The sequence below is a fragment of the Salmo salar genome, chromosome 02, assembly GCF_965601325.2.
Source record: "Salmo salar chromosome 02, fSalSal1, whole genome shotgun sequence".
Taxonomy (NCBI): Eukaryota; Metazoa; Chordata; class Actinopteri; order Salmoniformes; family Salmonidae; genus Salmo; species Salmo salar.
The window spans coordinates 75061718-75133806 of record NC_138292.1 but is presented as its reverse complement, the minus strand read 5'-3'; the positions used below and the strand labels follow the sequence as shown (position 1 = coordinate 75133806).

Genomic DNA, 72089 nt, shown 5'->3' with positions numbered 1-72089 from the left:
CATAAATATTTTCCATGACAAAGTTACGGAACATAGGGTGAGCGCAAATTTGGCACAATATAGAATCAATATAGAATCAATATAGAATAAGAATTTGAAGAACAACAACAAACAATGCTGTTACGAACTGCTGCTGTAATTATCTTGTGAGAATGCAGTGTCAATCATCGAAATAAGAATGAATAGAAAGGGCGTCTCCATTCAAGTCAGTGGAGCTCCCCAGTTTGTAGTCCTAAAACCTGGAAATGAGTTCCCTCTGGTTCATTCAGCCATCCCTAAGGGAAATATTAATGTGGAAAGACTACCGTTTTGGAATAAAAGCTGAAAATAATGTCTGAGGTTGACACAGGCTTAGGAGATCTTACACATTTTGTTCTATGAGATAATATCAAATCAAATTTTATTGGTCACATGGTTAGCAGATGTTAATGCGAGTGTAGCAACATGCTGGTGCTTCTAGTTCAGACAGTATTATCTAACAAGTAATCTAACAAATTCACAACGACTGCCTTACACACACAAATGTAAAGGGATGAATGAGAATATGTACAGTTGAAGTCAGAAGTTTACATACACCTAAGCCAAATACATTTAAACTCAGTTTTTCACAATTCCTGACATTTAATCCAAGTAAAATTCCCTGTCTTAGGTCAGTTAGGATCACCACTTTATTTTAAGAATGTGAAATGTCAGAATAATAGTAGAGAGATTGATTTATTTCAGCTTTTATTTCTTTCATCACATTCGCAGTGGGTCAGAAGTTTACATACACTCAATTAGTATTAGGTAGCATTGCCTTTAAATTGTTTCACTTGGGTCAAACGTTTCGGCAAGCCTTCCACAAGCTTCTCAAAATAAATTGGCTGAATTTTGGCCCATTCATCCTGACAGAGCTGGTGTAACTGAGTCAGGTTTGTAGGCCTCCTTGCTGGCACACACTTTTTCAGTTCTGCCCACAAATGTTCTATAGGATTGAGGTCAGGGCTTTGTGATGGCCACTCCAATACCTTGACTTTGTTGTCCTTAAGCCATTTTGCCACAACTTTGGAAGTATGCTTGGGGTCATTGTCCATTTGGAAGACCCATTTGCAACCAAGCTTTAACTTCCTGACTGATGTCTTGAGATGTTGCTTCAATATATCCAGATAATTTCCCTGCCTCATGATGCCATCTATTTTGTGAAGTGCACCAGTCCCTCCTGCAGCAAAGTACCCCCACAACATGATGCTGCCACCCCTGTGCTTCACGGCTGGGATGGTGTTCTTCAGCTTGCAAGCCTCCCCCTTTATCCTGCAAACATAACGATGGTCATTATGGCCAAACAGTTCTATTTTTGTTTCATCAGACCAAAGGACATTTCTCCAAAAAGTAGGTTTTTGTACCCATGTGCAGTTGCAAACCGTAGTCTGGCAATTTTATGGCCGTTTTGGAGCAGTGGCTTCTTCCTTGCTGAGCGGCCTTTTAGGATATGTCAATATAGGACTCGTTTTTACTGTGGATATAGATACTTTTGTTTCTGTTTCCTCCAGCATCTTCACAAGGTCCTTTGCTGTTGTTCTGTGATTGATTTGCACCTTTTGCACCAAAGTACGTTCATCTCTAGGAGACAGAACGCGTCTCCTTCCTGAGCGGTATGACATCTGTGTGGTCCCATGGTGTTTATACTTGCATACTATTGTTTGTACAGATGAACGTGGTACCTTCAGGCATTTGGAAATTGCTCCCAAGGATGAACCGGACTTGTGGAGGTCTACAATTTTTTTTCTGAGGTCTTGGCTGATTTCTTTTGATTTTCCCATGACGTCAAGCAAAGAGGCCCTGACTTTGAAGGTAGGCCTTGAAATACATCCACAGGTACACCTCCAATTGACTCAAATGATGTCAGAAGCTTCTAAAGCCATGACATAATTTTCTGGAATTTTCCAAGCTGTTTAAAGGCACAGTCAACTTAGTGTATGTAAACGTATGACCCACTGGAATAGTGATACAATTAATTAAAAGTGAAATAATCTGTGTGTAAACAGTTGTTGGAAAAATTACTTGTGTCATACACAAAGTAGATGTCCTAACCGACTTGCCAAAACCATAATTTTGTGGTGTGGTTGAAAAATGAGTTTTAATGACTCTATCCTAAGTGTATGTAAACTTCCGATTTCAACTGCATTTCCTATTCATTTTGCAACTTAACTTCATGTATGCTTTCACGGAAAACAAGGACATTTCTAAGTGACACCAAACTTTTGAATGGTAGCAAGAGTACAAGTACATTAGGGCGTCTAGTTTGAGAAACAGACGCCACTCAAGTCCTAAACTGGCAGCTTCATTAAATGGTATCCGCAAATCATCAGTCTCAACGTCAGCAGTGAAGAGGCGACTCTGGGACGCTGGCCTTCTAGGCAGAGTTCCTCTGTCCAGTGTCTGTGTTCTTTTGCCCATCTTAATCTTTTCTTATTATTGGCCAGTCTGAGATATGGCTTTTTCTTTGCAACTCTGCCTAGAAGGCCAGCATGCCTGAGTCGCCTCTTCACTGTTGATGTTGAGACTGGTGTTTTGCGGGTACTATTTAATGAAGCTGCCAGTTTAGGACTTGTGAGGCCTCAAACTAGACACTCTAATGTACTTGTCCTCTTGCTCAGTTGTGCACCGGGCACTCCCACTACTCTTTCTATTCTGGTTAGAGCCAGTTTGCGCTGTTCTGTGAAGGGAGTAGTACACAGCATTGTACGAGATCTTCAGTTTCTTGGCAAATTCTCGCATGGAATAGCGTTCATTTCTCAGAACAAGAATAGACTGACGAGTTTCAGAAGAAAGTTCTGTGTTTCTGCCCATTTTGAGCCTGTAATTCAACCCACAAATGCTGATGCTCCAGATACTCAACTGGCCAGTTTTATTGCTTCTTTAAACAGAACAACAGTTTTCAGCTGTGTTAACATAATTGCAAAAGGGTTTTCTAATGATCAATTGGCCTTTTAAAATGATAAACTTGGATTAGCTAACACAACGTGCCATTGGAACACAGGAGTGATGGTTGCTGATAATGGGCCTCTGTACGCCTATGTAGATATTCCATTCAATATCTGCCGTTTCCAGCTTTAATAGTAATTTACAACATTAACAATGTCTGCACTGTATTTCTGATCAGTTTGATGTTATTTTAATGGACAGAAATGTGCTTTTCTTTCAAAAACAAAGACATTTCTAAGTGACCCCAAACTTTGGAACGGTAGTGTATATGTGTCACGACACCGACGGATGGTGGCGCCCCTCCTCGACCGGGCGGCGCTCGGCGGTCGTCGTCGCCGGCCTACTAGCTGCCATCGATCCTTTGTTTCACTTTCTGTTGGTTAGGTCTAGGTAGGCACGCACCTGTTTTGGTTTAGTTATTAGTAGGGGGGGTTATTTAGTCTAGCGAGGTATGTCTGTGTTTGTGTGTGATTGTTCCTTGTCAGGTTTGGGGAAACTTGAGGAAACGTGTGGGTTTTTTTTCTCTGCCTGTGGTTGTTTGTGTTTTATCATCGCAGAGGTATTTATGGGCTGCGTCCCTATTTTTGGACGTCTAATAAGGATTTGGAGCCTGGTATCTGTTTGGCGTCCTGCCCTGCCGTGTTGGGACTTTCCTTGTTTTGTGCATACGGATTAAAAGTGTGTTCAAGAATTTACTGTCTTCTGCGCTTGACTCTACCTCTCCTGCTTCCTTGAACTACATACTGACAATATGTATGTATATTTATGTTGTATTACACAGCATTTGAAAAAGAGACGTAGACCTCAATATGTCTTCCGTGTTAAAGTTCAACATAAAAATAAAACATCTGTATTCACTGTTCCATCCTTGTGCAGTTCATGCATCTCCCCTTGCCTCTATCTCTTCCAACCTCTCTGTTTTCCTCTCATAGCGTTTGAACCAGTTGCCCAAGCATGACCCAGAAGAAGCAAACTACAGTAGTTTGGTCACTTACTTTTAGCAACTAAAAATATAGATAAGAAAAGAAGTACCTTGTTCTTTCTTACTGGATATAAAATAGTCTTCAGGCTACTGTGTTCACAATGAACTGAGGGGGAAGTTTGAATGGCGAGAGCTTCTCTGGTGTGACGTGATCACATTGGCTGGTGATAAACATGCAATAAATGGAATGTTCATATTTGAAGATTACCAAAAGGCCAGTGTCTTTGGCAATGACAAGGATTGGCAATGAGTGAAATATTAGCTAAAGAGACTGGTATCCAGGCTAATGTCTCACAGCAAGAGTTCTCTTTTGAAAGTTTCGGTGAGGAACGGGGTGAACGGGTCGGCGTCTGTTCTCACCTCCAGAGTGTTTCCGCAGGCGCCCTCCTTGCGCTCCACCTGGTACCATACCATGCCGTCACGCTCTTCGTGAGCATTGCACCGGGGGTCGGCCAGGTTAGCGGTGGTGGCGTCCAGACCAGCGGCCTCTAGGTTACTCCTGTTGAGACCCACCTGTACCAGGCTCCGCCCACACACCACCTCTGGGTGCAGCAAAACAGGCTGATCTGTAAGAGAGAACGAGAGCGAGAGGCATGAGAAAAGAAAGACAACAGAAAAAAAGTTATTCAAGAACCTCAAATGAAAAGAAGGAATTACAAATTCTCATATACACTCTTAGAAAAAAAGGGTTCCAAAAGGGTTCTTCGGCTGTCCCCATAGGATAACCCTTTTTGGTTCCAGGTAGAACCCTTTTTGGTTCCAGGAAGGCGTACTACTTGGAACCCAATAGGGTTCTACCTGGAACCAAAAGGGTTATAGCTGGCACCAAAAAAGGGTTCTTCACAGGGTTCTCTTATGGGGACAGCCGAAGAACCCTTTTAGGTTCTAGATAGCACCTTTATTTATAGGAGTTTACAGTACATAGGTCCCTCAATCAGGGTCTTCTGAGAACTCACCTGGCCTCTCACACCGCCATGTGACCCCATCGGTGTTCACACAGGTCTCCCCTGCTCTGCAGGTACCACACATTGCTTTTGGCGTAGTCGTGGCAACCTGTGACTGCGTTGTTGTTGTGGTGCGATTGTTCTCTAGTGGTATTTCTGTAGTTGTGACTGGTTTTGGTGTTGTGGTGAGAGCTGACACATCTGGAACAAGGAGTTAAACAGGAGACACAGTTATGAGGGAACATTCATCGCTCATGTTTTGAAAGAACTAGCATGCTGGTATCACCAGAATCATACAATACGCCTATATGAATGGATGAATATGCTGAGTACTGTTGATATCTAGGGCCATAAGAAGAACATCATGGTTTATATAACCAGCTGGTGAATGACTAAGCAGTAAACAGTTAAAAAAAGAAATACCATAACTTCAATTCAAAAGATGGAACAACAACAAGCCCCACTCAGAACTTGGCAGAGCAGGGGGCGAAACCTTACATGCACAATAGGCAAAGTAGCACCCGGGAGGCATGACGAACTTGTACACAAAGTAGTTCCCAGGGCATGCCTTGACGTGGATGGGCTGAGACTGCACCCAGCAGCAGTCCTCATTGAAGCTGGCGCAGACTGCACTCTGGACAATCTCATCCACCTGCTGGGGAGGAGGAAACGCCAGCCACAAGGGAGCCTGGGTGCCGCACTTGAACGAATCCACACACTTGTCCGGCATGGACACGCTCTGGTTGCCGATGAACATGCGGTAATAGCCGTCCCAGTTCACATTGCGGTCGCAGTGTTTGTTGCCCACGTCGTTGTTGGTGGAACGCCAGGCGTCGTTCAGGACCGTGTAGATCTTGCAGGGGTTGGCGCACTGCTGGATGCCGTCGACCGTGATGCAGTCCTCCCCATCAGCGCACTCATAAAAGCCACAGCTGAACCGGACATGGGCAAGGTTGGTGTTGGAGGTGGTGTAGGAGCGGCGGACACGGCGAGGGGCATGGTGGTCGTCAGTGGCGGTGTGGCTGGGTAAGCAGATGAGGCCGTCTCCGGAGAAGCCCTTCTTACAGGTGCATGTGATGTCACCTGCCATGGGCGAGGTGCGGCAGACGGCTTGTTCGTGACACGCCTCGCAGCTGGTGACAATCGTTCCTGTGGGAATTTGGGAATACATGGGTTCATCGTCTTTTTAGGTTGAGGTATCATGATACACCTGCATTGTTTTGATGCCTCCATTTTTAGGTTCTGCAACTAAAGAGCAGAGAAAGTCAATTGTGTGGTGGGTTAATACTTAATACATAATACATGTATCCCTACACTGTCAACTCTAACCAAATATATTTTGGTCAGAGTTCGATATGGCTAAACTAAAATAAGACACTCAATACAAAATCAAATAAACAAATGCTATATAGTTTATATCATATATAGTATTCATTATGTAATATACATAAATATTTTAATGTATTAAATATACAGTGCATTCGGAAAGTATTCAGACCCCTTGACCTGTTCTACATGCTGGTAAGTTACAGCCTTCTTCTAAAATGGATTAAACCACTTTTTACCCTTAAGGACATTCAGAGACTTGTCCCGATGCTACTCCTGCGTTGTCTTGGCTGTGTGCTTAGGATCGTTGTCCTGTTGGAAGGTGAACCTTTGCCCCAGTCTGAGGTCCTGAGCACTCTGGAGCAGGTTTTCATCAAGGACATCTCTGTACTTTTCTCCGTTCATCTTTCCCTCGATCCTGACTAGTCTCTCAGTCCCTGCCACCGAAAACATCCCCACAACATGATGCTGCAACCACCATGCTTCACCGTAGGGTTTGGTGCCAGGTTTTCTCCAGACGTGACGCTTGGCATTCAGGCCAAAGAGTTCAATCTTGGTTTCAACAGACCAGAGAATTGTGTGGGAGGCAAAGTCACATGCTGGAGAGTAGAGTGTAGTAACAGCCGCACTTTAATTCTGTTCCAAAAACCAAAGCACATAACAACAATAACATGCCCAAAACACGGAACATGAACAAAAGGTCTGGCGCGTGGCAATACCCACATAACATGAAACAATATCACACAAAGACATGGAGGGGAACAGAGGACTAAATACATGCAGTGTGATTAGGGAATGAAAACCAGGTGTGTATGGAACAAGACAAAAGAAATGGACATATGAAAAATGTAGCGGCGATGGCTAGAAAGCCGGTGACGTCGATCGCCGCCCGAACAAGGAGAGGAGCAGACTTCGGCAGAAGTCGTGACAGATATTCCTTTAGGTGCCTTTTGGCAAACTCCAAGAGGGCTGTCATGTGCCTTTTACTGAGGAGTGGCTTCCATCTGGCCACTCTACCATAAAGACCTGATTGGTGGAGTGCTACAGAGATGGTTGTCCTTCTGGAGCTATGTCAGAGTGACCATCGGGTTCTTGGTCACCTCCCTGACCAAGGCCCTTCTCCCCCGATTGCTCAGTTTGGCCGGGCGTTCAGCTCTAGGAAGAGTCTTGGTGATTCCAAACTCTTTCCATATAAGAATGATGGAGGTCACTGTGTTCTTGGCGACTTTCAATTTTTTGTACCCTTCCCCAGATCTGTGCCTCGACAGAATCCTGTCTCTGTTTTCTACTGACATTTCCTTCGATCTCATGGCATGGTTTTTGCTCTGACATGCACTGTCAACTGTGGGACCTTATATAGACAGGTGTGTGCCTTTCCAAATCATGTCCAATCAATTGAATTTACCACAGGTGGACTCCAATAAAGCTGTAGAAACATCTCAAAGATGATCAACGGAAACAGGATGCACCTGAGCTCAATTTTGAGTCTCAAAGCAAAGGGTCTGAATACTTATGTAAATAAGTTATTCATGTTTTTTATTCAAATTCTAAAAACCTGTTTTCACTTTGTCATTATGGGGTATTGTGTGTAGATTGATGAGGAAAAAATGAATTTAATCTATTTTAGAATGAGGCTGTAACGTAACAAAATGTGGTAAAAGTCAAGGGGTCTGAATACTTTACGAATGCAATATATAGTATATTTGCGTGTACCTGAGGTATGTCCAGCGCTGGACAGAACCAGTAGAGGAACCAGCAGAGCTATCAGGATCATCCTCATCAACACTAGTTACTTATACAGGGGCAGAAACAGGGAACACAACCTGAAGGAAAATACACTTATTATATTCATCCACACTTTATCCACAATTTACATCTACTGGAAAGTCAGTCACTTTTAAATTCAAGGTCATCCTATTGTGATTAAAAATATATTTTATTTTCTGTCACAAGACTGCAAAGAACCATGGTACAAAACATAAAATACAATAATAGATATTAAGCATGGACACAGACATTCTCTGGAAGGTATTATAACATTTCAAACTTAATCTGTTCAGATATATTAATTTCACCAAACCAAAAATAACTTTGTTTAACCATACAGTATGAATAGTGATCTGAGAGGAGTACTGACTTACCAAATGTTGATGCTGACTGCTGGAACCCACCTGTAAGCTAGGCATTTATACACTGGTTATCAGGGAGTGGGGGAAATGGGACACATTGTGTAATATTCCCAGGGACAATACCTTAGCCTGGGTCCCAGTATGTTCAGCTCTCATTCCACTCCTTGCCACTCCTTGTCATGATAAACAGTTTGGCAATGACACATAGTACAAGGAGTGAAATGTCGTTAGAAACTGACTGGATTTCAGGCTAACAATGGGTCTGGAAGAGGTTCAGTGACAACGTTCCGGAACTCCAATTTGAGCAGCAGCAGCTGAAAAATGAGCTCCTACAAATATTGAAATTTACATGGTTTTTAGAGTGAAGTACATCGGAAAAAAGCAAAAGAAAACTGCAAGACTGAATAGGAGAAAAAACAAGCAACAAACAAAGAAGATAGGCTTTTGAAAATAACTATTTTTCATAAAATTGTAGTTATCTTAGCAAGCTGAATTGTTTACCAGTTGCTAAGCAGTTGCTAGGGACTCTTTTGGAAGAAGCTAGCTAGCTAACGAAGAACAACAAAGAATATCTAGTTAACAGAAGAAAAGAAAGAGAAAATCAGGACAGAAGAAAAAGGATATCAAAGTGAAACAGTTCTCTAAAGACACAGGAGACAATAATACAAGAAACAACACTTCTGTAGCTTGTCAACTATGTGTCTGTCTATCCCTGTTCTCTCCTCTCTGCACAGGCCATACAAACGCTTCACACCGCGTGGCCGTTGCCACTCTAACCTGGTGGTCCCAGCGCGCACGACCCACGTGGAGTTCCAGGTCTCCGGCAGCCTCTGGAACTGCCGGTCTGCAGCCAACAAGGCTGAGTTCATCTCAGCCTATGCTACCCTCCAGTCCCTAGACTTCCTGGCGCTGACGGAAACATGGATTACCACAGATAACACTGCTACTCCTACTGCTCTCTCTTCGTCTGCCCACGTGTTCTCGCATACCCCTAGAGCATCGAGCCAGCGGGGTGGTGGCACTGGAATCCTCATCTCTCCCAAGTGGACATTCTCTCTTTCTCCCCTGACCCATCTGTCTATCTCCTCATTTGAATTCCATGCTGTCACAGTTACCAGCCCTTTCAAGCTTAACATCCTTATCATTTATCGCCCTCCAGGTTCCCTTGGAGAGTTCATCAATGAGCTTGACGCCTTGATAAGTTCCTTTCCTGAGGATGGCTCACCTCTCACAGTTCTGGGTGACTTTAACCTCCCCACGTCTACCTTTGACTCATTCCTCTCTGCCTCCTTCTTTCCACTCCTCTCCTCTTTTGACCTCACCCTCTCACCTTCCCCCCCTACTCACAAGGCAGGCAATACGCTTGACCTCATCTTTACTAGATGCTGTTCTTCCACTAATCTCATTGCAACTCCCCTCCAAATCTCCGACCACTACCTTGTATCCTTTTCCCTCTTGCTCTCATCCAACACTTCTCACTCTGCCCCTACTCGGATGGTATTGCGCCGTCCCAACCTTCGCTCTCTCTCTCCCGCTACTCTCTCCTCTTCCATCCTATCATCTCTTCCCTCTGCTCAAACCTTCTCCAACCTATCTCCTGATTCTGCCTCCTCAACCCTCCTCTCCTCCCTTTCTGCATCCTTTGATTTTCTCTGTCCCCTATCCTCCAGGCCGGCTCGGTCCTCCCCTCCTGCTCCGTGGCTCGACGACTCACTACGAGCTCACAGAACAAGGCTCCGGGCAGCCGAGCGGAAATGGAGGAAAACTCGCCTCCCTGCGGACCTGGCATCCTTTCACTCACTCCTCTCTACATTCTCCTCTTCTGTCTCTGCTGCTAAAGCCACTTTCTACCACTCTAAATTCCAAGCATCTGCCTCTAACCCTAGGAAGCTCTTTGCTACCTTCTCCTCCCTCCTGAATCCTCCTCCCCCTCCCCCCCCCCTCCTCCCTCTCTGCGGATGACTTCGTCAACCATTTTGAAAAGAAGGTTGACGATATCCGATCCTCGTTTGCTAAGTCAAACGACACCGCTGGTCCTGCTCACACTGCCCTACCCTGTGCTTTGACCTCTTTCTCCCCTCTCTCTCCAGATGAAATCTCGCGTCTTGTGACGGCCGGCCGCCCAACAACCTGCCCACTTGACCCTATCCCCTCCTCTCTTCTCCAGACCATTTCCGGAGACCTTCTCCCCTTCCTCACCTCGCTCATCAACTCATCCTTGACCGCTGGCTACGTCCCTTCCGTCTTCAAGAGAGCGAGAGTTGCACCCCTTCTGAAAAAACCTACACTCGATCCCTCCGATGTCAACAACTACAGACCAGTATCCCTTCTTTCTTTTCTCTCCAAAACTCTTGAACGTGCCGTCCTTGGCCAGCTCTCCTGCTATCTCTCTCAGAATGACCTTCTTGATCCTAATCAGTCAGGTTTCAAGACTGGGCATTCAACTGAGACTGCTCTTCTCTGTGTCACGGAGGCTCTCCGCACTGCTAAAGCTAACTCTCTCTCCTCTGCTCTCATCCTTCTAGACCTATCTGCTGCCTTTGATACTGTGAACCATCAGATCCTCCTCTCCACCCTCTCCGAGTTGGGCATCTCCGGCGCGGCCCACGCTTGGATTGCGTCCTACCTGACAGGTCGCTCCTACCAGGTGGCGTGGCGAGAATCTGTCTCCGCACCATGCGCTCTCACCACTGGTGTCCCCCAGGGCTCTGTTCTAGGCCCTCTCCTATTCTCGCTATACACCAAGTCACTTGGCTCTGTCATATCCTCACATGGTCTCTCCTATCATTGCTATGCAGACGACACACAATTAATCTTCTCCTTTCCCCCTTCTGATAACCAGGCGGCGAATCGCATCTCTGCATGTCTGTCAGACATATCAGTGTGGATGACGGATCACCAGCTCAAGCTGAACCTCGGCAAGACGGAGCTGCTCTTCCTCCCGGGGGAGGACTGCCCCTTCCATGATCTCGCCATCACGGTTGACAACTCCCTTGTGTCCTCCTCCCAGAGTGCTAAGAACCTTGGCGTGATCCTGGACAACACCCTGTCGTTCTCCACTAACATCAAGGCGGTGACCCGATCCCGTAGGTTCATGCTCTACAACATTCGCAGAGTACGACCCTGCCTCACACAGGAAGCGGCGCAGGTCCTAATCCAGGCACTTGTCATCTCCCGTCTGGATTACTGCAACTCGCTGTTGGCTGGGCTCCCTGCCTGTGCCATTAAACCCCTACAACTCATCCAGAACGCCGCAGCCCGTCTGGTGTTCAACCTTCCCAAGTTCTCTCACGTCACCCCGCTCCTCCGCTCTCTCCACTGGCTTCCAGTTGAAGCTCGCATCCGCTACAAGACCATGGTGATTGCCTACGGAGCTGTGAAGGGAACGACCCCTCCATACCTTCAGGCTCTGATCAGGCCCTACACCCAAACAAGGGCACTGCGTTCATCCACCTCTGGCCTGCTGGCCCCCCTACCTCTGAGGAAGCACAGTTCCCGCTCAGCCCAGTCAAAACTGTTCGCTGCTCTGGCACCCCAATGGTGGAACAAGCTCCCTCACGACGCCAGGACAGCGGAGTCAATCACCACCTTCCGGAGACACCTGAAACCCCACCTCTTTAAGGAATACCTAGGATAGGATAAAGTAATCCTTCTAACCCCCCCCCCCCCCCCTTAAAAGATTTAGATGCACTATTGTAAAGTGGTTGTTCCACTGGATATCATAAGGTGAATGCACCATTTTGTAAGTCGCTCTGGATAAGAGCGTCTGCTAAATGACTTAAATGTAATGTAATGTAACTATAGATCCCAACTACAGTAGAATCTTAATTTGATCACTCTTTTGTTGCTGAACATTTCCCTGTGTATTTCAGTTTTATGAAGACTTCTAAAGTTAGTAATTTCCATTTAGAAATTTCAGACTTGATTTTCTTTTACGAAAAATGTATCAACCCCTACAAAAATGTCCATTAATTATAATCCACATAATTGTTAACATTTTCTGTTGCTGCAGGATTATTTTCCTTCTGTAGCAAACTGGCTCAAATTAAGATCCTACATCTGTATCAACGTTCATATGCAAGGAATGTAACAATGGCCTGATAACCATGACAACCTGGGGTGTGGTTAAGGTAAAGTCTATATGCTCTGTTGGGTGGCGTCAGATACATTGGATGTTTTCAAACTAATTAAGTGACAGGGCATGTGTATGGTGGCTGGTGGGTGAGTGGCATTAGGTCAACACCGTATGATTTATGAGGTAAATAATGCCTCACAATAACCCAGAGAACCACTTAACATTTGGCTGACTTCTTACCTCTCAGGCTCTGTTATAAAGACAATGTGTAATGGGTTGCTGGTGCTCTTGGATAGGCCAACACCCTTGTTTTAATGTCATTTCCACCCTTCATCAATCAGTTGTTCAATCAGTTTTTTTGTCTTCTGTTTGCGCTAAAGATATGCATGTTTCAACTATGCAGTTTTTTTTAATCTGTTTTTTGTCGGATGTGTTATATATATGCTTGTTTCGACCCGTGCCATGCTTTCGGATACACCCTAGCTTGATTGTCCCATTTTTTTCGATCTGTTTTTTTTTTCTTCTGTTTGTGATATAGATATGCCTGTTTCAACTGTACCGTGCTGACAGATAGGCTACCTCTAAGTGTTCTTGACATTGTTCCCTTTATCGTTCAGTTTTTTGTCTTCTGTTTGTACTATAGTTTCAACTGTTTCAACTGTGTTGCGCTCACGTAATACATCTCCAATTAGTCAGTGGATTAATAACAAGAAAAGATCTGACCCAATCCCTTTGTCTTATTCCAAACCCTTTTCTCTTTGCTCTAGATGACCAACAATAGCCAGTTGTCACCATGATGACATTATATAAACTATTCACGCTGAGGGAAAGGTGAACTGTTCCCTCTAAACACAGACTCAAATGGCACCCTATTCCCTGTATAGTGCACTACTTTTGTTTACTAAGATGGTCAAAAGTAGTGCACTAAATAGGGAATAGGGTACCATTTGAAACGGAGCCATAGTGTTCCACAGGCATTATCCCTCTCTCAATGGCTTATAGACGATACAGCAAGTTTTGTTATTTTGTTTTAGTGTTCAGTCAGTTGTACATGCTTGAACCATTTGAGAGCTAGGTATTTCATGTTTAGAGGCTGCACCCTTATAAGGGAGTACAAATAACATTAAGCCTGATCAATCAATTAGAAAACCTTAGTAAATAACATACTCAACACCTTAGCAACAAGCCTAAAACCAAATATTGTCACATCATGTAGCCTAATTGATGAAGAAGGAAGCAACCCCTCAATAGGTCCTGCTGTTTAGTCAGGTGTTGTATCTTAATTTGACCAGTTTCTCACAGCAGGAAAATAATCCTGCAGCAACAGGAAATATGAATTATTGTGTGGATTATAATTAATGGACATTATTGTAGGGGTTGATCTTTTTTTAGTTAGGGCAAATTAAGTCTGAAATGTTCAAGTGTAAATTACAAACTTTAGATGCCTTTTTAAACGTCTGCTAAATTACTTAAATGTAAATGTAAACTTTGTACACACATCAACATTTGAATTTCCTGCAACAACAAGGTGATCAAATTAAGATTTAACATCTGTAACCCTAACCCTGCTTTGCCAACAGACCAGAGCAAGAGATAACAGAGAACATACATTGATATAATGACACAACAGACTGATATAATAGTATAAAGCTTCACTTTATTATTTAATAATCGTTAAGATACAGAAGCTCTCTGTTGTCTCATTGCAGTGCTGTCTGGTTCACTCTGGCCCTTTGGTCCCTAGAAGACAAACAGTGCAAAGAGAAGGTTACTAGTGAGGGGTGTGTGTGTATGTGTGTGTCTGACTGTGCACAAGTTACTTTGAGGTGAGTGTGATGATATCAAAAATACTCACAGGTGATTGGTCCGACAGTGAGGGACTTTTGGGAGGCCGAGGTGGAGACAGAGCGGGACATTCTTCTACCACAGTTCTGAGGAGAGAGACCAAAGACAGTCAGAGGGAACGGACCTCAAGGAGAAACACCAGGGAGACACCAGACACTGAGGCAGAAACACCAGGGAGACACCAGACACTGAGGCAGAAACACCAGGGAGACACCAGACACTGAGACAGAAACACCAGGGAGACACCAGCCACTGAAGCAGAAACACCAGGGAGACACCAGACACTGAAGCAGAAACACCAGGGAGACACCAGACACTGAGACAGAAACACCAGGGAGACACCAGACCCTGAGGCAGAAACACCAGGGAGACACCAGACCCTGAGGCAGAAACACCAGGGAGACACCAGACCCTGAGGCAGAAACACCAGGGAGACACCAGACACTGAGGCAGAAACACCAGGGAGACACCAGACCCTGAAGCAGAGACACCAGGGAGACACCAGACCCTGAGGCAGAAACACCAGGGAGACACCACACACTGAGGCAGAAACACCAGGGAGAGACCAGACACTGAAGCAGAAACACCAGGGAGACACCAGTCCATGAGGCAGAAACACCAGGGAGACACCAGGGAGACCCCAGGGAGACACCAGGGAGACACCAGGGAGACACCAGGGAGACACTCAGTAGGACTAGAGAGAGGGAGACTGTGGAGGAGTTGAGGACTAACCGGAGTGCAGGAGGACCTCCTCTGGTCACAAAGGCTGAGGCTGCAGTGTAGGAAGACGTCCCGGTAGTCTCCCTGGTACAGGAACAGCAGAGCAGAGAAGCGAGCCCTGAGGGATGATCCGCTCTCGTCTACCCTCACCTGATGATGGTCACTAGGGCACCTGTGACAGAATCATTTTCACCCAGAGCATAAAAAAACCTATTAAATACAGTACCTTCAGAAAGTATTCACACACCTTGACTTTTTCCACATGTTGTTGTGTTACAGCCTGAATTTAATATTGATTAAACTGTGATTGTGTGTCACTGGCCTACACACAGTACCTCATCATGTCAAAGTGGAAATACATTTACAAATTCATAAAAATGTTAAGCTAAAATGTCTTGAGTCAATAAGTGTTCAACCACTTTGTTATGGCAAGCCTTAATAAATTCAAGAGTAAAAATCTACTTAAGAAGTTATACCCCTTTGAGCATTATGAAGTTATTATTTACACTTTGGATGGTGTATTAATACACCCAGTCACTACAAAGATACAGGCATCCTTCCTAACTCAGTTGCCGGAGAGGATGGAAACTGCTCAGGGATTTCACCATGAGGCCAATGGTGACTTTAAAACAGTTACAGAGTTAGTTTAATGGCTGTGATGGGAGAAAACTACGCATGGATCAAGAACATTGTAGATACTCCACAATACTAACCTAAATCACAGAGTGAAAATAGGGAATCCTGTACAGAATACAAATATTCTAAAACATGCATTCTGTTTGCAATAAGGCACTAAAGTAAAACTGCAAAACATTTGGTAAAGAAATTAACTTTATGTCCTGAATACAACGTGTTATGTTTGGGGCAAATCCAACACAACACATCACTGAGACCCATTCTTCATATTTTCAAGCATGGTGGTAGCTGCATCATGTTATGGGTATGCTTGTTATCGGCAAGGACTAGGGCGTTTTTTAGGATAAAAATAAACGGAATAGAGCTTAGCACAGGCAAAATCATAGAGGAAAACCTGGTTCAGTGTGTTTTTCAACAGACACAGGGATACAAATTCAACTTTCAGCAGGACAATAACATAAAACACAAAGCCAAATATACAGTCATGGCCAAAAGTTTTGAGAATGACAAATATTAATTTTCACAAAGTCAGCTGCCTCAGTGTCTTTAGATATTTTTGTCTGATGTTACTATGGAATACTGAAGTATAATTACAATAATTTCATAAGTGTCAAAGGCTTTTATTGACAATTACATGAAAGAGTCAATATTTGCAGTGTTGACCCTTCTTTTTCAACACCTCTACAATCTGCCCTGGCATGCTGTCAATTAAATTCTGGGCCACATCCTGACTGATGCCAGGCCATTCTTGCATAATCAATGCTTGGAGATTGTCAGAATTTGTGGGGTTTTGTTTGCCCACCCACGTCTTGAGGATTGACCACAAGTTCTCAATGGGATTAAGGTCTGGGGAGTTTCCTGGCCATGGACCCAAAATATCGATGTTTTGTTCCCCGAGCCACTTAGTGATCACTTTTGCCTTATGGCAAGGTGCTCCATCATGCTGGAAAAGGCATTGTTCGTCACCAAACTGTTCCTGGATGGTTGGGAGAAGTTGCTCTCGGAGGATGTGTTGGTACCATTCTTTATTCATGGCTGTGCTCTTAGGCAAGAAGCAACCCCACACATGAATGGTCTCAGGATGCTTTACTGTTGGCATGACACAGGACTGATGGTAGCGCTCACCTTGTCTTCTCCGGACAAGCTTTTTTTCCCGGATGCCCCAAACAATCGGAAAGGGGATTCATCAGAGAAAATGACTTTACCCCAGTCCTCAGCAGTCCAATCCCTGTACCTTTTGCAGAATATCAGTCTGTCCCTGATGCTTTTCCTGGAGAGAAGTGGCTTCTTTGCTACCCTTCTTGACACCAGGCCATCCTCCAAAAGTCTTCACCTCACTGTGTGTGCAGATGCACTCACACCTGCCTGCTGCCATTCCTGAGCAAGCTCTATACTGGTGGTGCCCTGATCCCGCAGCTGAATCAACTTTAGGAGACGGTCCTGGCGCTTGCTGGACTTTCTTGGGCGCCCTGAAGCCTTCTTCACAACAATTGAACCGCTCTCCTTGAAGTTCTTGATGATCCGATAAATGGTTGATTTAGGTGCAATCTTACTGGCAGCAATATCCTTGCCTGTGAAGCCCTTTTTGTGCAAAGCAATGATGACGGCACGTGTTTCCTTGCAGGCAACCATGGTTGACAGAGGAAGAACAATGTTTCCAAGCACCACCCTCCTTTTGAAGCTTCCAGTCTGTTATTCAAACTCAATTAACATGACAGAGTGATCCCCAGCCTTGTCCTCGTCAACACTTACACCTGTGTTAACGAGAGAATCACTGACATGATGTCAGCTGGTCCTTTTGTGGCAGGGCTGAAAGGCAGTGGAAATGTTTTGGGGGGATTCAGTTCATTTGCATGGCAAAGAGGGACTTTGCAATTAATTGCAATTCATCTGATCACTCTTCGTAACATTCTGGAGTATATGCAAATTGCCATCATACAAACTGAGGCAGCAGACTTTGTGAAAATGATTATATGTGTGTTTCTCAAATCTTTTGGCCACGACTGTACACTGGAGTTGCTTACCAAGATGACATTGAATGTTCCTGAGTGGGCTAGTTACAGTTTTGACTTAAATCAGCTTGAAAATCTATGGCAAGACTTGTCTAGCAATGATCAACACACAACTTGACAAAGCTTGAAGAAGGATTTTTTAAATAATAATGTGCCAATATTGTACAATCCATGTGTGCAAAGCTCTTAAAGACTCACCCAGAAAAACTCACAGTTGTAATCATTGCCAAAGGTGAGTCTAATATGTATTTACTCAAGGGGGTAAATTAGATATTTCTGTATTTCAGTTTCAATAAATGTGCACAGAAAAACAACACGTTTTCACTTCGTTATTCACATGGGTGAAGAAAACAAAATATTGAATCCATTTTGGATTCAGGCTGTAACACAAAATGTGGAATAAGTCAAAGGGTATGATACAATTTGTATTTTATGTATTTAGGTAAGTTGACTGAGAACACATTCTCATTTACAGCAATGACCTGGGGAATAGTTACAGGGATGAATGAGCCAGTTGTAAACTGGGGATGATTAGGTGGCTATGATGGTATGAAGGTCAGATTGAGAATTTAGCCAGGACACTAGGGTTACCACCCCTACTCTTATGATAAGTCCCATGGGATATTTAGTGACTACAGAGAGTCAGGACACCTGTTTAACATCCCATCCAAAAGACAGCACCCTACACAGGGCAATGTCCCCAATCACTGCCTTTGCATATTGGGATATTTTTTTTAAGACCAGAGGAAAGGGTGCCTCCTACTGGCTCTCCAACACCACTTCCAGCAACATCTGGTCTCCCTTCCAGGGACTGACCAGGACCAACCCTGCTTAGCTTCAGAAGCAAGCAAGCAGCGGGATGCAGGGTGGTATGCTGCTGGCAAATAAATATTTAAATATTCATATAGAAAAACAGTTTTAGTAAATGGTCAGACACAACTCAAGAAGGCACGGACAGACCTGTTCTGAATAAGGACGTATCGCATAAGATCATCAAAGTTGGGGGTGTGAGTCGCGTAGCAATTCTCCAGAACCACCACCAACTGGTCGTTTGTCTCGTCTATGGACACGCCCACGTGCAAGGCAGAGCCCACTGGCAGGAGGACTTCTCCAGGTGGATACGCCTCTGTGAAGTTGGCGTTTCGATACAGAGACATGAATGATTCGGCCTTGGCACCTAAACCTGAAACTCCACCCTCCGTCCTGTCGAGAGGTGAACATGAAGCAACCAGATATGAGACAACCTCATCTTTATTACTGACGTTTGGAAGTCAGATCTATTATGGAATGATAAGACTAAATGTAGCTCATCATGACAGCTTGAGTTGATGATGAAGTTTGATGATGATGATGAAATGAAAAACAAACCGTTTGGGAGAAGTAGGCCTACAAAAATACTAAATCCTATTTCTCACAGCAGGTAGGGTTTGATGGCGACATCCAGGCTGCTCTCTGATTCCAGGGGATAGGCACAGGAGAATGGAAGGCTCAGAGGTCGAGAGAGAGAGTTGTTTCTTGCATTTAATGGGTAAACAAATAGGCTGTTGGAGTAGACAGCATGGGTGCCGTTGGTCTGGGGAAAAGACAAAAAAGGTCATAAGATAGATTTATTAAATGCATTGTCAGTTACTCCTCCAGTGCATACATTTTTGGGACAAACTGAGGTAATGTGTTCTCACCTCCAGAGTGTTTCCACAGCGTCCCTCCCTGCGCTCCACCTGGTACCACACCGTGCCGTTAGCCTCCTGGTGGACTGAGCAACTGGGGTCGGCCAGGTGAGCAGAGGAAGGATCCAGATGTCCGGTCTCCAGGTTATCCATTTGAAGGACCACTTGTATGAAGTTACGCCCACAGACCAGCTCCAGAGCTAAGCAAAAAACTCAGAATGTTACCAATCAAAAACACACAAAACAAAGATATGGATTAACTCCTGATCTTTGCTGTGGTGTCTCTGTTGGGACAATATTTACACCTCTTTATTTTTGTTTTTCTTTAACACTCACCTTTCCTCTCACACCTCCAGTTGATCTTATCATCACTTACACAGGCATCAAATACTCCACATGTAGAACACACCTTGGTGTTGACATCTAGAAGGACAGGTGGGATAGGGGGAATAGATTTGATGTGACTAATTGGAGTGCATTCCAGACATCTTGAATATTCTTGACGTCCTTAAGAATCAAAGACGAGCATTGTACTGTACCTGCACAGTAGGCCAAGTAGCAACCTGTTGTAGGGACAAACTTGTAGACATAGTAGTTTCCATAGCAGGCTTTGACGTGGATGGGATTTTCTCTGAATGTGCAGCATTTTGAGGACCAGTGTCCACAGACGCCCCTCTGAACCACCCCGTCTAACAGCTGGGGATGGGGATCTGTGAGCCACAGGGGGGCAGCGGTTCCACACATGTACATCTCCACACACCTCTCTGGCATCTGAACACTGGTGTTCCCCAGGAACAGGCGATACCAGCCCTGCCAGTTGACAGACGTGTCACAGTGGAAGCCGCTAGCTGCACCGTTGTTGGTGGTGGAACGCCATGCATCATTCAGTACAGAGTAGTGCTGGCAGGGGTCTGCACAGAGGGATGATCCACCAACACTGATACAGTCCTCTCCCACTGGACACCGTCTCCCCCCACACTGAAACTGCACTGAGCGGGAGTCAGAACCAGGACTGGAGCGGAGGTCGTCTTCAGGAGGCACCAGGCAGTTGAAGGATCCGGGGGTGTTCTCACAGACCTGAGGAGGGCTGCAGGGTTGGTCTGGGAGGGAACACTCGTCAACGTCCACACAGCCCAGCTCCGAGGACCAGCGGTAACCTTGACGACAGCAGGAGCCGCCAGCGCAGAGCTTGAGGTCGTAGCAGGTGATGCCGTTGCCGACAAAGCCTGATTTACAGTTGCAAGTGACTAACTTGGATGAGGAAGACTCAACCTCTACCTCATTGTTGAGTAGAGAAGCACGACAGGCAGCATGCGGGTGACATGCCTCACAGCTGGTGACAACAGAACCTGTGAAGGAAACAACTACTATTGATTTTCCTTGAGTTAAGGCTATGGCTAATATCAAGGAGTTAGAGACCGCTACAGGACAATAGAGCAACAGAACATTAAAAAAATAACATTAACAATAATATGGAGACCACAACGGAAACAAGTCTCTTGACTTTTTTGTGTATGTATCCTAAACTATTTTGGGAGTAACATGGAATGTATTTTGAATGAATTGTCAAATCAAATATAACAAAATCAAATACATATATTTTTGCAGATGTAAACAGAGATAATCTTGTCTAGATGCACTTCCTCAGTTGTTCAACCTTACCGGAGCTATCAGCTGTGATGGCAGGTATCAGCATTAGAAGTAGTAAGCCTGGCGTTATCAGAGGACGACCCATGTTACTGCTCGTCATGCCTTGAGGTTGTAAAGAACCAGATGTAAAGCTTTTCCTAACAAAACAGAAACATTTGGAAAGAATTTTATGACTCCTCTTATAATCTATATATTCCACAGATTTCTTGAAGCACAACATTCCCTATTATGTAGCAGTAGCCCTTTCCTGCCGTCAAATGACCTAGTGCCCTCATGGGTGAAATGTTATTAATATTTTTCCTAATTAATAAACATTATTTTTTTGTAAATGTCAAAATGTCTAACAGTTTTGTTATATTTCAGTCTTATGTGATGTATATAAAGTGTAATATTGGGAAGCAAACTCAAAATTGAATACATTAAAACTCTATCTGACATGGTTCAGGTGTCATATATTTTTGTAAGCCCATATCCATGTGTGTGAGGTGGATACTTTTGTTTCAAAGTAGATTTGTTTAAGACTACCAAGAAACACTCTGTGTGACCCTGATTTACCCACTGCAGTAAAAGGTTAATCAATAGTGTACAACTTGAATGCACACCTGACTTCTAACTGATACATTTATTGAAGCTCCAGATTTGGTTGAATGGCTAGTTTTAAAGTGCACGAGACCACTAAACTTATCATGAATTCTATCAATTGCCTAAGAAACTTGTAAACTTACCTGTGTGGTTTGATGATGTGAACTGTCAATCTCTCTGTTTTTCTGACATTATAAACCCTTCCAGTACTACGGGGGTGTTCCAGACAGTGATGTGGAGTATGACATCATCACTATTGTATATTGTTTCTGGGAAACAATAAATTGGGGTCATCAGATTATAGTAAAGCAATATTTAACCTGACCTCAAACTACAAAGTTAGACATGCCTTTCATTTAGTTATCTCTGTGTTATCTCTCTTTAATAAAAGACAGTGTGCCAGGGACTGGTGGTATTGGTGTTGCAGCGGTATGCATATATTCCAGAGGCAGCAGCTTAGACCAGTGGTCCCCAACCCCCGGGCCACGGACCGGTACCGGTCCATGGGTCATTTGGTACCGGGCTGCAGAGAAAGAATAAATAACTTACATTATTTCCGTTTTATTTATTATCTGAGTCTGAACGATGATTTATTTTGAAAAATGACCGGATTCCCTCTGTTACATCCGTCTATGACTCACTCTTGACGCTTGTCTCGGTCACGTGATACGTTGCCGCTAAAATTAAACCCACAAGCTAGCAAAATGAGATAAAAACAACCATTCGCGGGGATTTTGGAAGAGACTGAGCCCGAGCCTTCATTGTCCCAGCTGGTGCACGATCACCTGTCTTTGCTTTTAAAAGAGTTTGAGCGCTACTTCCCAACCACAAAAGACCCACGAACTGCCAAGGAATGGATTCGCGACCCATTTGTCAACAAACCAGGTGAATCCAGCATGTCTATGCAAGAAGAAGATCAACTGCTGGAGATCGCAAATGACGGCGGCCTTAAAAGTATGTTCGAGACAACAACTCTGCCGGTGTTCTGGATTAAAGTCACGGCAGAATACCCTGAGATCGCCACAACAGCACTGAAAAACCTGTTGCCATTTCCGACATCCTATTTGTGTGAAGCGGGATTTTCTGCAGTGACAGCAACCAAAACAAAATTACGGAGTAGACTGGACATAAGCAACACACTTCGGGTGTCATTGTCTCCCATTACCCCTAGATGGGACCGTCTCGTTGCAGAGAAACAAGCTCAGGGCTCCCATTGATTTAGCGTTATGGTGAGTTGTATTTTTCATGCACTTTATATTTGTTTTTGTGTTGTATCTTATTTTTAAGGCATGTTTAAACATTACCATAGCGACCAGAGAGTGTTAGGGGGCAGAGAGGATGTTAATCATGTTATGTTGTTGGTGCGATGTTACGAGGACGCTGCTAATAAAGTTGCATACGAGTACACAGTGGATTCACGTTTATTATTATATTTAAAAAATACCACAGTTTTTATGCCGGTCGTATCATTTTATTTTGTGTATTTATCCACCACACCTTAAAGGCCGGTCCGTGAAAATATTGTCTGACATTAAACCGGTCCGTGGCCCAAAAAAGGTTGGGGACCGCTGGCTTAGACCATCCAAGGCCACATGCTTGACTTCTTCTATGGTCTCTGATCCCATTCTACCTGTGTCCTCCCAACTGTGACCACTCTTCCTGTGACCCGCCCTCCAATGTATCTGCACAGGCTTTCCTGTCCTGTCCTGTTACGTTACAGCCTTATTCTAAAATGCATAAAAATCAAATTTTCCCTAATCAATCTACACACAATACCCCATAATGATAAAGCGAAAACAGGTTTTTATTTAGATAAGTACATGTGTTTCTGCGCATGCACATTTTTATTTGCTGTGTTTTAGTTAAAGGAACACTATGGAACTTAGGCGACTACGTACATTTTTTTTTTTAAACCTCCCAACTTGGGCTGGACGTGTCAATGTGTAGTTCATACATCTTTTTTTTACCTTTAACCAGGTAGGCCAGTTGAGAACAAGTTCTCATTTACAACTGCGACCAGGCCAAGATAAAGCAAAGCAGTGTGACAAAAACAACAATGCAGAGTTACACATGGAAATAAACAAACATCCAGTAAATAATACAATAGAAAAAAATATATACAGTGTGTGTAAATGAGGTAGGATAACAGAGGTAAGGCAATAAATAGGCCATAATGGCAAAATAATTACAATATAGCAATTAAACACTGGAGTGATAGATGTGCAAAAGATGAGTGTACAAGTAGAGATACTGGGGTTCAAAAGGAGAAAACTAAATAAAATAGATAACAGTATGGGGATGAGGTAGTTGGATGGGCTAATTACAGATGGGTTATGTACAGGTTCAGTATCTATGAGCTGCCCCGACAGCTGGTGCTTAAAGCTAGTGAGGGAGATATGAGTTTCCAGCTTCAATGATTTTTGCAGTTCATTCCAGTCATTGGCAGCAGAGAACTGGAAGGAAAGGCGGCCAAAGGAGGAATTGGCTTTGGGGCTGACCAGTGAAATATACCTGCTGGAGCACGTGCTACGGGTGGGTGCTACTATGGTGACCAGTGAGCTGAGATAACGCTGGGCTTTACCTAGCAAGGACTTATAGATGACCTGGACCCAGTGGGTTTTTCACCGAATATGAAGCGAGGGCCAGCCAACGAGACCATACAGGTCACCATGGTAGGTAGTATTTGGGGCTTTGGTGACAAAACTGATGGCACTGTGATAGACTGCATCCAATTTGCTGAGTAGAGTGTTGGAGGTTATTTTGTAAATGACATCACCGAAGTCAAGGTTCGGTAGATAGTCAGTTTTACGAGGGTATGTTTGGCAGCATGAGTGAAGGGTGCTTTGTTGTGAAATAGGAAGCTGATTCTAGATTTAATTTTGGATTGGAGATGTTTAATGTGAGTCTGGAAGGAGAGTTTACAGTCTAACCAGACACCTAGGTATTTGTAGTTGTCCACTTATTCTAAGTCAGACCGTCCAGAGTAGTGATGCTGGACGGGCGGGCAGGTGCGGGCAGTGATCATTTGAAGAGCATGCATTTAGTTTTACTTGCATTTAAGAGCAGTTGGGGGCCATGGAAGGAGAGTTGTATGGCATTGAAGCTCGTCTGGAGGTTAGTTATCACAGTGTCCAAAGAATGGCCAGAAGTATACAGAATGGTGTCGTCTGCGTAGAGGTGGATCAGAGAGTCACCAGCAGCAAGAGCAACATCATTGATGTATACAGAGAAAAGAGTCGGCCTGAGGATTGAACCCTGTGGCACCCCCATAGAAACTGCCAGAGGTGCGGACAACAGGCCCTCCGATTTGACACACTGAACTCTGAGAAGTAGTTGGTGAACCAGGCGAGGCAGTCATTTGAGAAACCAAGGCTGTTGAGTATGCCGATAAGAATGTGGTGATTGACAGAGTCGAAGCCTTGGCCAGGTCGATGAATACAGCTGCACAGTATTGTCTCTTGTCGATGGCAGTTATGATATCTTTTAGGACCTTGAGCATGGCTGAGGTGCACCCATGACCAGCTCGGAAACCAGATTGCATAGCGAAGAAGGTACGGTGGGATTCGAAATGGTCGGTGATGTGTTTGTAAACTTGGCTTTCGAAGACCTTAGAAAGGCAGGTTAGGATAGATATAGGTCTGTAACAGTTTGGGTCTAGAGTGTCTCTCCCTTTGAAGAGGGGATGACCGCGGAGGTCCGGACAACAGCTTTCCAATCTTTGGGGATCTCAGACGATACGAAAGAGGTTGAACAGGCTAATAAAAGGGGTTGCAACAATGTCGGCAGATAATCTTAGAAAGAGAGGGTCCAGATTGTCTAGCCCGGCTGATTTGTAGGGTCCAGATTTTGCAGCGCTTTCAGAACAACAGCTATCTAAATTTGGGTGAAGGAGAAATGGGGGAGGCTTGGGCAAGTTGGTGTGGGGGGTGCAGGGTTGTTGACCACGGTAAGGGTAGCTAGGTGGAATGCATGGCCAGCCGTAGAAAAATGCTTATTGAAATTCTCAATTATCGCTGATTTATTGGTGGTGACAGTGTTTCCTAGCCTCAGTGCAGTGGGCAGCTGGGAGGAGGTGCTCATTCTCTCCATGGACTTTACAGTGTCCCATAATTTTTTGGAGTTTGTGCTACAGGATGCAAATTTTAGTTTGAAAAAGCTAGCCTTTGCTTTCCTAACTGCCTGTGTATATTAATTCCTAACTTCCCTGAAAAGTTGCATATCGCGGGGGCTATTCGATGCTAATGCAGTACGCTACAGGATGTTTTTGTGCTGGTCAAGGGCAGTCAGGTCTGGAGTGAACCAAGGTCTATATCTGTTCCAGGTTCTACATTTTTTGAAAGGGGCATGCATATTTAAGATGGTGAGGAAAGCACTTTTAAAGAATAACCAGGCGTCCTCTACTGACGGAATGAGGTCAATGTCCTTCCAGGATACCTGGGCCAGGTCGATTAGAAAGGCCTGCTCGCTGAAGAGTTTTAGGGAGCGTTTGACAGTGATGAGTGGTGGTCGTTTGACCGCAGACCCATTACGGACGCAGGCAATGAGGCAGTGATCGCTGAGATCCTAGTTGAAGACAGCAGAGGTGTATTTGGAGGGCAGATTGGTTAGGATGATATCTATGAGGTTGCCCGTGTTTACGGATTTGGGGTTGTATCTGGTAGGTTCATTGACAATTTGTGTGAGATTGAGGGCATCATGCTTAGATTGTAGGATGGCCGGGGTGTTAAGCATGTCGCAGTTTAGGTCACCTAACAGCACAAGCTCTGAAGAAAGATGGGGGGCAATCAATTCACATATGGTGTCCAGGGCACAGCTGGGGGCAGAAGGTGGTCTCTAGCAAGCGGCAACGGTGAGAGACTTGTTTCTGGTAAGGTGGATTTTTAAAAGTAGGAGCTGTATCTTGTCTGAAAACGTTGTAGTTAGGGATGGAAATTTCAGGGTTTTTGGTGGTCTTCCTAAGCCAGGAGTCAGACACAGCTAGGACATCCCGGTTGGCAGAGGGTGCTAAGGCAGTGAATAAAACAAACTTAGGGAGGAGGCTTCTAATGTTAACATGCATGAAACCAAGGCTTTTACAGTTACAGAAGTCAACAAATGAGAGTGCCTGGGGAATGGGAGTGGAGCTAGGCACTGCAGGGCCAGGATTAACCTCTACATCACCGGAGGAACAGAGGATGAATAGGATAAGGGTACAGCTAAAGGCTATAAGAACTGGTCGTCTAGTACGTTCAGAACAGAGAGTAAAAGGAGCAGGTTTCTGGCCGCGGTAGAATAGATTGAAGGTATAATGTACAGACAAGGTATGGTAGGATGTCAATACAGTGGAGGTAAACCTATGCACTGAGTGACAATGAGAGAGATCATTTAAACCAGGTGAGTTCATCGCATGTGTGAGAGGTGGAATTAAAGGGTTAACTAAGACGTATTGAGCAGGGCTAAAGGCTCTACAGTGAAATAAGGCAATAATTACTAACCAAAACAGCAATGGACAAGGCATATTGACATTAGGGAGAGGCATGCGTAGCCGAGTAATCATAGGGGTCCAGTGAGTGGCTCGGGCTTGAGACACGCCGATTCAGGCAGCTAGCGGGCCAGGGATACCAAGCTAGCAGAAGGGCCTTAGAGGGACGTTGTGACGGAAGAAAGTCTGTTGTAGCCCCCTCGTGCTGTTACATCTGCAGACCAGTCGTCGTGGATCAGCAGGGCTTCGTGTGGTTAAAGGGGTCCAGGCCAACTGGCAGAATAGGTATAGTGGCCAAAGAATTTGTCCGATGGGCCTCTTAAGCTACCTGTCCGATATGCTCTAGACAGCTAGCGGGCCAGCAGATGGGCATTCAGGGGACGTCGCGACTGAGGAGCCAGCTGACAATCCCCCTCGGGTGAATTAGGTCGGTAGTCCAGTCGTGAAGGGTCGGCGGGGGTCCAGGCCAATTGGCAAAATAGGTATTGTAGCCCAAGGAGTGGCTGGTGGACCTCCTCAGATAACCGGGAGATGAGCCTAGCAAGGCTAGCTTCAGGATAACTGGTTCTTTCTTCGGGACAGAGACGTTAGCCAGGAGTGGCCACTCGGTTAACAGCTAGCTAGCTGCGTTGATCCAGGTGAAAGGTTCAGAGCTTGCGGTAGAAATCCGGAGATATGGAGAAAAAAAATAAGTCCGATTTGCTCTGGTTTGAGTCGCGCTGTGCAGACTGGCGAGAGTTGTCCGGTCTAATGGTAGCTGATGACCGCTAGCATTTGCTAGCTGGCTTCTAGCTAATAGCTAGTTTTCTGGCTAGCTTCTGTTGAGGGTTCCGGTTCAGAGGTGAAGAAATAGCAGATCCATACCACATTGGGTGAGGCGGATTGCAGGGGAGTATGTTGTAGTTGAGGTTAAGAAAAATATACAAAAATATGCGAAGAAAAAATATATAAAAAGATATATACATGGGACACGACAAGATGAAGACAAAAAGACGTCTGACTACTACGCCATCTTGGATTTGAGTGACGAGATGCACAGTGAAAGAAGAAGGCTGGCTCAGGGCTGCCCAGTGTTATCCAATGAGGTCGCATGGCGGACCCAACGGCTCCGTGACGCAGCAGAGATAGAGAGAGAGCAATGACGTATTCCACATATGACATAGTACCCAATTTTTGTGGAAAATGTTGTCTCACCTTGTCAGAGAGAGATTTACATGGTTATCAAAATGTCATGCCAGGGTAAGCCTACACGAAACAAAGCCCTTATTTGAAGTACTGAAAAACAATTGGAACCATTTCCCTGTTTGACCGCAAGGTTTTATGGGTATTATGACACCTCCACTGTGGGGCTCTGGTACATGCTAAATAGTATGCGAAGATGAGTACATAGTATGCAGTTTAAGTATGGCGTTCGCTAGTATGGGTATTCAAACACGGCCCTTGTCTTCTTCTTAAGTGCTCTGGGGGTAATAAATGCCAACCACATTTTTCTTATCAGCAAACCACTAAAATGTTGACCCACGCTACAGCCCTGCTCTCAAATGGTAATAAATGCCAACACAGCAAAACACATAAACATTAACTAACTTATCTAATTGGATAGCCTTAATGGCACACCATGGTTTTATCAGGCCCTCAAGTTCAGAGTCAAATAGCCATTAAAACCAAATAGCCAGTGAAGCTGTTGTGGTAATTATTCTAGGAGAGACTTTTAGATTTCTTCAAAACAATTGAACACTATTAATTACTGCAGTAATGGAGCGTTAACGGTCACCCAATGAAGTAGAGTTAAAGCCCAATGTCACGTCCTGACCATAGTAAGTTGTTATTTTCTATGGTAGAGTAGGTCAGGGCGTGACAGGGGGTGTTTTGTCCCTATTTGTATTTCTATGTTTAGTTCTAGTTTTGTATTTCTAGGTTGGTTATTGTTTGGCATGACCTCCAATTAGAGGCAGCTGGTTGTCGTTGTCTCTAATTGGAGGCCATATTTAACTTCTTAAAGTGTAGGGGGCAGTATTTTCACGGACGGATGAAAAACATTCCCAAATTAAACTGGTTACTACTCTGGCCCAGAAACTAGAATATGCATATTATTAGTGGATTTGGATAGAAAACACTCAAGTTTCTAAAACTGTTTGAATGATGTCTGTGAGTATAACAGAACTCATATGGCAGGCAAAAACCTGAGAAAAATCCAACCAGGAAGTGGGAGATCTGAGATTTGTAGTTCTTTTGAATGCCTATCGAAACTACGGTGTCTGTGGGGTCACGTTGCACTTCCTAAGGCTTCCATTGGCTGTCAAAAGCCTTCAGAAAGTTTTTTCATCATTCTCCTGTAACCGGGCAGAAAATAGGAGCTCAGTCAATGAGTGGACTGCCTGGGACCAATGAGTTGTTTTCTGCGCAGGTACGTTTGGCTATTGAATACGCTATTGTCCGGTTTGAATATTATCGCATTTGTACGTTAAAAATACCATAAAGATTGATAGTAAACAACGTTTGACATGCTTCTAATAACGGTAATGGAACATTTTGACTTTTCATGTCTCGAATTACGCTCGCGCATTATGCCTTTCGATAGTGACCTGAACGCACGAACAAAACGGAGGTATTTGGACATAAATATGGATTATTTCGAACAAAAAAAACATTTGTGGAAGTAGCAGTCCTGGGAGTGCATTCTGACGAAGATCAGCAAAGGTAAGATAATATTTATAATACTAATTCTGAGTTTAGGTGACCCCAGAACTTGGCGGGTGTCTGTATAGCTTGCTTTGATGGCGAGCTATGTACTCAGAATATTGAAAAATGTGCTTTCGCCGAAAAGCTATTTTAAAATCTGACATAGCGGTTGCATCAAGGAGTACTGTATCTATAATTCTTAAAATATTTGCTATGTATTTTGTCAACGTTTATTGTGAGTATTTTTGTAAATTGATGTGCTCATTCACTGGCAGTTTTGGTGGGAATACATTTTCTGAACATCACGCGCCAATGTAAAATGCTGTTTTTGGATATAAATATGAACTTTATCGAACAAAACATACATGTATTGTCATAGGAGTGTCATCTGATGAAGATCGTCAAAGGTTAGTGCTTCATTTAGCTGTGTTTTTGGTTTTTGTGACGCCTCTCCATGCTAGTAAAATGGCTGTGTGGTTATTTTTGTCTATGTACTCTCCTAACATAATCTAATGTTTTGCTTTCGCTGTAAAGCCTTTTTGAAATCGGACAATGTGGTTACATTAAGGAGAAGTGTATCTTTAAAATGGTGTAAAATAGTCGTATGTTTGAGAAATTGAAATGATGATATTTTTGCTGTTTTGTATTTCGCGCCATGCTATTTCACTGGCTGTTGAATAGTGTGGCACGGTCACGTCCCACCTTGCCCAGAGAAGTAGTTAATGTTTGTCCTCTTGTGTTTTGTGGGTGAATATTTTGAGTAGTGTGTTTCCTTCTCTGGGTCACGGTTTGTTGTTTTGGTCTAGTAAGTTTATTTATGTATTGCATTCAGTTTCACGGGTTAAATAAATATGTGGAACACAAACGCTGCATCTTGGTCCGCTCCTTCTAACAGCCGTGACAGAATCACCCACCACGAAGGGACCAAGCAGCGTGAGTGGGACCTGTGGACATGGGAGGAGATGAGGATGAGTATATCCAGGGCTATGGAGGATTTAGGGAAGCACAAGGCAGCCCCCCCCCCGGGTAGTTTAGCGGCGCCAGAGGTGAGACCTGAGCCAACTCCCCGTGCTTATTGTGGTGAGCATGTGCCTGCCTCTCGCACTCTCCATCCAGTGCGCCTCTATAGCCCAGTATGTCCTGTGCCTGCTCCTCGCACTCGCCCTGAGGTGTGTGTTACTAGTCTGGTGCCTCCTGTGCCAGCCCCACGCATCAGGCCTCCTGTTCGCATTCCCAGTCCAGAGCTTCCGGCGACAGTTCCCAGCCCGCAACCTACTGAGAGGGCCTGCAGCCCGCAACCTACTGAGAGGGCCTGCAGCCCGCAACCTACTGAGAGGGCCTGCAGCCCGCAACCTACTGAGAGGGCCTGCAGCCCGCAACCTACTGAGAGGGCCTGCAGCCCGCAACCTACTGAGAGGGCCTGCAGCCCGCAACCTACTGAGAGAGTCTCAGAGTCTTCAGCGGCGGCCTGTAGCCCAGAGTCTTCAGCGGCGGTTGGTGGTCAGAAGCCTCCGGCGATGATCCATGGTCTGGTTCCTCCGGACATAGAGAACCGGGGGGGGGGGGAGATCAGCGGGCGGTGGGGGTACTATGCCCGGAACCAGAGCCGCCGCCATAGACATTAGTCACCCACCCTACCCTCCCTTTGTGTTTTTTGTTTTTGGGGGTGGGGGGTGGGGTTGTTGTTTAGGGGGGGTTTGTTTTTTTGTTTTTTTAGGTACGGTCGGAGTCCGCACCTTTGGGGGGGGGGGGGGGGGTACTGTCACGTCCTGACCATAGTAAGTTGTTCTTTTCTATGGTAGAGTAGGTCAGGGCATGACAGGGGGTGTTTTGTCCCTTTTTGTATTTCTATGTTTAGTTCTAGTTTTGTATATCTAGGTTGGTTATTGTTTGGCATGACCTCCAATTAGAGGCAGCTGGTTGTCGTTGTCTCTAATTGGAGGCCATATTTAAGTTGATGTTTGTCCTCTTGTGTTTTGTGGGTGATTATTTTGAGTAGTGTGTTTCCTTCTCTGCGTCACGGTTTGTTGTTTTGGTCTAGTAAGTTTATTTATGTATTGCATTCAGTTTCACGGGTTAAATAAATATGTGGAACACAAACGCTGCATCTTGGTCCGCTCCTTCTAACAGCCGTGACACCCAAATAAACAGGGTTAGGTTACAACTCTTTATAGTCTGTCGTGTCTTTGGCTATGCCGGATTAAGTGATATGACATGCTATTCTGTAAAATCCTCTGTAATTAATATTACCTGATTAAGCTAATCATGTAAATGTAATTAACTAGAAAGTCGGGACACCACGGAAGAGTGTTTATAGAGCCGTTATCTTCCGAATAAACTCTTAAAGACCTATTTATATTTTACATCGATAGCCGTCAATATTAATCCTCATCTTATTTTCAGTCTCATAATGAAAGTTGTAAATTCTTGGTAAACTTCACGAACCCTGGCTAACAAGTTGAATCAGCAATACAAAATTGGGTTTAATTATTTATTTACTAAATTCCTAACTAATCACACAGAATTACATATACACGGAATACAAATGATGTTATGCAGAAAACGTCCCTGGTGGACGGAGCCGACATGGCGACTTGTTAAACAAAGAAAGGGGGTTGGGCTTGAATGAAAGAGCGGGAAGACTGAGGAACACAGAAACAGCTATGCTATCGTAAATACAGAATCTTATGCTTTCTAAATTACCGCCCATTTGGAAAAGGAAAATGCAATAAATATTTACTCTGAGCTGCGCTTCGGTAGATTGGTCGTAGATGTTGGCCAACAGATCTTCCTGTCCTCGGAAGAATGTCAATGGTGGTAAAGTGGATACGTTGTAGTATCTTCGTCTGTGGTAGACTGGGTCCGTCGTCCGTCCTTTCCTAGCCCACGTTTACAGCGGCCGCTGCTAACTCAACGGCTAGCAAGTATCACTTCTGTAGTGAATAAGCGTTCAAAGTTCATACCATTCAAAACCAAAGCTCACGCTGAAGTTGGCTTAGTTCTGTACTTGACATGTGTGTCCTTTTAACGCAGAGGCTGCAGACCTCACGTACTGGAACTCTGAATACATTATCGTATTGTCTGATATAGTGGCGAGTGGAGGAGGATGTGTTTCATCGTTTATGACCCCTGTCTCTTCACAAGGGTGGGCCACTGATCAAGCAGGGCACTTTCCTTATGAAAACCCAATTCTCTCAATTGGAAGCTAAAATTACATTTAATCTCCAAAACAAACAATTTCAATATCAAACATTTCAATTGCATAACAATTCCATGTGACTCTGATAACTAGAGGGTGTATACTTTCCCAGGTACAGTTTATGTCGTCCTGTCATCAGTCATAATGTCTCAGATGACAACCGAACTGACATCCATACTCATTAAGTTCCAAAGCATATTTCCAACTGGTTTTATTACCAAAATATGGTTCCTTTTCCCCATTTGTTTGATGTTCCCAGACTCTCTATATTTAACACAGGCTATTCAACAGTCCTTCAGTAGAGTCAGAGAGAGAGGGGAAGGGAGAAAGGTATTTATGGGGGGGTCATAAACCTTACCCACAGGCCAACGTCATGACAAGTCTTCCTGAGTCCTTGTGATGAAGAACATATATAGAAATTATACAAAGGTACATTGTGCTCTCATGCAACAGACATCAAGATTTACATGGTGCAAAATATCTGTCTCCAGTTCATTTACTGCTTGTTTATACAGAAATACTAATGCAACATCGGATACTAAGCCCTTCCCTCAGAATGATGGAGTCCAGTATTTATCTGCCATATGGGATAAATAAACTGGAGATTGGGTCTCCCTGGCACTGACAGACAGGCACACAGAGACAAATCATTTAATGTTGTCTTATCACCAAGCCATCATAAATGTGACTGTCAGCGTTAAATCTCAGACGCATGAGAGTTCTAAGAACCCTATTCTGTTGCCTCTCAGAAAAATAGACAGCGTCAATGTACTAATATAGGAATAATTCTAATTTAAGTAATGTGATAAACATAATATTTTTATTTTACGACAAAGCCAAATGGCCAGTGACACCAAATGGCAGGTAAAGCAACCACATATAAATGGCTCCGTTCTCTCCAATTAAGGTGCCACCAACCTCCTGTGGTTTCCATGGACGAGCCTAAGATCACCATGCGCAATTCCAAGCGTCGGCTGGAGTGGTGTAAAGCTTAATAGCTTAATATAGCCTAAATAATACATTTGATACTTTTCAGCTTATTCCTGAGTGATTTAGAGTTACTATTTTTAACAACATCAATACTGACACAGGGAACAAACTGAGGAGAAGACAGATATAGACGGGGTAATCAACAAAGTAATGGAGTCCAGGTGAGTCTAATATTGCGCAGCAGCGCGTAATGATGGTGACAGGTGTGCGTAATGAAGGGCAGCCTGGCGCCCTCGAGCGCCAGAGAGGGGGAGCGGGAACAGGCGTGACAAGATGGTACACTGTCTTTCTCTCAGCACATATCAAAGCTGCAGGCTAAAGTTAAATCTAGACTTGGTTTCCTCTGTCGTAATCACTCCTCTGTCACCTCAGCTGCCAAACGATCCCTGATTCAGATGACCATCCTACTCATGCTTGACTACGGAGACGTAATTTATAGATCGGCAGGTAAGGGTGCTCTAGAGTGGCTAGATGTTTTTTACCATTCGGCCATCAGATTTGCCACCAATGCTCCTTATAGGACACACCACTGCACTCTATACTCCTCTGTAAACTGGTCATATCTGTATACCTTTCGCAAGACCCATTGGTTGATGCTTATTTATAAAACCCTATTAGGCCTCACTCCCCCTTATCTGAGATATCTACTGCAGCCTTTATCCTCCACATACAACTCCGATCTGCCAGTCGCATTCTGTTAAAGGTCCCCAAAGCACACACATCACTGGGTTGCTCCACTTTTCCGTTTTTTTGCAGTTAGAGACTGGAACAAGCTGCAATAAAACGGTCCAGTTTGAGTGTTTATCTCCATCTCTTCATTCAAAGACTCAATCATGGACACTCTTACTGACAGTTGTGGCTGCTTCGCTTAATGAATTGTTGTCTCTACTTTCTTGCCTTTGTGCTGTTGTCTGTGCAAAATAATGTTTGTAGCATGTTTTGTTCTCCTACCATGTTGTGTTGCTACACAAGGCGGTGTCAGAGGAAGGCCCTAAAAATTGTCAAAGACCCCAGCCACCCCAGTCGTAGACTGTTCTCTCTACTACCGCATGGCAAGTGGTACCAGAGTGCCAAGTCTAGGACAAAAAGGCTTCAACAGTTTTTACCCCCAAGCCGTAAGACTCCTGAACAGATAACCAAATGGTTACCCGGACTATTTGCATTGTGTGCCCCCCCCCCCCAACCCCTCTTTTACGCTGCTGCTACTCTCTGTTTAGCATATATGCATAGTCACTTTAACTATACATTCATGTACTTACTACCTCAATTGGCCCGACCAACCAGTGCTCCCGCACATTGGCTAACCGGGCTATGTGCATTGTTTCCCGCCACCCGCCAACCCCTCTTTTATGCTACTGATACTCTCTGTTCATCATATATGCAGTCACTTTAACCATACCTACATGTACATACTACCTCAATAAGCCTGACTAACCGGTGTCTGTATATAGCCTTGCTACTGTTATTTTCAAATGTCTTTTTACTGTTGTTTTATTTCCACACACACACACCTTTTTCGCACTATTGGTTAGAGCCTGTAAGTAAGCATTTCACTGTAAGGTCTACAACTGTTGTGATTTGATTTGCTGTGTTGTCATGTGTTGCTGCCATGCTATGTTGTTGTCTTTGGTGTTTCTTTATGTAGTGTTGTTGTGTCTCTCTTGTCATGTGTGTTTTGTCCTATATTTTGATTTTATTTTTAATCCCAGCCCCCATCCCCGCAGGAGGCCGTTTGCCTGTTGGTAGGCCGTCATTGTAAAAAATCATTTGTTCTTAACTGACTGGCCGAGTTAAATAAAGGTTAAATAAAGGTTAAATAAAAATAAAACATTTATAAAAAGAGGATAGTATAAGTTTGTAATAGTGCTAAAGTTGTCTATCACCTGTTCAAATGGTGCTCAACAGAACCAGTTAGAACTGAACTATCTGACCATCAATAGATTAAAACATGTTTTTTTTTAACACAGCAGCCCCATATCATCAGGTGCACTTTTTAACACAGCAGCCCCATATCATCAGGTGCACTTTTTAACACAGCAGCCCCATATCATCAGGTGCACTTTTTAACACAGCAGCCCCATATCATCAGGTGCACTTTTTAACACAGCAGCCCCATATCATCAGGGGCACTTTTTAACACAGCAGCCCCATATCATCAGGTGCACTTGCAATTTATTTTCATTTGGGAAAACAGAATTTTCTAATATAGTATTTTTTTATCCATTATATTGATGTTAGGTCTACAAAATATATTTGTGTCGACTGTGATTAGGCTATGGGAATATAATAGTGTCTGCTAGGCTAAACTAACTTACAAACAAGGCTATACAGGCTGGCATTGCGCAATTATGGTGTTTCTAAAAATGAATTCATGTCACGGGCTGGCTCGAGGAACAACAGGAGAGGTAGAGTCAGGCGCAGGAGACAGAGAGAGTTCGTGACCACACTTCTTTATTTGAAGCACTGTACGTGGTCGACAAGGTATAGGGGCGCAGCCCTGAAAGATTCTGCGGTGGTGTACACAAATAAAAGAAACCACTGGCAGAAGGAAAAAACTCAATACACGTTCTTTTACGAACACACAAAACCCGGACAAGCAACACAATCACGTACAACCACATACATCCTACGCTAACCTAAATAACCCCCCCTTACTAATGAATACTCGATCCCCCCGATGTCAACAACTACAGACCAGTATCCCTTCTTTCTTTTCTCTCCAAAACTCTTGAACGTGCCGTCCTTGGCCAGCTCTCCTGCTATCTCTCTCAGAATGACCTTCTTGATCCTAATCAGTCAGGTTTCAAGACTGGGCATTCAACTGAGACTGCTCTTCTCTGTGTCACGGAGGCTCTCCGCACTGCTAAAGCTAACTCTCTCTCCTCTGCTCTCATCCTTCTAGACCTATCTGCTGCCTTTGATACTGTGAACCATCAGATCCTCCTCTCCACCCTCTCCGAGTTGGGCATCTCCGGCGCGGCCCACGCTTGGATTGCGTCCTACCTGACAGGTCGCTCCTACCAGGTGGCGTGGCGAGAATCTGTCTCCGCACCATGCGCTCTCACCACTGGTGTCCCCCAGGGCTCTGTTCTAGGCCCTCTCCTATTCTGGCTATACACCAAGTCACTTGGCTCTGTCATATCCTCACATGGTCTCTCCTATCATTGCTATGCAGACGACACACAATTAATCTTCTCCTTTCCCCCTTCTGATAACCAGGCGGCGAATCGCATCTCTGCATGTCTGTCAGACATATCAGTGTGGATGACGGATCACCAGCTCAAGCTGAACCTCGGCAAGACGGAGCTGCTCTTCCTCCCGGGAAAGGACTGCCCGTTCCATGATCTCGCCATCACGGTTGAGAACTCCCTTGTGTCCTCCTCCCAGAGTGCTAAGAACCTTGGCGTGATCCTGGACAACACCCTGTCGTTCTCCACTAACATCAAGGCGGTGACCCGATCCTGTAGGTTCATGCTCTACAACATTCGCAGAGTACGACCCTGCCTCACACAGGAAGCGGCGCAGGTCCTAATCCAGGCACTTGTCATCTCCCGTCTGGATTACTGCAACTCGCTGTTGGCTGGGCTCCCTGCCTGTGCCATTAAACCCCTACAACTCATCCAGAACGCCGCAGCCCGTCTGGTGTTCAACCTTCCCAAGTTCTCTCACGTCACCCCGCTCCTCCGCTCTCTCCACTGGCTTCCAGTTGAAGCTCGCATCCGCTACAAGACCATGGTGATTGCCTACGGAGCTGTGAAGGGAACGACACCTCCATACCTTCAGGCTCTGATCAGGCCCTACACCCAAACAAGGGCACTGCGTTCATCCACCTCTGGCCTGCTGGCCCCCGTACCTCTGAGGAAGCACAGTTCCCGCTCAGCCCAGTCAAAACTGTTCGCTGCTCAGGCACCCCAATAGTGGAACAAGCTCCCTCACGACGCCAGGACAGCGGAGTCAATCACCACCTTCCGGAGACACCTGAAACCCCACCTCTTTAAGGAATACCTAGGATAGGATAAAGTAATCCTTCTAACCCCCCCCCCTTAAAAGATTTAGATGCACTATTGTAAAGTGGTTGTTCCACTGGATATCATAAGGTGAATGCACCAATTTGTAAGTCGCTCTGGATAAGAGCGTCTGCTAAATGACTTAAATGTAATGTAAATGTAATGACTAACCCAAAACAGGTGCATGCCTACCTAGACCTAACCAAACGAAAGTGAAACAAAAAGGGATCGATGGTAGCTAGTAGGCCGGCGACGACGACCGCCGAGCTCCGCCCGGCCGAGGAGGGTCGCCACCATCCGTCACTGTCGTGACAGTACTCCCCCCCCTGACGTGCGGCTCCCGCAGCGCGCCGACGCCGGCCTCGAGGACGCCCCGGAGGGCGAGGCGCAGGGCGATCCGGATGGAGGCTGTGGAACTCCCGGATGAGCGCTGGGTCCAGTATGTCCTCCACTGGTACCCAGCACCTCTCCTCCGGGCCGTACCCCTCCCAGTCCACGAGGTACTGCAGGCCCCTCGCCCGGCGTCTGGAGTCCAAGATGGACCGGACTGTGTACGCCGGGGGCCCCCCGATGTCCAGGGGGGGTGGAGGGACCTCCCGTACCTCATTTTCCTGCAGCGGACCAGCTACCACCGGCCTGAGGAGAGACACATGAAACGAGGGGTTAATGCGATAATAAGAAGGAAGTTGTAATCTGTAACAAACCTCGTTTATTCTCCTCAGGACTTTAAATGGCCCCACAAACCGCGGACCCAGCTTCCGGCAGGGCAGGCGGAGGGGCAGGTTCCGGGTCGAGAGCCAGACTCTCTCCCCTGGGGTGAACACGGGGGCCTCGCTGCGGTGCCGGTCAGCGCTCGCTTTTTGTCGTACCCTGGTTCGTTCCAGGGATTCCTGCACAGCGTTCCAGGTCTCCCTTGAGCGCTGAACCCATTCCTCCACCGCAGGGGCCTCCGTCTGGCTCTGATGCCATGGCCCCAGGACCGGCTGATAACCCAACACACATTGGAATGGTGATATGTTGGTGGAGGAGTGGCGCAAAGAGTTCTGAGCCATTTCGGCCCATGGCACGAACCTTGCCCACTCCCCTGGCCGGTCCTGGCAGTAGGACCGCAGGAACCTGCCCACCTCCTGGTTTACCCTTTCCACCTGCCCATTACTTTCGGGGTGAAACCCCGAGGTCAGACTGACCGAAACCCCCAGTCGCTCCATAAACGCCCGCCAACTCGGGACGTGAACTGGGGGCCTCGATCTGAGACGATATCCTCGGGCACCCCGTAGTGCCGGAAGACGTGGGTGAATAAGGCTTCCGCGGTCTGCAGGGCCGTAGGAAGACCGGGTAACGGAAGCAGACGGCAGGACTTAGAAAACCGTTCCACAACGACCAGGATGGTAGTGTTGCCCTGAGACGGCGGGAGATCGGTCAAGAAATCCACCGCCAGGTGGGACCATGGTCGTTGTGGAACCGGGAGGGGTTGTAATTTCCCTCTAGGCAGGTGCCTGGGAGCCTTACTCTGAGCGCACACCGAACAGGAGGAGACATAGTGCCTCACGTCCCTCACCAAGGTGGGCCACCAGTATCTCCCACTAAGACCACGCACTGTCCGCTCAACCCCTGGGTGACCCGAGGAGGGAAGCGTGTGAGCCCACCGAATTAGCCGATCGCGAACATCGAGCGGAACGCACTTACGACCCACTGGACACTGCGGAGGAGTAGGCTCCGTCCGTAACGCCCGCTCGATGTCCGCGTCCACCTCCCAGACCACCGGTGCCACCAGGCAGGAGGCTGGAAGTATGGGCGTGGGATCGGTGGACCGTTCCTCGGCGTCATGGAGACGAGACAGTGCGTCGGCCTTAGTGTTCCGGGAACCTGGGATATACGAGATGTTAAACCGAAATCTCGTAAAGAACATCGCCCACCTGGCTTGACGCGGGTTCAGTCTCCTCGCCGCCCGGATGTACTCCAGATTGCGGTGGTCAGTCCAGATGAGAAAAGGGTGACGTGCATCCTCAAGCCAATGTCTCCACACCTTCAGGGCTCTGACCACAGCCAACAGCTCCCTGTCCCCCACATCATAGTTAAACTCCGCCGGACTGAACTTCCTAGAGAAGAAGGCGCAGGGGCGGAGCTTTGGGGGGGGCGCCCGAGCGCTGGGACAGCACGGCTCCTACCCCAGCCTCGGACGCGTCCACCTCCACTATGAAGGGCAAAGAGGGGTCCGGGTGCGCCAGCACCGGAGCGTTGGTGAACAAAACCTTCAGACGACTAAAGGCCCTGTCCGCCTCCGCGGACCACTGCAACCGCACCGGGCCCCCCTTCAACAGTGAGGTAATGGGAGCCGCCACCTGCCCAAAGCCCCGGATAAACCTCCGGTAGTAATTGGCAAATCCCAAAAACCGCTGCACCTCCTTCACCGTGGTGGGAGTCGGCCAATTACGCACGGCTGAAACGCGGTCACATTCCATCACTACCCCTGATGAGGAAATGCGATACCCCAAGAAAGAGACGGCTGGTTTGGAAAACTCACATTTCTCAGCCTTGACGTATAGGTCATGCTCCACCAGTCGCCCAAGCACTTTACGCACCAGAGACACATGCTCGGCGCGTGTAGTGGAGTAGACCAGAATGTCATCGATGTACACCACTACACCCTGACCGAGCAGGTCCCGGAGAATCTCGTCCACAAAGGATTGAAAGACTGCGGGAGCATTCTTTAACCCATACGGCATGACGAGGTACTCATAATGGCCAGATGTGGTACTAAATGATGTTTTCCACTCGTCCCCTCCTCGGATACGCACCAGATTATATGCGCTCCTGAGATCCAATTTCGTGAAGAAGCGCGCCCCGTGAAATGACTCCATCGCCGAGGCGATGAGAGGTAGTGGGTAACTAAAACCCACTGTGATGGCATTTAGACCTCTATAGTCAATGCACGGGCGCAGACCTCCCTCCTTCTTCTTCACGAAAAAGAAGCTCGAGGAGACGGGTGAGTGAGATGGCCGAATGTATCCCTGCCTCAAGGACTCAGTGACGTATGTCTCCATAGCCGCTGTTTCCTCCTGAGACAGGGGATAAACGTGATTACGAGGAAGGGCAGCGCCCACCTGGAGGTTTATCGCACAGTCTCCTCGTCGATGAGGTGGTAATTGGGTCGCCTTCGTTTTACTGAAGGCGATAGCCAAATCGGCATACTCTGAGGGAATGTGCACGGTGGATACTTGGTCTGGACTCTCCACCGTAGTCGCACCGATGGAAACTCCTATGCACCTGCCCGAGCACTCATTTGACCACCCCTTAAGAGCCCTCTGTCCCCACGAAATCTTAGGGTTGTGAGTGGCTAGCCAGGAAATCCCTAGAACCACTGGAAATGCTGGGTAATCGATGAGGAAAAGACTAATCCGCTCCTCATGACCCCCCCGCATTACCATGACCAGAGGCACAGTGACCTCCCTGACCAGCCCTGACCCTAGTGGTCGACTGTCTAGGGCGTGCACGGGGAAGGGTTGGTCCAACTGGACCAGGGGAATGCCTAACTTAGCCGCGACCCCACGGTCCATAAAACTCCCTGCTGCGCCTGAATCGACTAGCGCCTTAAACCGGGAGTGAGGGGAGAAACAAGGAAAGGACACTGACACATACATGTGACGGACAGGGGGCTCTGGGTGAGGCTGGTGCTGACTCACCTGAGGTGTCAAAGGAGCGCTCTGCCTGCCCTCTGGACTCCTAGGGGAGTCTCCCCAGCACCGGTCCACAGTGTGCCCTCTGCGACCACATGAGGTGCAGGAGCGACCTCCCCCTCCAGTCTTCCTGGCTGCTGCCCCCCCTATCTCCATAGGCGTGGGAGCAGGAGGGCTGGAGGGTGGAATGAGCAGGGCCCGGGTCGGACGTCCGCGGGCGGCCAGCAGATTGTCCAGTCGGATGGACAAATCCACCAGTTGGTCCAGTGTGTGGGTCGTGTCCCGACAGGCTAATTCCCGGCGGACGTCCTCCCTCAAACTACAACGGTAGTGATCTATAAAGGCCCTCTCATTCCACCCTGCTCCCGCGGCCAGGGTCCGGAACTCGAGAGCGAAGTCCTGCGCGCTCCTCGTCTCCTGCCTCAGGTGAAACAGCCGCTCACCCGCCGCTCTCCCCTCCGGGGGATGATCGAATACTGCCCGAAAGCGGCGGGTGAACTCTGGGTAGTTGTCCCTGGCTGAGTCCGGACTGTCCCACACGGCGTTTGCCCATTCCAGGGCCTTACCCGTGAGGCAGGAGACGAGGACGCTGACGCTCTCCTCCCCCGAGGGAGAGGGACGAATTGTCGCCAGGTATAACTCCAACTGGAGCAAGAAGCCCTTACACCCAGCGGCCGTTCCATCGTACTCCCTGGGGGGAGCGAGTTTCACCCCACTGGTACTGGGTGCTGTGGGTGCTGGTGGGGGCGCAGGCTGTTGGCCTGCCGCGTTCAGGGGGCCGAGAGCGCGTCGGTCCCAGCTCTCCAGGCGCGCCAACACCTGATCCATGGCGTTCCCCAGCCGGTGGAGCAGGGTGGAGTGTTGGTCGACGGTTTCCTCCATGGACATGGCTGGCGCTGAAGCTCCTGCTGACTCCATTTAGTTTGGGTACGTGATTTCTGTCACGGGCTGGCTCGAGGAACAACAGGAGAGGTAGAGTCAGGCGCAGGAGACAGAGAGAGTTCGTGACCACACTTCTTTATTTGAAGCACTGAAAGATTCTGCGGTGGTGTACACAAATAAAAGAAACCACTGGCAGAAGGAAAAAACTCAATACACGTTCTTTTACGAACACACAAAACCCGGACAAGCAACACAATCACGTACAACCACATACATCCTACGCTAAGCTAAATAACCCCCCCTTACTAATGACTAACCCAAAACAGGTGCGTGCCTACCTAGACCTAACCAAACAAAAGTGAAACAAAAAGGGATCGATGGTAGCTAGTAGGCCGGCGACGACGACCGCCGAGCTCCGCCCGGCCGAGGAGGGGCGCCACCATCCGTCACTGGAATAAGGCATTTTTTGTTTTATTTGTATTTAATTCTAAGTCATTTTTTTTATTTCATATTATACAGCCTAAATGTGCAATTTAAAGTCTGTTGTTGAAATGCTGAGTGCTCCTGCTGCCTATAGAGTGTCACAAATGCTTGACAAGGCTATAGCCTTGAAGTAATACTAGTTTAATATAGTCTAAATCATTCATTTTCATTACCTCTTAAACTACAGAGCTGGCTTGTTCCTGAATGATTTAAAGTTATTATGTTCTTTAATAGCTAACGACATGTTGTTGAAAGATGCTTCTGAGCCCACTGATAAGGAGTATACCTCCACTACACTACTTTGATACATATCAGTTGGGATTAAGAAGTCAGTATACTAAACTACACTACTTTGATACGTGTCAGTGGGGATTAGAAAACAGCATACCTCCACTACACTACTTTGATACGCATCAGTGGGGATTAAGAAGTCAGTATACTCCACTACACAACTTTGACACGTATCAGTGGGGATTAAGAAGTCGGTATACCTCCACTACACTACTTTGATACGTATCAGTGGGGATTAAGAAGTCAGTATACCTCCACTACACTACTTTGATACGTATCAGTGGGGATTAAGAAGTCAGTATACCTCCACTACACTACTTTGACATGTATCAGTGGGGATTAAGAAGTCGGTATACCTCCACTACACTACTTTGATACGTATCAGTGGGGATTAAGAAGTCAGTATACCTCCACTACACTACTTTGATACGTATCAGTGGGGATTAAGAAGTCAGTATACCTCCACTACACTACTTTGACATGTATCAGTGGGGATTAAGAAGTCGGTATACCTCCACTACACTACTTTGATACGTATCAGTGGGGATTAAGAAGTCAGTATACCTCCACTACACTACTTTGATACGTATCAGTGGGGATTAAGAAGTCAGTATACTCCACTACACTACTTTGACATGTATCAGTGGGGATTAAGAAGTCAGTATAATCCACTACACTACTTTGATATGTATCAGTGGGGATTAAGAAGTCAGTATACCTCCACTACACTACTTTGATAAATATCAGTGGGGATTAAGAAATCGGTATACTAAACTACACTACTTTGATACGTATCAGTGGGGATTAAGAAGTCGGTATACCTCCACTACACTACTTTGATACGTATCAGTGTGGATTAGAAGACAGCATACCTCCACTACACTACTTTGATAAATATCAGTGGGGATTAAGAAGTCAGTATACCTCTTTTACACTACTTTGATACGTATCAGTCAGGATTAGAAGTCAGCATACTAAACTACACTACTTTGATATGTATCAGTGGGGATTAAGTAGTATATATAGTATACGCAGAAAAAGTGTGTAAACACTGTACATTCATACATACGAGAGTTACTCACTTGATGATGTCCTGTCTCTCCTCCATTTGTAGATCAGTAGCAGGATGAGTCCCACAACCAACACAGTCAGACTCACACACACCATGATGACCACTGGGGTAACTGGTAGGAAGACAGATGGACAGACATATAGACAGACATATAGACAGACAGACATATAATTAGATTGTGATCAGAGTAACCATATGAACCTCAAGAGTTACATGACTTCCTGTTGGCCTCTATATCATCAGCATGACAACATGCTGTCAGGAAGAGGGGTCTTGAGAAATCAAAAATATTTTGTATTTAGTTAAGAATGTACAATATTATATATGACTCAGACAAAATCACATCATAAAACCACCACAATAAAAAGATAACAGATTTATATTACACCAAACATCACATTTTAATAGAAATAATAATACTTATCATAATCTACTGGGTCGTTTTGAATTTAAACTGCGAAGGCGGAGTTTGTTTACTCCACCCCTATATCGAGCCTCGTTATCAGTTTTGAGCAGGGCATTTGCCGGTCGCCACCAGGCTGTCACGCCCTGACCAGGTGAACTCGGGTATTTTTGGTCAGGGTGTGTCATGTTGGGTATTTTTCCTTGGTTTGTTGTCTTTGTTTGCATTATAGCCTTGTGTGAGCTCTATGTGGCTTATTTCTATGTTGGGTTCTGTCGATTCCCAATCAGAGACAGCTGTCGCTAGTTGTCTCTGATTGGGATCACATTTAAGTTCCTTTTTCCCCCACGCTGTTTGTGGGGTGTTGTCTCTTTGTTTTGAGCAGTTAACGTATCGGCATTTTCTTGGTTTTGTGTACGTGTTTATTTCAGTGTTAAGAATAAACATGTGTTTGCTCCCAGCTGCGCTTTGGTCCTCTTCCTCATCACTCGACGACGAACGTTACAGAACACCCCACCAAACCAGGACCAAGCAGCGGGAGGATAAGGAGCGCGAGGGATGGGCTCGCGATGGGAAGGAGTTCTGGACCTGGGAGGAGATCATGTCGGGGAAAGGACCCTGGCGAAAGGATTCCCAGGTCGAGGAGGTAAAGCCAGCCGGTGGACGGAGTCGCAGGCGGTGGTCGAGGAGGCCCGGAAGACACCCCCAATAATTTTTTTTTGGGGGGGGCTAATGGGGTGGTCCGGAAGGGCAGAGGAAGAGCCCAGAACACTGCTCTCGTGGGGGATGACGGCGGACGAGGAGACTGGGATGAGGCGGTTGATTGAGGACCTGCTGAGGGAAGATCTGGAGGAGGAGCCATGGGATGCGGAGTTGCGCGCTGTGTCGCCAGTGCGCCCGCACAGCCCGGTGCGTCCGGTGGACATGCCCAGCACATGCCGTGCTAGGATGGGCATCCAGCCAGGACGAGTGGCTAAACCGGCTCCACGCTTCAGTTCACCAGTGCGTGTTCACAGTCCTGTCTGGCCCGTTCCTGTTCCCCGCACCAAGCCCGCGGTGCGTGTCCACAGTCCTGTCCGGCCGGTCCCTGCTCCCCGCACCAAGTCAGTGGTGCGTGTCCCCAGTCCGGCCCGGCCCGTTCCTGCTCCCCGCACCAAGTCAGTGGTGCGTGTCCCCAGTCCGGCCCGGCCCGTTCCTGCTCCCCGCACCAAGCCAGTGGTGCGTGTTCCCAGTCCGGCCCGGCCCGTCCCTGCTCCCCGCACCAAGCCAGTGGTGCGTGTCCCCAGTCCGGCCCGGCCCGACCCTGCTCCCCGCACCAAGCCAGTGGTGCGTGTCCCTAGTCCGGCCCGGCCCGTCCCTGCTCCCCGCACCAAGCCAGTGGTGCGTGTCCCCAGTCCGGCCCGGCCCGTCCCTGCTCCCCGCACCAAGCCAGTGGTGCGTGTCCCCAGTCCGGCCCGGCCCGTTCCTGCTCCTGCTCCCCGCACCAAGCCAGTGGTGCGTGTTCCCGGCCCGGCCCGTCCCTGCTCCCCGCACCAGGTCAGTGGTGCGTGTCCCCAGTCCTGTCCGGCCCGTCCCTGCTCCCCGCAACTGCTTCCAATTGAAGGTCAACCCAATAAACACCACATAGAAATAGACATACTAGAACTAACATAGAAATAGACTAACAAGAACATAGCCCAACAAACCCCAAAACACTCTAAACAAACACCCCCTGCCACGCCCTGACCAAACTACAATAACAAACAACCTCTTTTACTGGTCAGGACGTGACAAAGTGAGATAGCGAGAGAGAGAGGGGGAGGGTAGAGGAAGAAGAGACAATTGTATGACAAAGAAAAAACACTCAATGACATCACTCAGTTAAAAAATAATAATTGTAATACAGACACTGACCCCTTCATTGTTTCCTGTGTCTGGACTCAATATGTCTGTTGAAGAGAGAGAGAGAGAGAGAGAGAGACAGAGAGAGTAGTGAGAGAAAGAGAGAGAGATACAGAGAGCTAGAGACAGAGAGAGAAAGAGAAAGAGAAAGAGAAAAGAGAGAGAGAGAGGTGGACAGGAAGAGAGAGATAGAGAGGGAGAGAGCGAGAGAGGAGTGATGCACTTCCCCCAGAATCAGACCAGGCTCAGACAATCCTCAGTGACTATTCATTCTCTATTTCTCAACCAGGGACAAATGATGATGTGGATATTATGCAAATGAATTTATCTGAAAGGACAACTGAGAGATTTTAAAAAGGGGAACTTACTCTCATTTTATAGACCTGTGTGTGTGTGTGTGTGTGTGTGTGTGTGTGTGTGTGTGTGTGTGTGTGTGTGTGTGTGTGTGTGTGTGTGTGTGTGTGTGTGTGTGTGTGTGTTTTTCTCACCTGTGACCTTGTTGTATTTCCATCTGTAGACTATGATCAGGATGATCACCAGCAGTAACACTACCAGACTAACAGACACCATGATGACCACTGAGGTACCTGGAACACATACACACACTTTTACGTAACCGATTAGACAAACCAACACTTTAAACTATACTTGTTAAGTCTAGGGGTTGTGGTCTTGCCTAAATGTTAAACGCTGTTTAAAATCAATTTATGGTATTTTTCTCGTAAAATAGCGATAATATTCCAATAGTGTATTCATTCAAAGAGGAAAAGAAAAAACGGTGTGCTCACGTGAACGAGCATATCCAATCTCTTAGTCACCAGGCAGACCACTGACAAACTGAGCTCCTATACTCTGCCCAGAGACAGGAGACGCCTCAATCCGCTTTCTGAAGGATTTAGAGAGCCAATGGAAGCTTTAGAAAGTGCTAACTAACCCCACAGATACTGTAGTTTCGATAGAGAATCTAAAGAAGAACTACAAATTCTCAGACAGGCCACTTCCTGCTTGGAATCTTCTCAGGTTTTTGCCTGCCATATGAGTTCTGTTATACTCACAGACACCATTCAAACAGTTTTAGAAACTTCAGAGTGTTTTCTATCCAAATATACTAATAATATGCATATTCTCGTTTCTGGGCAAGAGTAGTAACCAGTTTAAATCTGGTACGTTTTTTCATCCGGCCATGAAAATACTGCCCCCTATCCCAAACAGGTTAAACCACTGCCTTTTCCATTAGTAAAGCTGAGAGAGTCACTTGGGTCCACGTTATCCACTGCAAGAAGGTATGTACACATATGAGCACTGCTGATCACACACAGAGTTAGGAGAAGAACCGAGTACCAACAGGGTCCGGGGGTTACATCCTTAATGAAGATTCCCTATCCTGACCGTTCATCACTGTGTGTGCTCCTAGAGGTGTGAGTATGGGGCAGTACCTAGTAGATCGACTAAGGGCAGGAGAGGGTTGGCGGTTTTTGGGAAGAGTAGGGACTCTGTGCTGCATCATAGTCTTGGTAACCTTTCTGATATATCCAGATCCACCACTTTCCGATACTAATCATCCGACACCGTTGTCATTGAGAAGAAGTAAAAGATAAACTATATAATACAATGATGAGTGACTTATAGAATAAAGAGTCAAAGAAGATCAGAAGATGTAGGATTTAAGGTAAACATTAAACAATTCCCTAGGAAAGCATATAACTTTACAGGGATTGGGTGGACCAGATTGAAGTACCCGGCCAACCCATCTCGGTTCACTTTAAACCTCTTACATCTAGACGTTCCGCTAGCGGAACACCGCTCCAATATCCAATGATAGGGCGTCTCGCGAAATACAAACTCCTCGAAAATCCGAAAACTTCAATTTTTCAAACATATTGTCACGCTTGTCGTTGGAAATGGAGGACCAAAAGGCAGCAGGTATGTGTATGCTCATCGTGTGTATTTATTTACAGACTAAATGAACATCAAAACAACAAAACGAACTCACGAGAATGCACGAACAACCAACAGTCTGGCAAAGCATAGGCTCAACACAGAACAATCACCCACAAATCACACACACAAACACACCCTAATATATGGGACTCTCAATCAAAGGCAGATAGACAACACCTGCCTTCAACTGAGAGTCCCAACCCCAATTAACCAAACATAGAAACACACACACCAGACTAACCATAGAATACAAACACATAGACCATCAACCAAAAACCCGGAAATACTAAATCAAACACCCTTTACACAAACACACCACCCCGAACCACATAAAACAAATACCCTCTGCCACGTCCTGACCAAACTACAAAAACAATTAACCTTATACTGGCCAGGACGTGACACATATGACTATTTTACACCATTTTAAAGACAAGACTCTCCTTTATCTAACCACACTGTCCGATTTCAAAAAGGCTTTACAAAGGCTTTTAAATTACTCACGATAAACGTTCACAAAAAACATAACAATTATTTTAAGAATTATAGATACAGAACTCCTTTATGCATTCGCGGTGTTCGATTTTAAAATAGCATTTTCGGTGAAAGCACATTTTGCAATATTCTGAGTAGATAGCCCGGCCATCACAGGCTAGCTATTTTGACACCCACCAAGTTTGGTACTCACCAAACTCAGATTTACTATAAGAAAAATTGGATTACCTTTGCTGTTCTTCGTCAGAATGCACTCCCAGGACTTCTACTTCAACAACAAATGTTGGTTTGGTTCCAAATAATCCATAGTTATATCCAAATAGCGGCGTTTTGTTTGTGCATTCAAGACACTATCCGAAGGGTGACACGCAGACGCGTATCGTGACAACTTCAAAATATTCCATTACCGTACTTCGAAGCATGTCAAACGCTGTTTAAAATCAATTTTTATGCGATTTTTCTCGTAAAATAGCAATAATATTCCGACCGGGAGTCGTTGTTTTCGTTCAAAGACTGAAAATGTAAAATGGCTTTTTCATGTGCACGCGCACACCCGTCTCATTGTTCTCAGATCGACCACTATCCAAATGCGCTACTGTTTTTCAGCCAGAGACTGCAGAGTCATCATTCAACGTTCTGGCGCCTTCTGAGAGCCTATGGGAGCCTTAGCCTGTTGGGGATCTTATCCCGATATCGGGATTCATTGTCAAGAGACCATGGCGGGAAATTCAAAAACTGCAAGAATCTAATAATTTCAATTTCTCAAACAATCAACTATTTCTCACAATTTGAAAGATAAACATCTCCTAAATCCAACCACATTGTCCGATTTCAAAGAGGCTTTACGGCGAAAGCATAAAGTTAGGTTATGTTAGGAGAGTACATTGAAAATAGCTGTGTGTAATGTTTTGTCAATTCAAAGACAGGCGTCACCATAAGCGGATAACCAGCTAGAATTATGCACCAACCTTTGACAATCTTCCTCAGATGACACTCCTAAGACATTATGTTACACAATACATGCATTTTTTGTTCCATCAAGTTCATATTTATATCCAAAAACAGCATTTTACCGAAGCGGTGAAAATCAGATTTTTTTTTTCTCTCAAATGCTTCCGGTGAACAATGTTACAAATCACAAAATTACTATTCGATAACATTGGTAAATTATATTATTGTCATTCAAATATTCATAGTTTAACATTTCGTAAATGCTACTGCAATGCCAGATTTCAAAATAACTTTACTGGGAAATCACAATTTGCAATAAACCGGGTGCTGTGCTAAGAACAATAGGCTAGGCTATACAGGTTAGCACCATCTTGTAACCATGTAATATCAAAATTACTATTGTCAATATTCCCTTACCTTTGATTCTCTTCATCCATTGGCAATTCCACGCATCCCAGGTCCACTGCAAATGTGGTTTCTTTCAACAAAGTTCATAATTGATGTCCCAATAACTCCAAGTTGTTAGCGCTTCGGTAGGCTACTAAAAAGTAGCGCGGGGGGGGGGGAGTCACGGCGAAAAGTAAAAAAAAATAATCTATTTACATTGTTCAAACATGTCAAACGTTGTTTAGCATCAATCTTTAGAGCCATTTTTAACGTGAAACATCAGTAATGTTTCAACCCGACCTCTCCTGTGTCTTGAAAAACGTCTTTGAAAAATGTATCGCATCACATGATTGTGCAGGTGCAGCCAATAATGAAGTGACGACATCCCAGGGAGGTCAACTTCTCTTCCTTGTCATCCGGTCTCTGTTCATCATAGACGCTTCAAACAACTTTATAAAGATCGTTGACATCTAGTGGAAGCCGTAGGAGTTGCGAAATGAATCCTTTCTCACTATGGTATCTATAAAACAATGACACTAAATAGTACAGTCACAAAATTCAAAAAAAAAATTGATCTATTTTTCACAGGTTTTTGCCTGCAATATGAGTTTTGTTATACTTACAGACACCATTCAAACTGTTTTAGAAAATTCAGAGTGTTTTCTATCCGAATGTGTTAATAATATGCATATCCTAGCTTCTGAGTTGGTGTAGGAGGCAGTTAAAAATGGGCACATATTTTTTTCAAAATTTCTCAGTACTGCCCCCGAGCCCCAACAGGTTAGAAAGTGTCACGTTACAGCAGAGATCATCTGTTTTGGATAGAGATGACAAAGAAGGCCAAGAAATGGTCAGACAGGGTACTTCATGTACAGAATATTTTCAGGTTTTGGCCTGCCATTTGAGTTCTGTTATACTCACAGACACCATTCAAACAGTTTTAGAAACTTGAGGGTTTTCTATCCAAAGCTACTAATTATATGCATATTCTAGTTTCTGGGCAGGAGTAATAACCAGATTAAATCGGATACGTTTTTTATCCGGCCGTGAAAATACTGCCCCCTATCCATAACAAGTTAACTCCTGATGAGTACCAGTGTTATAGATACAAGAATGGCACCGAGAACTTAGATGATTTTAATGGCTGGTATGCAATCGTTAATGTGGCTGACTTAGGTTTAGAAGTACAGGAGAAAATTCTAAACTTCACAGCACCTATAACTGAGGTAGGGTGGGCTAGTACCAGTAAAGGACGCATACGACAAAAATGACCAAAAAGGGTGGTTAGGAACTTGCGCCCTGGGGTTATTGGTCCAACCCGTTCGAATTAGTCATCAGAGGCCAGTTATAGGATGCTAAAGTAGGCACAGGAGGAGTTTTGACCAGGATGGGAGTAGCTTTGTCTAGATGGATACTATTGTCATCCTCAGGGAAGTTCCAGATGAATACAAAGCTATGAATCAAATGGGTGAAGACTATACCACTACATTCTTTTGGTAGTTGACAATAAATAAAAATGTGGATTGGATTAATGACATCTACTATAATCAACAGAGATTCATGAGTGGATCCGGGATGCAGTAAAGGGGTTCTCTGACCAATTATCCGCCACCTCCCTCACGACCTGGTAAAATAGACTGACTCTCGATATGTTATTGGCAGAAAAGGGCGGGGTATGTAGAATGAGTGGGGTTCATTGCTGTACGGTTATTTTTTTAATAAACACAGCTCCAGACGGATCAGTGTTGTAATCACAGTGTTGTGGGCTGCTTTCACCTGTATGACTGTGTTAGTATTGTGTGGTTGTTTGGTACCTTGTGCGAGAGGTCTCATTTCCAGGGCTCTGGAGAGATCGATAACGGAGAAGATGGTGAGATACGGACACATTCCAAGTTCAGACCAGTGGGACGACAAATACCTACCGCCGAGCCTGGTGGAGGATTCATTTAATTATAGGGAGCCCATGTTAGATGAGACCATCTTTAGTGTTTAGGAAGACTGTTTCTTTAAATGAAGGTCATAACAAAAATCCTGATCCGAAGTGTTATGATTGGAGATAGGCTTAGAACAGTCATCGATAAGTAGGGGTTGACAGTATATGCATTTGCTTTCTTTGATGTCCTGAATTAGTTTGATTTTGTGTGACATTTCTGAATTAGTTTGATTTTGTGTGAAATGTCTGAATCCAATACAAATGTGTTATAGTGAATGTGAAATATTTAGCGAATAGGGTGGATTGTAATGGAAATTATATGATTAAAGGTTTGACTAAATGATTTCACTCAGAAACCATATAACCTGTTGAAATGTATTAGAAATTCTAAGGCTATAATAAGGTGTTAAAGACTATAATCTAATGCTGTGTGTGAGTAGATTTTTAAGACTAGGACACTGTTACTCCTTCAAAATGAGCAGGGCAGAGTTGAGAAGACGACCTTGGGAAAGGAACAGGAGAAGAGGCCTCCCTAAGTTAGGGAGAGAAACAACGGCCTGAGAACGGCTTAGCTGGCAGGAGATTAGAAGACAGGTTGCAAGGTTTGATAATGAATGTATGTGTACTGTGGAAAAATACAGCCGCCTAAAGCGGGTGGAGTTCTCTACTGATGTAAGTTCATTTGAGTGTGTGTGTGTTAATATAAAAGGCTTTGTGCATTGTACGGATTTTAGAGCTCTCGTAAATAAACGTTCTGACCATTGTTAGCTGGGTCTCAGTCTGTTTCTTTCAGCCGGAACCTTACACCTTCTGGTATACAAACTGAGTAGTTAAATTGAAGTTCGGTTTAAGAACATTGATAACTTAATTCACGTAACAACTACTTTTATCAAAAGGATAACTGTAACTTGTGTGTTTATGTTCACATGCTAAAGAGAAAGAAGAGGTTTATACTCACTTACAAGACGCAGTTTCACCTGTGTGATCAGTGTAATGTAATGTTGTTCTGTCCTGCTGGTTTCTACTCCACACCAGTAGGTCCCAGTATCATCTTCAGTCAGGTCACGGATGGTCACTGTGGAGAATCTCTCTTCTTCTCTTAGAAATCGAGTATCGTCCCAGTTTTGAGTAATATGTCCCTGATATCTGGTATTCACAGTCAGATTCACCGTCTTCCTTGCAGAAATACTTGGTTCTGTCCTCATGGTCCTCTGGAAAGTTACATCTGATGGTAGCTTCTCCTCCCAGATAGGCCGTCTCTGTGACTGACTTCTCACAGCAGTCATCTGTCAATAGGAACACATCACAACCTTAGTCTAATACTATAGACTGACTTCTCACATCAGTCATCTGTCAATAGGAACACACAACACAACCTTAGTCTAATACTATAGACTGACTTCTCACAGCATGTCACGGTTGTCGTCTGGAATGGAGGACCAAAACGCAGCAGGAATGTGGATGCTCATCTTGATATTTATTTGAAATCAAAGTGAACACCAAAATAACAAAACAGTCTTGTAAGGCTCACACAGGCAAAACAAGAAACAATCTCCCACAAACACTAAACCAAACAATTACCCATATATAGGACTCTCAATCAGAGGCAACGAGAAACACCTGCCTCCAATTGAGAGTCCAGCACCCAAACCTAATCATAAAAAACGTAAACAACATGTAGAAATACAACCTAGAACAACTAACCTAGAACATACACCCAAAACCCAGGAACACATAAATCAAACACCCCTCTAACACACACACAAAACCCCCACCATACAAAACAAACATCCCTCTGCCACGTCCTGACCAAAATACTAAACAACTACTCCCTCTGCTGGTCAGGACGTGACAGTACCCCCCCCCCCCCCCAAAGGTGCAGACCCCGGATGCACCTCATAACTAAACAAAAAACCCAAAACAACAAAAAAAATCCCCCTAAACTAAAGGGAGGGACGGGAGGGAGGCTGCCGTCACCAACGGCACTTGTGCTACACCCCCCCTCCCCAACCCACCTATACAGGTGGTGGTTCAGGCTCTGGCCTACTGTCCTCCAGAATGCAGACAGACTTGATCAGTTTCGGGCCGTAGGCAGACTCCCCTCGTTCCGGATCGTAGGCAGACCTCTTCCGTTCCATACTGTAGGCAGACTCATTTTAAACACAGTTACTTATATTTAGTTCTGGATCGTCGATAGACTCCCTCGGTTCCGGGTCGCAGGCAGACTCCCTCGGTTCCGGGTCGCAGGCAGACTCCCTCGGTTCCAGATGAGACACTGGTGCCGGATACTCTGGACCGCACACTGGTGCCGGATACTCTGGACCGCATACTGGTGCCGGATACTCTGGACTGCACACTATTGCCGAACTCTCGAGGCTGGGCTGACGCACTGGAAGCCTGATGCGTGGTACTGGTACTGGATGCGCCAGTCTGGGGACACGCACCTCAGGGCTAGTGCGGGGAGCGGGAACAGGCCGAGTCGGACTGGGTTGACGCACTGGAAGCCTGGTGCGTGGTACTGGTACTGGACGTGCCAGACTGGGGACACGCACCTCAGGGCTAGTGCGGGGAGCGGGAACAGGCCGAGTCGGACTGGGTTGACTCACTGGAAGCTTGATGCGTGGTGCTGGTACTGGACATGCCAGACTAGGGGTTCGAACTTCTGGGTCAGCACGAGAGGCAGGAACTGGAAAAACTGGGCCATGAAGGCGCACAGGAGGTCTTGAACGCACCTCCTGCACAACCCGTCCTGGCTGGATGGAACTAGCAGCCCTGTACGAGCGGGGTGCTAGTACAGGGCGAACTGGGCTGTGCAGGGGCCTGATGGTTGCCGTGCGTAGAGCGGGAGTAGGGTAGCCTGGTCCTAGGAGGCGTACCGGCATCCAGACGCGCTGCGCAGGCATCCCCCTACCAGGCTGGATGCCCACTCTAGCACGGCTCTGCGAGGGGCTGGAATAACTCGCACTGGACTGTGCATGCGTATGGGCGAGATTGTGCGCACTTCAGCAAAACACGGCGCTCTCCACTCCATACGACCCTTCCTATAAGCATGGGTAGCTGGCTTAGGGCTCACCCTTGGCCCAGCCAAACTACCCGTGTGCCCCCCCCAAAAAACATTATTGGGGATGCCTCTCGTGCTTTATCGGCGCATACAAGGCCTCGTCCCTCCGCCTCTCCGCCTTGGCTGCCTCGATTTCCTCCCGTGGGCGACGGTATTCCCCAGCCTGGTGCCAAGGTCCAGCCCCGTCGAGAACTTCCTCCCAGGTCCATTTCTTCCACCAGTCCATCTCGAAATCCCCTTGCTCCATACTCTGCTGCTTGGTCCATTTGTGTTGGGAGATTCTGTCACGGTTGTCGTCTTGAATGGAGGACCAAAACGCAGCAGGAATGTGGATGCTCATCTTGATATTTATTTGAAATCAAAGTGAACACCAAAATAACAAACAACAAAACAGTCTTGTAATGCTCACACAGGCAAAACAAGAAACAATCTCCCACAAACACTAAACCAAACAATTACCCATATATAGGACTGTCAATCAGAGGCAACGAGAAACACCTGCCTCCAATTGAGAGTCCAGCACCCAAACCTAAACATAGAAAACCTAAACTAGACAACATGCAGAAATACAACCTAGAACAACTAACCTAGAACATACACCCAAAACCCAGGAACGCATAAATCAAACACCCCTCTAACACACACAAAACCCCCACCTTACAAAACAAACATCCCTCTGCCACGTCCTGCCCAAAATACTAAACAACTACTCCCTCTGCTGGTCAGGACGTGACACAGCAGTCATCTGTCAATAGGAACACACATCCCAACCTTAGGCTAATACTATAGACTGACTTCTCTCATCAGTCATCTGTCAATAGGAACACACATCACAACTTTAGTCTAATACTGTAGACTGACTTCTCACATCAATCATCTGTCAATAGAAACACACATCACAACCTTAATCTAATAATATAGACTGACTTCTCACATCAGTCATCTGTCAATAGAAACACACATCACAACCTTAGTCTAATACTATAGACTGACTCCATTGACTAGTGGTACTGATCATGTAATAACATATGTAGCTAAATTCATTTCATAAAGTTAAAGTAAAAGTCTCTCACCCTTCTTCACATCCAGCTCTACCTTGGTATAACTGTCAGGTATAGTAGGTTTGTCCACTCCACACCAGTAGGTCCCTTCATCTTGTCTGGTCAGTTGTCTGATGATCACCTTGAAGTAGTTTCCTCCAGTGTTGTCATACAGAGAGAATCTACCTCTGTGTACCCAGGTGTTCTTCAATCCAGTTCTGATTATATCCTTACATCTCCAGCTATACTGTCCCACGCAGAAATATTTCTCATGACTTCTTTCTTCTGTGTAATAATGACAGTAGATGATGACAGTTCCTCCAGAGTATCCTGTCACTTTGAAGGAGCTCAAACAACCTGTCAATCAGACAAGAGAAAATACCTCTAGGTTTAGTGTTTTGTAATACTAATGTAATTATGGTTAGGACTCCTACACCATTGGCATCCTCACGTTATACACACAGTACACACACACACACACACACACACACACACACACACACACACACACACACACACACACACACACACACACACACACACACACACACACACACACACACACACACACACAGTTATGTTTCCTTAACTGTAGTAGCAGCATTTATATGAAAACTAACTGGATGTTATTACATTGTTATAGAGAGTTATAACAAGCTTATTACCTGTCATGAAGGAGAGGAGGATGACTATCAGCAGGATCCTCAACTTGTTGTGTTCTCTCCAGGTTGGTCCAGGTGTCTATAGGTCCTGATATAATGTTGTGTTCTCTCCAGGTTGGTCCAGGTGTCTATAGGTCCTGATATAATGCTGTGTTCTCTCCAGGTTGGTACAGGTGTCTATAGGTCCTGATATAATGCTGTGTTCTCTCCAGGTTGGTCCAGGTGTCTATAGGTCCTGATATAATGTTGTGTTCTCTCCAGGTTGGTCCAGGTGTCTATAGGTCCTGATATAATGCTGTGTTCTCTCCAGGTTGGTCCAGGTGACTATAGGTCCTGATATAATGTTATGTTCTCTCCAGGTTGGTCCAGGTGTCTATAGGTCCTGATATAATGCTGTGTTCTCTCCAGGTTGGTCCAGGTGTCTATAGGTCCTGATATAATGCTGTGTCCTCTCCAGGTTGGTCCAGGTGTCTATAGGTCCTGATATAATGCTGTGTTCTCTCCAGGTTGGTTCAGGTGTCTATAGGTCCTGATATAATGCTGTGTTCTCTCCAGGTTGGTCCAGGTGTCTATAGGTCCTGATATAATGCTGTGTTCTCTCCAGGTTGGTCCAGGTGTCTATAGGTCCTGATATAATGCTGTGTTCTCTCCAGGTTGGTCCAGGTGTCTGTAGGTCCTGATATAATGTTGTGTTCTCTCCAGGTTGGTCCAGGTGTCTATAGGTCCTGATATAATGCTGTGTTCTCTCCAGGTTGGTCCAGGTGTCTATAGGTCCTGATATAATGTTGTGTTCTCTCCAGGTTGGTCCAGGTGTCTATAGGTCCTGATATAATGTTGTGTTCTCTCCAGGTTGGTCCAGGTGTCTATAGGTCCTGATATAATACTGTGTTCTCTCCAGGTTGGTCCAGGTGTCTATAGGTCCTGATATAATACTGTGTTCTCTCCAGGTTGGTCCAGGTGTCTATAGGTCCTGATATAATGTTGTGTTCTCTCCAGGTTGGTCCAGGTGTCTATAGGTCCTGATATAATGCTGTGTTCTCTCCAGGTTGGTCCAGGTGTCTATAGGTCCTGATATAATGTTGTGTTCTCTCCAGGTTGGTCCAGGTGTCTATAGGTCCTGATATAATGCTGTGTTCTCTCCAGGTTGGTCCAGGTGTCTATAGGTCCTGATATAATGCTGTGTTCTCTCCAGGTTGGTCCAGGTGTCTATAGGTCCTGATATAATGCTGTGTTCTCTCCAGGTTGGTCCAGGTGTCTATAGGTCCTGATATAATGCTGTGTTCTCTCCAGGTTGGTCCAGGTGTCTGTAGGTCCTGATATAATGTTGTGTTCTCTCCAGGTTGGTCCAGGTGTCTATAGGTCCTGATATAATGCTGTGTTCTCTCCAGGTTGGTCCAGGTGTCTATAGGTCCTGATATAATGTTGTGTTCTCTCCAGGTTGGTCCAGGTGTCTATAGGTCCTGATATAATGCTGTGTTCTCTCCAGGTTGGTCCAGGTGTCTATAGGTCCTGATATAATGCTGTGTGTCCAAGTCTAAAACTCTCTCTGTTCTCTCTCTACTTATAGGAACTTAACAACAAACTTAAGGTACTTTATGTAATCTCTCTCTCTGCCCCTCCCTCTCTCTCTGCCCCTCTCTCTCTCTCTCTCTCTCTCTCTCTCTCTCACTCACTCTTTGTACTTCCCTATTTCTGCATTTCTCTCTCTCTCTCTACGAGTTCAAACCCTTCTACCACATGTTATTTATGACAGAGAGAGAGAGAGAGAGAGCTCTATGGATCATAGCAGAGAAACACATTCATAAACTCTCATGCAGAGTGGAGGCTGTCAACAGGGGAGAGAAACAGTTATTCTGCCACTGGAGGCTGTCTACAGAGGAGAGAAACAGAGTTATTCTACCACTGGAGGCTGTCTACATAGGAGAGAAACAGAGTTATTCTGTCACTGGAGGCTGTCTACAGAGGAGAGAAACAGAGTTATTCTACCACTGGAGGCTGTCTACAGAGGAGAGAAACAGAGTTATTCTGTCACTGGAGGTAGTCTACAGAGGAGAGAAACAGAGTTATTCTGCCACTGGAGGCTGTCTACAGAGGAGAGAAACAGAGTTATTCTGTCACTGGAGGCTCTCTACAGAGGAGAGAAACAGAGTTATTCTGCCACTGGAGGCTGTCTACAGAGGAGAGAAACAGAGTTATTCTGTCAATAGAGGGCGACCTCCCTCCATCTATCCTACCATCTCTCTACCTCCATCTCTCTACCTCCATCTCTCTCTCCCTCCATCTCTCTCTACTTCCATCTATCCCTCCATCTATCCCTCCATCTCAGCTCTGTGAGTCTTATGACAGTGGTACATATTGATGAGACAGGTACTGAGTTTACCGACAGCACCAGTGGAGGCTGGTGAGGGGAGGACTACTTATAGTAATGTCTAGAATGGAACGTATCAAACACATAGAAATATATTGCTGCTTTATTGATAAATACATATAGTCTCATTTCCCATCAAGTGGAGTAAAATACAATGAATAATCAAAGGTTTCTAAAAACTACAAACTGATGAATGAACGAACAAACAAATAAATAAATATATGAAAAAATGTCAAATTAAAATGTTGAATAGAAATATGAATGAAGGAATGAACGAACGAACAAATTAATAAATTATTAAATGAAAATATTAACTAATTAACAAATGAATGATCAAATAAATGAATTAACTAAAAACACAAATGAATGATGAAATTAAAACATGAATTAATTCTGTGCCATACAGATCAGTGACAGTAGTATACTATGTAGCAGAGTGTTTAATGGTGCAGTACATTATGAGGTGTCTACAGTAGTAGACTATGTAGCAGAGTGATTAATGGTGCAGTACATTATGAAGTGTCTACAGCTGTTGGGTCAGTGTCTGGGTGGTTACTAGCATCAGAGTCTTTACTGAAGGAAACAGTAACATAGTGGAGACAGGCTGGATCTCTGGGGAAGTTGACAGTATCATAGTGGAGACAGTCTGGATCTCTGGGGAAGTTGATAGTAGCATGGCGGAGACAGGCTGGATCTCTGGGGAAGTTGACAGTAGCATAGCGGAGACAGGCTGGATCTCTATGGAAGTTGACAGTAGCATAGTGGATACAGGCTGGATCTCTGGGGAAGTTGACAGTATCATGGTGGAGACAGGCTGGATCTCTGGTGAAGTTGATAGTAGTATAGCTCACACTGTCGGACCAACGTTGGAGTAGAGGTCATCTGGACAAGCATTGGTTGCCGTGGCATAAATGGTTGTGATGTCACAGGCTGTATCTGGATTCTGATTGGTTGCTGTGGCATAGATGGGGTTAGTGGTGGTTCTGGTGTCTGGATCCTGGTTGGTTGTCATCAAGTTAAGCACCAAAGGTCTAGTAGAGTGTTGGGCTTCTGAAGAGAAAAACAAACAAAGATTATACATTTATTTTTTATATATTTCCTATGAATTAATTTTAAATAAAAACATTTAATTACAAAATCTATAATTATTGTTGAGATATTTTTTTAAAGAATGATTGTGTGTGATCACTGGTGTACCTGCTGGTCTCCTGTCTCTGTCTCTCCTCTGTCTAAAGAACATGAACAGCAGCAGACCCAGCAGTAGTAGAACAACACCCAGAACAACACCAGAGAACATCACATCACCTAGAACACCTAGAACAACACCAGAGAACATCACCTCACCTAGAACACCCAGAACATCACATCACCTAGAACACCTAGAACAACACCAGAGAACATCACATCACCTAGAACACCCAGAACAACACCAGAGAACATCACATCACATAGAACACCCAGAACAACACCAGAGAACATCACATTACCTAGAACACCCAGAACAACACCAGAGAACATCACATCACCTAGAACACCTAGAACAACACCAGAGAACATCACATCACCTAGAACACCCAGACCAACACCAGAGAACATCACATCACCTAGAACACCCAGACCAACACCAGAGAACATCACATCACCTAGAACACCCAGACCAACACCAGAGAACATCACATCACCTAGAACACCCAGAACAACACCAGAGAACATCACATCACCTAGAACACCTAGAACACAAGAGAACATCAGATCCCCTAGAACACCCAGAACAACACCAGAGAACATCACATCACCTAGAACACCCAGACCAACACCAGAGAACATCACATCACCTAGAACACCCAGACCAACACCAGAGAACATCACATCACATAGAACACCCAGACCAACACCAGAGAACATCACATCACCTAGAACACCCAGAACAACACCAGAGAACATCACATCACCTACAAAACCAAGACCAACACCAGAGAACATCACATCACCTAGAACACCCAGAGTCAGAACACAGGCATAATGTTACAGTGATGCTACATTTAGCTAGTCTCTACTGTACTGTACTTCTGTGTTTCTACCATTTCAGAGGGAGGGAGGAGGGAAGACAACATTAGACAGAGAAACAGGTGGGTGTTGAGGAGAGCAGAAATAAAGATGAAATGTTAATGATGAGGTATCAATAGTCACAGTCAGATTATTCTATCTAATACCAGCATCAGGCAAAGTCAGTGTGTTTTTGTTGTGGTTTAATCTTATTTACTGTCTAGAGGTGGAAGATGTACTGACTAGTTTCCACCACAAGGTGGTGTATCTTTACATTCAAAGTTTTGGTTTATAAGGGTCGGATGCTTGGTAATTGTAGTCCATGTTACAGTATGGCGCTTGGTAGTTGTAGTCCATGTTTCACAATGATGCTTGTGTTACAGTACAGAGCTCAGTGAGGTTGGATGGAGAGCGTTTGTGAACAGCAGTTTTCAGTTCTTTCCACAGATTCTCGATTGGATTCGGGTCTGGACTTTGACTTGGCCATTCTAACACCTGGATATGTTTATTTGTGAACCATTCCATTGTAGATTTTGCTTTATGTTTTGGATCATTGTCTTGTTGGAAGACAAATCTCCGTCCCAGTCTCAGGTCTTTTGCAGACTCCATCAGGTTTTCTTCCAGAATGGTCCTGTATTTGGCTCCATCCATCTTCCCTGCTGAAGAAAAGCAGGCCCAAACCATGATGCTGCCACCACCATGTTTGACAGTGGGGATGGTGTGTTCAGGGTGATGAGCTGTGTTGCTTTTACGCCAAACATAACGTTTTGCATTGTTGCCAAAAAGTTCGATTTTGGTTTCATCTGACCAGAGCACCTTCTTCCACATGTTTGGTGTGTCTCCCAGGTGGCTAGTGGCAAACTTTAAACGACACTTTTTATGGATATCTTTAAGAAATGGCTTTCTTCTTGCCACTCTTCCATAAAGGCCAGATTTGTTGTCCTATGGACAGAGTCTCCCACCTCAGCTGTAGATCTCTGCAGTTCATCCAGAGTGATCATGGGCTTCTTGGCTGCATCTCTGATCAGTCTTCTCCTTGTATGAGCTGAAAGTTTAGAGGGACAGCCGGGTCTTCGTAGATTTGCAGTGGTCTGAGACTCCTTCCATTTCAATATTATCGCTTGCACAGTGCTCCTTGGGATGTTTAATGCTTGGGAAATCTTTTTGTATCCAAATCCGGCTTTAAACTTCTCCACAACAGTATCTCGGACCTGCCTGGTGTGTTCCTTGTTCTTCACGATTCTCTCTGCGCTTTAAACGGACCTCTGAGACTATCACAGAGCAGGTGCATTTATACGGAGACTTGTTTACACACAGGTTGATTCTATTTATCATCATTAGTCATTTAGGTCAACATTGGATCATTCAGAGATCCTCACTGAACTTCTGGAGAGAGTTTGCTGCACTGAGAGTAAAGGGGCTGAATAATTTTGCACGGCCAATTTTTCTGTTTTTTATTTGTTAAAAAAGTTTGAAATATCCAATAAATTTCGTTCCACTTCATAATTGTGTCCCACTTGTTGTTGATTCTTCACGAAAAATTACAGTTTTATATCTTTATGTTTGAAGCCTGAAATGTGGCAAAAGGTCGAAAAGTTCAAGGGGGCCGAATACTTTCGCAAGGCACTGTACCGTCCAGAACTGTGAGAAGCACTTCCTGGGACATGTCTCTGAAGAATCGGTCCACTCCACACCAGTAGGCCCCAGAGTCTTCAAGTTGTTGATGGTAACAGTTAAGTCTCCATCTCCTCTGTCATCTATACTGTATCTCCCTGTCTTAATATACACTGCTCAAAAAAATTAAGGCAACACTTAACACTTAAACAACACATCCTAGATCTGAATTAAAGAAATAATCTTAATAAATACTTTTTTCTTTACATAGTTGAATGTGCTGACAACAAAATCACACAAAAATAATCAATGGAAATCCAATTTATCAACCCATGGAGGTCTGGATTTGGAGTCACACTCAAAATTAAAGTGGAAAACCACACTACAGGCTGATCCAACTTCGATGTAATGTCCTTAAAACAAGTCAAAATGAGGCTCAGTAGTGTGTGTGGCCTCCATGTGCCTGTATGACCTCCCTACAACGCCTGGGCATGCTCATGAGGTGGCGGATGGTCTCCTGAGGGATCTCCTTCCAGACCTGGACTAAAGCATCCGCCAACTCCTGGACAGTCTGTGGTGCAACGTGGCGTTGGTGGATGGAGCGAGACATGATGTCCCAGATGTGCTCAATTGGATTCAGGTCTGGGGAATGGGCGGGCCAGTCCATAGCATCAATGCCTTCCTCTTGCAGGAACTGCTGACACACTCCAGGCACATGAGGTCTAGCATTGTCTTGCATTAGGAGGAACCCAGGGCCAACCGCACCAGCATATGGTCTCACAAGGGGTCTGAGGATCTCATCTTGGTACCAAATGGCAGTCAGGCTACCTCTGGCGAGCACATGGAGGGCTGTGCGGCCCCCCAAAGAAATGCCACCCCACACCATGACTGACCCACCGCCAAACCGGTCATGCTGGAGGATGTTGCAGGCAGCAGAACATTCTCCACGGCGTCTCCAGACTCTGTCACGTCTGTCACATGCTCAGTGTGAACCTGCTTTCATCTGTGAAGAGCACAGGGCGCCAGTGGCAAATTTGCCAATCTTGGTGTTCTCTGGCAAATGCCAAACAGCCTGCACGGTGTTGGGCTGTAAGCACAACCCCCACCTGTGGACGTCGGGCCCTCATACCACCCTCATGGAGTCTGTTTCTGACCGTTTGAGCAGACACATGCACATTTGTGGCCTGCTGGAGGTCATTTTGCAGGGCTCTGGCAGTGCTCCTCCTGCTCCTCCTTGCACAAAGGCGGAGGTAGCGGTCCTGCTGCTGGGTTGTTGCCCTCCTACGGCCTCCTCCACGTCTCCTGATGTACTGGCCTGTCTCCTGGTAGCGCCTCCATGCTCTGGACACTACACTGACAGACACAGCAAACCTTCTTGCCACAGCTCGCATTGATGTGCCATCCTGGATGAGCTGCACTACCTGAGCCACTTGTGTGGGTTGTAGACTCCGTCTCATGCTGCCACTAGAGTGAAAGCACCGCCAGCATTCAAAAGTGACCAAAACATCAGCCAGGAAGTATAGGAACTGAGAACTGGTCTGTGGTCTCCACCTGCACAACCACTCCTTTATTGGGGGTGTCTTGCTTATTGCCTATAATTTCCACCTGTTGTCTATTCCATTTGCACAACAGCATGTGAAATTTATTGTCAATCAGTGTTGCTTCCTAAGTGGACAGTTTGATTTCACAGAAGTGTGATTGACTTGGAGTTACATTGTGTTGTTCAAGTGTTCCCTTTATTTTTTGGAGCAGTACAAGTGCAGGTGTCCTTGCAGAAGTATTTGATGTTGCTCTGTGTGAATCTGTGTGATCATTTGATTTCCACCCATCCTTCCAAGTCCAGTCACAGCCAAACCCTCTGAGTCAGCTGGACCCAGAGCTGCCACATGAAAACATGAGAAACCCTCTGAGTCAGCTGGACCCAGAGCTGTCACATGAAAACATGAGAAACCCTCTGAGTCAGCTGGACCCAGATCTGTCACATGAAAACATGAGAAACCCTCTGAGTCAGCTGGACCCAGAGCTGTCACATGAAAACATGAGAAACCCTCTGAGTCAGCTGGACACAGAGCTGTCACGTGAAAACATGAGAAACCCTCTGAGTCAGCTGGACCCAGCTGTCACGTGAAAACATGAGAAAGAGTCTTCATATTAGAAACTGTCACCAAAACACATCATCTTTCTAACTGTACACACACTAACATTGTGTAATACAACTGAGTCAATTCACCTAAAAGAGGGGTAACCGTGGTGATGAAGACTTTCTCCATGATACTATTTACCCCAACTCTCTATCTATCTTTCTGACACTTTCTCTCCCCCCTCTCATTCTCTGTCTCTCTCTCTGCCTCTCTCGCTCTCTCTCTCTCTCGCTCTCTCTCACTCATTCTCTGTATCTCTCTCATTGCCCCTCTCTACCTCATATCTCTTCATCACTCCAACACAGTAACACCGCTCCCCATCGGCCCATTTAAGTTACTGCATTACAGACAGATGATAGATTAATAATACAATATAATAGTAGACAGTAGATTTCAATGATAGTTTGGTTGATATGAGTTTAACTTTGATGAAACATTTGATTGGTTGACTCTGCTATATACAGTACAATGATTAAATTGGTGATTGGTCCCAGGCTTTGCTATGAACAGTGGTGTAATTTGTGGACAACTTTGACTCTGCTATAAACAGTGATCTGATTGGTGGTTGGTCCCAGGCTCTGCACGATGTTGTCTTCTAGAAGCTGTCCCAGGATCAGGCTCTGGTAGATGTTGTCTTGTAGAAGCTGTCCCAGGGTCAGGCTCTGGTAGATGTTGTCTTCTAGAAGCTGTCCCAGGATCAGGCTCTGGTAGATGTTGTCTTGTAGAAGCTGTTCCAGGGTCAGGCTCTGGTAGATGTTGTCTTCTAGAAGCTGTTCCAGGGTCAGGCTCTGGTAGATGTCTTCTAGAAGCTGTTCCAGGGTCAGGCTCTGGTAGATGTCTTCTAGAAGCTGTTCCAGGGTCAGACTTTGGTAGATGTCTTCTAGAAGCTGTTCCAGGGTCAGGCTCTGGTAGATGTTGTCTTCTAGAAGCTGTCCAGGGTCAGGCTCTGGTAGATGTTGTCTTCTAGAAGCTGTCCCAGGGTCAGACTTTGGTAGATGTTGTCTTCTAGAAGCTATTCCAGGGTCAGGCTCTGGTAGATGTTGTCTTGTAGAAGCTGTTCAAGGGTCAGGCTCTGGTAGATGTTGTCTTCTAGAAGCTGTCCCAGGGTCAGGCTGTTGTAGATGTTGTCTTCTAGAAGCTGTCCCAGGGTCAGACTGTGGTAGATGTTGTCTTCTAGAAGCTGTTCCAGGGTCAGGCTCTGGTAGATGTTGTCTTCTAGAAGCTGTCCCAGGTTCAGACTGTGATAGTGGAGGGCTTAGCCAGTGATATTCATATCAAAGTTCTCATCTATTGTCAAGCTAACTCGGCTGCTGACTGCAGCTTTTATGTGCTGTGGATCTACAGTATGTGGGCGTAGAGACCAAACATTACAGCAGTGTCTATGCTGTCAGTATCTATGTTGGGGGTTATTCCAGTGCTTGTTTTGTGACAGGGTTCATGGTCTCATAGTGTCACGTCCTGACCAGTAAAAGGGGTTATTTGTCATTATAGTATGGTCAGGGCGTGGCAGGGGGTGTTTGTTTTGTGTGTTTTGGATTTTTGTTCTATGTTTTCTAGATCTATGGTTAAATCTAGTTTTTCTATTTCTATGTTGGTTTTTTGGCATGACCTCCAATTAGAGGCAGCTGGTTGTCGTTGTGTTTAATTGGAGGCCATATTTAGTTGATGATGCTTTCACTTGTGTTTTGTGGGTGGTTGTTTCCTGTATAGCCTGTGTTGCCTTACGGAACTGTTTCGTCGTTTTGTTATTTTTGTTTAAGTGTTTACGTTACTTCAATAAAAGTAGATGAGCACTCTACACGCTGCGCCTTGGTCCCCTTTATACGACCTGCGTTACACATAGTCAGAACTGAGGGTTTTCTGGTGCTGGACAACCAGCAGCAGAGAGAGAGAAAAGACACACGAACAGCAGTAATGAGATACACGCCACCGTGGTTAGAACCAGGAGAGTCAGTCGAGACGGTGAAGAGAGAGAGAAGAGAAACTGGTGTCCACCTGGTGTATAAGTCACACACACACACACACACACACACACACACACACACACACGTGTATATAACTCAGTGTTGAGTATGGTTGTTTGTCCTGTTGGGGGGAGGGTTCTCCAGGTCTGTAAAGACTGTAACTGAAGGGAAACAGTGAAAGGTGAATTACTGCTCTTTAAACACAAACAGTTTCCCAGTAGGTGAGAAACAGATCTGAGAAGAAAAACCAGCACGAGAAAAATCGCTCACCTGTTTCATAAACAGACTCACACAGGCTGAACAATATCCTAGACCTCTATTAGACAGGGTTAGGATTAAAACACAGGGTCAACAATATCCTAGACCTCTAATAGACAGGGTTAGGATTAAAAACAGGCTCAACAATATCCTAGACTTCTCTTACACCCTAAAGTACTCCTGTTATAGTACCTTCACTACAAACACACTGACATAAACACACTACACATTAACAATGTTTTAAACATTTTGATGAGTTTTAATGAAATGCTTTAAAACACAGTTTATTTACATATACAATAGATATGTACATTTCAAAGATACAACTGACTATTATGGTATTACTGTCTTCATTATTATAACAGACAAAATGAAGCCAAGATGATGTGACAAAACAGAAATATTTACAATAGTGTTGGTTGACTTTCACAAAATCTGGAGATAAGTGATTTTAAACCCAGATGTTCATATTTTACATACAATATGTCAAGGAGGATTTGAAACATGAAAGGGATTGTTTTTTTCAAGTCCTTTCAAGATGGCGGCTCTGTGGTGACAACCCTTCATCTCTCTACAGGGAGCTTCCCTTCATCCCAGATGGCACCTTGTTCCCTGTAGAGCACTGCCTTTGACAAGGGTCCATATGGGGGATAGATAATAGGGTGTCATTTGGGATGCATCCCTTGTATAGATTATATAGTACTACATTATTTTGGGTAGCTGGGCTGTAGAGTAGAGGGCATCTTCTGGGCTGTCTTTAAAGAGGTGTACAGCAGGGTCTCTTGTAGATTCTACAGTATCTTTACGTAGCTGGGCTGTATAATAGATGGAATCATCCTGGGTTCCACTGGCTGTTGGAGGACTTGAAGGGACTCTCGAATCTTTGAGTAGATGCACATTGGAGAAGATGAGAGAAGCTGGGTGATCTGCAGTAAAATAGCTTGAATTTATTTCATATTTGAGGAAGCTGGCGTTAGCATAGATGTCACAGTGTGGAATCAAGTATGGGTAACTGCATTCGTGGAGTGTGTCTGAGCCGGTTAGGCAGGTTAGGATAATTACAGTGGCAGGTTAGGATAATTACAGTGGCAGGTTAGGATAATTACAGTGGCAGGTTAGGAGAATTAACGTGGCAGGTTAGGAGAATTAACGTGGCAGGTTAGGATATTAACGTGGCAGGTTAGGAGAATTAAAGTTTATGGTTAGGATAACTAACGTGGCAGGGTACTAGATATAAAATAGCAGGTTAGGAGAATTAACTTTGTTGGTTAAGAGAACTAACCTAGTGGGTTAGGAGAATGAGGTTAAGAAAAGGGTTAGCTAAAATGCTACAAGGAAGCAGCAAGTAGCCAACGCAAATCGATCTGGAGTAGAACCGAACTGCCCACTTATGTTGCTCCTCCCACTTATTTGTCAATGCCCACTTTCAAACACACTCCACGTATGCAGTTACACATGAATCTGTGGAATACCTGTGGCAGAGCTAGTAGAGCTAGTAGAGACAGTAGAGTAGACTGAAGAGATGACCACAGGGAGTGTGTCTGTCTGTCTGTCTGTCTCTCTGATCTCCTCATATACACAGACAACCTGCATAAAGAACCAATGACAATTACTACATACATGGTCAATATGGAAAAGAGTGGAGGCCCACAGCCAATGTGAGTCAAGGTTCAAACTAAAAACTGTCATAAAGAACTACATTGTTAATATGGCTGCATTTACACAGGCAGCCCAATTATTGGCTAAATATCTAATCTGATTGGTCAAAAGACCAATCATTAAGATAAGAATTGGACTGCCTGTGTTAACGCAGCCTATGAGTCTGAGAATCCATTATCTGTTGATACTGAGCTGTCTAATGAACAAGTGTTTGTAGGACGTTCTTCCTGTAGACAGATTGAGGAATGAACAGACTACAATAGAAACCCACTAGAGGACTCTGTAGACTCACACACTCAACTCTTAGATGTTTAGTTTACCACCTCCCTGTCTATCACCTCTACACTACAAGTTATTATGGATACACACACACACACACACACACCCTGGTATCTCTCACCTCTCCAGTAGGGTCAGGTTGTGTGTTGGAGAAGACTGGTGGTGGTGATGGTGTTCTCCTGGTTCCTCTCCTCTGTCTGTAGAACAGGAGCAGGACCAGTCCTAACACTGTCACCATGACTACCAGACCAACACTGGTCCACACCATCAGACCTGACCACAGACAGGAGGAGAGACTTTACAGAGTACTGTATATATCATATATACCATCAGACCTAACCACAGACAGGAGGAGAGACTTTACAGAGTACTGTATATATCATATATACCATCAGACCTGACCACAGACAGGAGGAGAGACTTTACAGAGTACTGTATATATCATAGATACCATCAGACCTGACCACAGACAGGAGGAGAGACTTTACAGAGTACTGTATATATCATAGATACCATCAGACCTGACCACAGACAGGAGGAGAGACTTTATGAGGGTTGAACAAAGCTGGTCAGTTTGCTAAAATTCCCAGGTTTTTCAGAAATTAACAGATTTTTGCAAACCCTATGCTTTCCAGAGTATAAATATCAAAGATGATAGCTGCAACTGTCATTTGGTCGGTTTGTTGGATAGACTGGTGGATAGATCAGTCAATTAGATAAGGTAGGTTGGATGGTAGTCTTTTGTATGGTCCTACAGACAGACAGACAGACAGACAGACAGACAGACAGACAGACAGACAGACAGACAGACAGACAGACAGACAGACAGACAGACAGACAGACAGACAGACAGACAGACAGACAGACAGACAGACAGACAGACAGACAGACAGACAGACAGACAGACAGACAGACAGAGACAGACAGACAGAGTGATAAAAAAGGTGTGATAAAGGAAGAGACTTAACTATCTTGCTAGCTATGGGATGACAAATATAAAGCAAGACTGAGTAAGATAGTGATCAGAGTAACCATAGCAACAGAGGCCATGGTGTCAGCAGCACCACAAAACCTCAAGTGTTGCATCACTTTCACATGACAGAGCACCATTATATTTTAGGCACCACTGAAATCAGTATACATACAACTTAACAGCACTCTGTCCTGCAAGAGAGTATTCCTAGAGAATCTAGAGAGAGAGAATCTAGAGAGAGAGAGAGTGAAAAAAGAGAGCGAGAAACAGAGAAACAGACAGACAGAGAGAGGGGGGGTATCAGAGAGATAGAGAGAGATTGAGTGGAAAAAGAGAGAGATTGAGAGAGAGAGAGAGAGAAGTGGTGACATTTGTCCAATGCTTGAACATGTACAATTGTTTTTCATCCAGCATTACAGCATTTCATTTCACAACATATTAGTAGTAATGTCTGAGATGAGAGATTCATCATATCACAACATATTAGTAGTAATGTCTGAGATGAGAGATTCATCATATCACAACATATTAGTAGTAATGTCTGAGATGAGAGATTCATCATATCACAACATATTAGTAGTAATGTCTAAGATGAGAGATGCATCATATCACAACATGTTAGTAGTAATGTCTGAGATGAGAGATTCATCATATCACAACATATTAGTTGTAATGTCTGAGATGAGAGATTCATCATATCACAACATATTAGTTGTAATGTCTGAGATGAGAGATTCATCATATCACAACATATTAGTAGTAATGTCTGAGATGAGAGATTCATCATATCACAACATATTAGTAGTAATGTCTGAGATGAGAGATTCATCATATCACAACATATTAGTTGTAATGTCTGAGATGAGAGATTCATCATATCACAACATATTAGTTGTAATGTCTGAGATGAGAGATTCATCATATCACAACATATTAGTTGTAATGTCTGAGATGAGAGATTCATCATATCACAACATATTAGTAGTAATGTCTGAGATGAGAGATTCATCATATCACAACATATTAATAGTAATGTCTGAGATGAGAGATTCATCATATCACAACATATTAGTAGTAATGTCTGAGATGAGAGATTCATCATATCACAACATATTAGTAGTAATGTCTGAGATGAGAGATTCATCATATCACAACATATTAGTAGTAATGTCTGAGATGAGAGATTCATCATATCACAACATATTAGTAGTAATGTCTGAGATGAGAGATTCATCATATCACAACATATTAATAGTAATGTCTGAGATGAGAGATTCATCATATCACAACATATTAGTAGTAATGTCTGAGATGAGAGATTCATCATATCACAACATATTAGTTGTAATGTCTGAGATGAGATTCATCATATCACAACATATTAGTTGTAATGTCTGAGATGAGAGATTCATCATATCACAACATATTAGTAGTAATGTCTGAGATGAGAGATTCATCATATCACAACATATTAGTAGTAATGTCTGAGATGAGAGATTCATCATATCACAACATATTAGCAGTAATGTCTGAGATGAGAGATTCATCATATCACAACATATTAGCTGTAATGTCTGAGATGAGAGATTCATCATATCACAACATATTAGTAGTAATGTCTGAGATGAGAGATTCATCATATCACAACATATTAGTTGTAATGTCTGAGATGAGAGATTCATCATATCACAACATATTAGTTGTAATGTCTGAGATGAGAGATTCATCATATCACAACATATTAATAGTAATGTCTG

The 72089-nt window shown here is 45.1% G+C and overlaps 3 protein-coding genes across 5 annotated transcripts in view; all 3 read right to left on the bottom strand.

The window, feature by feature from the left end:
- LOC106592962 (pancreatic secretory granule membrane major glycoprotein GP2) overlaps window positions 1–8224 on the bottom strand; it is a 12670-nt gene extending 4446 nt beyond the window's left edge. The window contains exons 1-4 of one of the 2 annotated variants that reach the window (XM_014184316.3): window positions 7930–8224; window positions 5389–6039; window positions 4903–5091; window positions 4307–4512 (exon numbers count right to left, since the gene is read on the bottom strand). In XM_014184316.3, coding sequence (XP_014039791.1) covers window positions 4307–4512; window positions 4903–5091; window positions 5389–6039; window positions 7930–7996 — 1113 coding nt within the window. In that variant the 5' untranslated portion in view covers window positions 7997–8224. Of the gene's footprint in view, window positions 1–4306; window positions 4513–4902; window positions 5092–5388; window positions 6139–7929 lie in introns of both variants that reach the window. The other variant, XM_082967039.1, reaches the window with a different exon arrangement.
- Window positions 8225–14057: 5833 nt separating this feature from the next.
- LOC106592971 (uromodulin) lies at window positions 14058–21884 on the bottom strand. 2 transcript variants are annotated; one of them, XM_014184326.3, is made up of 10 exons: window positions 21676–21884; window positions 20963–21087; window positions 19840–20649; window positions 19637–19723; window positions 19313–19500; window positions 19049–19206; window positions 18594–18836; window positions 14998–15157; window positions 14276–14351; window positions 14058–14160 (listed from the first exon to the last, which is right to left on the bottom strand). In XM_014184326.3, the coding sequence occupies exons 2-10, from the start codon at window positions 21048–21050 to the stop codon at window positions 14141–14143; spliced, it is 1830 nt and encodes a 609-aa protein (XP_014039801.1). In that variant the 5' UTR covers window positions 21051–21087; window positions 21676–21884; the 3' UTR covers window positions 14058–14140. The 2 variants fall into 2 exon arrangements, with proteins under 2 accessions (XP_014039801.1, XP_045565594.1); XM_045709638.2 differs by having other exon boundaries at window positions 20963–21052; window positions 21676–21783.
- Window positions 21885–36298: 14414 nt separating this feature from the next.
- Window positions 36299–48692, bottom strand: LOC145862561 (uncharacterized). The gene is made up of 4 exons (XM_082967033.1): window positions 47049–48692; window positions 46573–46679; window positions 44287–44388; window positions 36299–38507 (listed from the first exon to the last, which is right to left on the bottom strand). Exons 2-4 carry the CDS (start codon window positions 46578–46580, stop codon window positions 38060–38062), a joined length of 558 nt encoding a protein of 185 aa, XP_082823159.1. The 5' UTR covers window positions 46581–46679; window positions 47049–48692; the 3' UTR covers window positions 36299–38059.
- Window positions 48693–72089: the final 23397 nt, after the last annotated feature.

Excerpts from the sequence above, each read along its gene's own strand:
- LOC106592971 (XM_014184326.3), bottom strand. The coding sequence starts at position 21,050 with ATGACGAGCAGTAACATGGGTCGTCCTCTGATAACGCCAGGCTTACTA. Across the intron at positions 19,207-19,312 it reads GCTGTGGAAACACTCTGGAG|ACCAACGGCACCCATGCTGT; the intron begins GTGAGAACACAT and ends TCTTTTCCCCAG. Across the intron at positions 18,837-19,048 it reads GCCATCAAACCCTACCTGCT|GACGGAGGGTGGAGTTTCAG; the intron begins GTGAGAAATAGG and ends ACCTCTCGACAG.
- LOC145862561 (XM_082967033.1), bottom strand. Across the intron at positions 38,508-44,286 it reads GAGAGACAGGACATCATCAA|GCCGGTGGTAGCTGGTCCGC; the intron begins GTGAGTAACTCT and ends GTCTCTCCTCAG.